The following is a 68,431-nucleotide window of genomic DNA, read 5'->3' as shown; positions in this document are numbered from 1 at the left end:
TAAGCCCATATTTGTTGTTTGTATTAAAAATTTTGTAACTTGTATGTTGTGAGTTATTGTGTATGCTGTGATTGTTAGTTGAATGTCATAACTGATAATGATTTTATTTGGGATGGGTTATTAGAGTGTGTAATGTGTGACGAGGCGTGAGGTTGGGGTTTGTGTGGTGTGGTTTTTGGGAGTGGGTTGATTCCTATATAGACGACACGTATAAATGTGGGGTGTGTGTGTGTGATCTACATAGATGGGGGTGAGTTTGGTGATGTGTTTTAATGTGTGTGTGTTGGCAACACACATAAGTTAGAAGGCCGTATTTGGTGTATGGGTTTATAGTGTTGCAACTGGTATGTTGTGAGTTGTTGTGTATTCTGTGATTGTTAGTTTAATGTTATAACTGATAATGATTTTAATTGGGATGGGTTGTTGGAGTGTGGTAATGTGTGAGGAGGTGTGAGGTTGGGGGTTTGTGTGGTGTGGGTTTTGCGAGTGAGTTGATTCCTGTGTGGTGGAGGGGACACGTATGTGTGGGGTTGTGTGTGTGATCCCCAAAGATTGTAGTGAGTTTGGTGAGGTGTTTGAATATGTATGTTGAGGACACATATAGTTGAGAGTTACGGGTTGTCAGGGTTTGGTACCTGTATGTTATTGTTGTGTAAGGCATTGCTTGTACTATGTTGTACGGGAAACGGTAATTGCAATTCCGTGAAAGAGAAGCGTACATGGTGTAAGTTATTATTGTGTTCCGGAAGCAGTGTGTGCGTGTGTGATTGTATTTTGTTGGGGATATGTGTCATTGTTATGGTAGTGGTTGTCGTTGAGTTGAGTGTGATGTGTTGGTTTGCTATTAGTGGCGGACATGGGATTTTGTGTTTTTTGCTAATATATATGTATTGTTTTTTTCCTACGAGTTTGTGTGTTGGGGTGGTACACTAATTTGTTATGTTTTCTGGTGTTGCAGACGGTAGTAAGGTAAGGAGTCTGTGGATACAGTCATGTGAACGAAAATGGGGTGACAAGGCTAATGGCTTAAAGGCAAACAATCTTGGCGTGAAAATGCAGGGGCGAATTCTATTCAAACAAGCTAAAGTCATGAAACACGAGGTGTCACGAGATGTGGTTAAGAGTGCCATTGGTGGTCAACGTCAACCCAGAAGAGGATGAACTTCCGTTCAAACATTGCAATGATAGTTAAGCTTGTCAATTTGTCAAAATTGCGAGAGTCACACTTGAAGCAGTTAAAAAAGACACCGTTCGGGGTTATGATCGAGGCAATACACATCAACAATTTGAACCATAACTAATTCAGAAAGTGTGATGAGCTTATATGTAAAATTATAATGGCATACAACTAGCGGGATAATGCGTTCAACATTGGAGGTTCCACCATGAAACTTGGTAGCAGCGACATTGGATTAATATTTGGGCTACAATGCGACAAGAGGTGTGTTGATTTGTCACCCGGGCAAAGACCAGTATCGGACTTCATTCAACGTAGGCGTCATGATATTTTGCGTATAGCATCAAAACTAGTGAAGGCATTATTCCTACAGGCTGTTAGTGGTCATACAAGACAAGATGAGGAAGACACAGCAAAGTTGTTGGCGTCGTACATTTGTAGGAAGCTTTTTTCACAAACTTTAAGGAGATGATAAGTTGGGCATTTGTGTGGTACTTGAACGACTTAAGTACCGTGCGAATGTATGACTAAACATATGCAATATTGGGAATATTAATGGTTTCAATCAAGGAATTCCACCGCACCCCGGGGAAGGTGACAGGATACGTGGTTGCGTTACTGGTATGCATTTGTTTTATTGTAAGTGTGTTTTTATTTTTTTGACATGTTTGAATGACATGTTATAGTTCGTGATGTTTGTGATGCAGTATTGGCTGTGTGAACATTCAACAATAGCGGAGCCTGAAAACGAGAACATGTTCCCTAGGTTCCTTAAGTGGGACCTTGGGACGTTGCTGACTAATGCGCAACGGGTAGATTTTGCTAGGCCTGTCAAATTTTAGGTATTTTTGATTTGTTTGTCCATTGTTGAAGTTGTGAGAAATGTGTGTCGTCCATAGTGTAACTGTGACAGTAACTGTTTGTAAATGCGTTTTGTTACTGAATTGCACAGGTGAAAGTTGACCGTTTGAGATCTCTTTAGCATGAATGGGAAATAATGGGATCGGATGTTGAAGCGGTTGATGGACATATGCCAAACATTGTCGACGTTGGTGTAGACAATGAAGGTGGTGATGATCCTTTTTTTGATGGTGGACATGTTGTGAATGTTGAGGTGCATAGCGGCAATACACATGAAGACCATAGTGTCGGTAAGGTGCGTAAAAACTTTGTCAGTGGGTGAGGCATTGGCACAGATGGAGTGCGTGACACAATTGTCGCATCTGATAATGTCAAGGAGGAAGATGCAAAACTTGAAAACATACTACAAACAATCGCAGCCCTTGAGCTATAAAACAAAACCAAAGACGATATGGTATCATTGCTCCAGGGAGAGATTGCTAAGGTGAAACGCAAAAGTGAGTTGCAAACTGTGAACATAGTTGGTGGTTTTTGTTGTGTTTTGAAAATGAAATATGAAGAGCTAGAGAAATTGAGGAAGGAGAATGTGGAATTGTAGAAAACGGTGACAGTACTGGAAGAACAATTTGCAGACTGTGATGTTCACGGTGTGAACGCAAGTATTCCGTGATGTTAGTGATGGGCAGATTGTTGGTGGAACTGGTACGGGTGGTTGTGAATTTAGTGAGACTTTTGTGTGTGACGTGAAATTGTTACAAGCAGTCGATTAGTGCGGATGTAGTGCTGGTCGTGGTAATGTGGAAGCAATTAAGGGGTCTATTGAGATGCAGGTGCATGACAAAAGTGATGTCAAACTTTATGATTCTGAAATAGAAATTGTACCGTTTGTGGGAGAATGGGCGCCGGGTTTGGGTGTGCAAAATTTGTTTGTGCGCAAAATTAAGAACAAAGTGAGGAAGGAGTTGAAGTTGCTAGAGTTTGATTACCCGTTGATGGGTGGACATAGTAAAAGGACCGGAAACAGAAAGTGGGCAGGTTGTAGGGAAACATGGATGTTTCGTTGATAATGCCATTATTGATGTGGATGCAGTGGTATTACTTGAGAAAAAAGTGGTGGGGGTTTAATATCAATAACCGGTTGGGCGTGTGGAAAATGATGACAATTGAAGAGAAGACAAGGATCAGCGAAGCTTATGATCACCACCACGACGAGTATGCAATTACTTTTGTTGTTGTGTTGTTATATATACATGGCCTGACTGAATGTTTTCAAAAACAAATTGATCATAGGGTTGTCATGTGGGCTGATAATACGAACGGTGTGGCTGTGTACTTTACAAATGTAAATGGACTGGTCAAACAAAGTAGTATCTGTGGCAATGTATGTTAGAAGTTGTGTTTATGTTTTTTGGTTACTCTTTAGTAGCTTCATATTATGTACTTAGTACATGGTGGCTGCTGCCCCAGTTGTTATGGTCAGTAAATGGTTTGTTCGACATACGTTTTTGTTGTGTTTTAGGTGATTGATATGTGTACGGAGTTGTTGAAAACCAAGCAGTTGAATTTGTTTGGGAATGATGAGAAGGCGAATAAATCGTACTTTTTTAGCAGTGTTTGCCTTGTTAGTACTAGTTGTGTGTGAGTGACGAGTGATTGTGTTCTAGCTGATTGTAACATGGCTTGGTTGTCGGTTGTGTGCAAGAGATGGTAAGAAATCTAGATGTCAATGTGTTGGAGAAGTACGTCCGGAGGAATATTTCTACAGGGAGCATGTATCGGTACATTTATTTCCCGATGTGCCACAATGTGCATTGGATACTTGTGGTGTATGACACTGAGGATGGAAGTTGGAAGCATTTTAACTCGATGTGACAGCGTTCAGACAGGGCAGACGTGCATTACACTGAAGCTCTGGCGTTGGTAAGTGTTAAGAGTCAATGTGTTGGCGTATGGTCGGGAATTGGTACAATGATTGATTTTTATGATTAGCATTTATGTTACAGAAAGAATGTGTCACAAACATTATGAAACAGTTGTTGCGTGCTTTTGGAATGGATAAGCTGGGCATTAAGGTATATTTCACCCAGTCCCTGGAGTTCGTAACTAAGTGTCCGCAACAATAAGCGAATACATAAGTGTAACAGTTTTTAAACGTATGATGAATGGCACGCATAGTTTAAATGTTATTCATGGGATTAAGTGAACGTAATGTCTGTAAACGCAGGCTTGATTGTGGGATCATTGTTTGTGCAATAATAAGTCAGTACGTGCATCTGTGCGACGTGGAACGGTCACTCCAAGGCTCTAACTACAGCGTCTTGCGTGCAAACATGGTGAAGTCTTTTATCAATGATTCGTTGCGAGGATTGAAGTAATATATATGTTTGGTTAGGATTTGTTTGTTTGTTGTGGTTATGGTGGTTTTAAATGTTGGGAGCAACATATCGTGAACATTTTTTTTTTTGTTTATGAAGGGGGTTTATCCCGATTGAATTTTTATTTTGAACAGTATATTCAATTGCTTATAATGTTAGTTTGCATGTTGGGTTTTGCATTTTTTTGCACCACAAGTACATTGGGTTTTCTTATGTAGTTGTTGTGGAGAACTTATCATGCAACTAGAATGAAATGATTTTTTGTATAAAAAATAATATTGGATTTTTTGTGGTGTCCGTGTACATTGTATGTCGTTCGTATGTTCGTATGTGGAGGGAAATTGAATAGAAGATACCAAAGTTTATTAGGGTCAACCTAGAAACTTGAAACTTGTTGTGAAGCTATGGTAAGTTGTGTGCAGTTGGGGATGAATGTTGCTAGAGCGGCCATGATAGGTTTGCTATCAGCAAATTTAATTGAGGAAGATGAGTATGTAGGTTGTATATTTGTGTGCAGGTGTGATTGTAATGTGGGGTAGTTGTGTGATTGTGAACGGAACTTGGAAATCATAGCCCGAGCATACGAATGTTGTATGTTGGAGTATTGTAGTACCTATTTTGAATGAGATGGGCAATGTGTGCATATCTTGTAGGTGGTTCGCAAATGTGTATGTGCAAGTGTATGACACCTTAACTAATAAGCAGATGAAAAAAATAAAGCGATATACGCATAACTGGGCAGGTATGTTCAATACCAATTTAAACTACGTACAGAAAAATGGAAAGCGAAAAATGTTTACAGCGTTCGGAAAAGTGTTAAAAACATAAGAAATGTTGAATCACTGTACGGGGTGGGACCGGTGTGTTTAGCACACACGCTTATTATGATGAAAACTTAAGCATTATAAATTGAATGTATGAACTCTATATGGCAGAATATAAGCCTAAATTGGTTCTTTGCATGTCTTCCTGTTGTGATTCCCTAATTGTTGGCAACGATTGCACCTAATTGTTTGAACTTGTTTCCTTCTAGAAAGCATCCGTTTGTTTTTGGGCCTTCCCGGTGGTTTTTTGACAACTGGTGGTTGTATGACAAAATCTTCAACATTGAATGGTGGTTTTTTAACAGTCAGAATGGGGTTTCTCAACCCAGACCAGTATGAATTTTTTACGTATCGTAATTTGTCTTGCAAGTTACGTTACAAATGTTGTAAACAGAACGCATGATGGGCCATTGGAAATATGGTGGGAATTGATTCCAACAGTCCTGCTTGTTAGTCCGTAACAAACGTTAGCGGTTTCTGGCCATTCACCACGTTTGTGAGGTGACCCAAAAACCAAGGCCAGTTCGTCGTGTTTTTGGAATCAATGATCACTACAGCTAAAGGAAATAGACTTGAATGTGAAATTTGTGTGTCGGTTAAAACAAGTATTTTGTAAAAAACAATGGAAATATTAATTTAAACACACACATCAGCATACCATAGTAGTTCCGCAAAGGATGACAGACGTGAAACATACCTTGGTTGCCATCCTTTGCTATGGTTGCTAGCAAGTTTCCCTTAATTTTCCCTTCAGAAACATCCCATCCAAAAAAAGCAATGGTTAGCAATGGTTGAAGCCATCAGTGCATGCTTTGAATGATATAAAATACCTTATGAAACGGTAGTTTTGTTCATCGTAATCAATGTTGAGATAACTCCCTAGATTGTTCTCCATAACTATGTTGTTATATCACTATAATTGGTCAAATGGTCAAATGATATTGAGTGTGCCTTGAACATTTCACCGCAAACTTTTTCGACACCCAACCATACAACCCGGTAGCTAACCTCTAATCCATAATCTTTTTTCAAGTCGTATACAACATCAGTAGGTCGTGTAAAGGGTTTGTCATGCACCCGTTCAGAAATAACATCAAACACTAGGTCAGAACCAACCTTCGGGTTTTTGGGTGTCCGTACAACAACACCACAACTGTGATTGCTATTCCACTTGTGAAGATAGAAAAATCCATTGTCGTGTAAAACCCATGCGTGTACAGACCACATACATCCAGTGACGCCCCAATTTCTTTTTTTGGAACATCATAAAATTTAATTAATAAATAACTTGCTAAATAAAAATTTTAACAACTAATTAGGGAAATTTAAATTCTCACATAGTCAAAGCTTAACAACAAAACAAAATTACAAGTCCGTATACAATATTACAACAACTTTATAACATTCGTAATTACAAATAAAAGATAATAATATTTTATTTTGCTAAATTCTTAATTTCAAGTTAGCTACGGTTCTATATTAGCAACGACTCCAATTTTGGCTTCAGTTCATTCCTCGTCATAATCTGGCATAAAACGCCAGGGCAACAAAATATATGCCATGAGATTTTCAACACAATAAGAAAACATAACCAACATATCATTATTTTTAAGAGAGAATAATCAGACCATGATAACTAAAATAATAATAATAAAATTAATAGCACGATAAATGTAACAACCATTATAATAATTTCGACAATTTTAATAGTTTAGGTGACACTCAAATCTCACCAAAGGGATTTTCTTATCAACCACTAAGTGTAGACACCCAATTTTTGACCATCCTCAAGACTTGGACGTCATCACTTGTGCACTCGATGATTATGATTGCATGTGCTCGTTTTAGTGCCCGAACTCCTCGGCGGAATGCCTTATCTTTGAGTCTTAAAACCCTGCCCATTTTATGCCTTATTTTGGACCAAAATTTTAGTGTTTCAAGCCCAAAACCTTAGTGCTTCAAACCTCAAGACCCTGGGACCTGCAGGCCTCATCTGGTGGGCTACCCACCACCAATTGTGGGCTGCCAGCCACCCTTGTGCCTTGCTGGCCAATGGTGTGGCCTGCCGGCCATCAGTGTCTTTTTTGTAGATATTTTGTTGACAGCTGTTCCAGTTGTTACCACAATTCGCTACATCACCCTACACATGTATGAAGGGATATATCTCAGCCAAATGCATGTTTTTCTATATATAAGGGGTCCCCTTCCCTATTTTTGAGGGTTAGAATTTTTGGGGCAAAAATTATCTCTCTCCTTCTAGATTTCTCTATCTCTCTTGGAAATTTGTACACATTAGCCTACACACACTACACTTTTGCCTACACCTCCTTAACCAAAGTTGTTTATCTTTGAGCTGAGGTTCCTTGAAGCCTTCTTGGAGCTCTTGAAGGTGGTTTTGGCTTGAATTGTTGCCTAAAGTTGATCTTTGCTTCAAAAGGTATAATACTTGCCTTTTTAACTTGTTTTGCATACTTGTCTTTCTATCTTTTTCTATTGATTTTGGGTTGTTTTTGAGCTATAAAAAACTCTATTTTTGTGGGCTGAAATTGGTGGTTTTAGGCCATTTAAGGTTAGGGGGTGAATCACCCTTCTTTATTCTTTATTTGTAAGGCCTTTCCACATTTATTTCCCATTTTCAAACCATCTTTTTTTGGGCCTTTGAACCCTGATTTTCAAAGTATTTTCAGTGGTGAAAATCATGTTTTGAAGTCCAAATTTGGAGAGGTTAGCCTCCCCTCCTTGTGTCTTGTTTGCTAGCCTAGATAGCTCTATATGTTAGCTTAATTTTCTAGCATTTTATAGCTTAATTCCAGCATGTTTTAGGCTCTATTTTAGACTGTTTTGCCTCTGTTTTTGGCTGGTTATTGCATTTGAGTCTTGTTTTGCATGCTTCTAGTGTAAGTGTCCTCACAAGCTTAGTATTTTAGGCCCTTAAACACCACTTGTTTGAGTTGATTGCATGTTTTAGTGCTTTTCTCACTTAATTTCAACACTCATTAATCTCTGAAACCTCGCTCATTTCTTGAATTTTTTATTTGGTTTAAGGGTTGTGTCAACCCTGGGATTGCTTAAGTTTGAGATTGAGGTCCATGCTTAATGGTTTAATCCTTTTTTAAGGGTTCATTATCAACGGTATGACACCTCTCTCTTGCCTTAAACTACCTATTGTTTGACACTTCCTTCTCTTTTAGAGGACTTCTCACCAATGGACTTAATTTGTTAAAGAATGGTTGGTAAGTTAAAATGAGTAACTAAAAGTTGAAACTAAAATTGTGTAAAGATAAGAATTTGGTTGTGTTTCGGTATGTTCAATCGGACGTTAATTGAACAAGGAAAATTAGGGCATTTCATACTCAAAGTGATGAAATGTGCCAAGTTTCCTAGGTCTCCATTGCCCTTGATCATGTATGATGGGGTGATGGTTTTTGATCTTGTTTGTGCATTTATTAAACTTGTACATCTTGGTTTCTTAGCCATCATGCAATGAAATTGCTTGATTGATGGTCTTTGGAACCAAGTGTATCACTCATTTGAGCTTATTTTGATGATAAAGAAGGATACACAGTACAAACAACTTGTAAGAATACCCTATTTTTGCTTTGTTTGCTCTCTATTGCAGCAAGAAATGGTGCATCATCAGTGGCCGGCGGGCCACTGTTTCTGGTTGACAGGCCATCATTGTTGGACGGTAAACCCCCTACTGGTGGCCGGCCGGCCACCAGTGAATTTTGAGCAGTGTGTTTGTGAAGCATAGCAGAGTTGATTTGGAAGAGGAAAACAATGCAAGGGTTGTGCAACAGAAGCTTTCGGGAGCAAACAATGGACGTTCTTCAGGTGGAAACCAAGCATGCATAGGCCTCCCCCCGCTTCCCGGGACTAATTAATTAGTTTAATTAGAAATTAGTCATTTATTTGTTGTACTTAATTAGTTGTAGCTAATTAGTTCGTTTTGTACTTATTTAATTAGTTTAGATTGATTAATTAAATTAGTTTGTGTTGTAATATTTAATTAGTTTAGCCTACTTAAATTCTTAATTAATTAGCTTAGAAGTTAGTTAATTTATTTATTCAAGTTTTGTAATAATTAGTTAAGTAGTTTAGATTAGCTAGTTTATTCATTCGGACTCCCCTTCGTGAGAGCGTAATGTAATAATGTGTATGTCTTCCAACCCCACGTCTTTCTCCCTTTTTTTTATCCGCTTACGATAGTTAGATTAGGGGCATCATGTTTCAATTAACATATCACATGTTTTCATACATTCATTTGTCTTACATGCACAAAGGCTTGGTTCATCATTGTAATTGCGTTGCCATTTCAACACCTCGTTGAATACGTGCTTAAACGCATGCTATGAAATTGTTGCAAATAACATGTTAAGTAGCCGAGCCTATTTTAGTTTCATATCGCATGCGTTGCATTAGACATTTGGCATAGTTAGAGATCATGCATTTTTTCTAACTATTTTGTTTTATCTTAGCTTGGAGTATTAGGTAAGTTTTTAATACTTTAGCATACTTGCATGAGTGTGAGTGATTGCCATGACTAGCATGCTTGTCATGAAGCTAAGTGCTTAATTGTTAAACTGTTTGAATACCTATGGATGAAGGCTTGTTGCTTGAATTGGAATGATTCAATGAATGTACGTTTAAGCCTACTTTGTTAAGTGGCAAAATCAAACCCTTTTCGAAAAACAAACATGAAATTGAATTGTTCCAATTCGGGAAAATTAGTTTATATCTTGTGTGTGCGCACATCACATAGTAATGCTAGCCTAATAAACCGGTACAAGAACATATAATGTCAATAAGATTCATATCATGATTAGTAGAGGCCGATCTTTGATCGGGCAAGCAAGGTTGCTTAAATGTATTCATGACCTTCCCCTCTCATACCCAAGTTCCCGAATCGAGGCAACTTTGGTGATGACGGACATATGGCCTTTGGTACGTGTCATGGGTTTCCTAAATTTCTCCAAAATAAAATATTTAGGTGGCGATTCTGTATTTGGCAAAGCTATCCATTTTTGGCAATTTGATTCAAAATCAATTTTTCAAAAGATTTGTCGGATTTGGACTCTTTGGCATTTATCAATTTCACATTGCACCTGTGAGATTAGATTCAGAACCGCGGGAATCCGAACTGTAGAACTTATTTCGAACTTTCGAAAGGGGGCGCGAAAAAGCCGAGCTACACTAAGCCATGGCCACGGTTAATTTGGTAATCCCTCTTGGTCAAATATTTAAGAACTACCAAGGATGCCCACACCTAGAGTTATATACCCAAGCTGTGGCATCCGTGGTCTACCCTAAGGGAACGGTCTGCCATGGGTATGTAACCTCCATGTGTGCCACCCGCACATGTACCCTTATTCCAAAACCGAATACTGAAAAGGGTTCAAATAAGTCCTGTGCCATCTTAGGGTTTCGCGACATAATTATATAAAAATTATTAAAAAACCAGAACTCACCCTGAATTACCGGTATTAACCCTCGATCGTTAACTTTATATATACCATTTATCATTTCAATTAGTTTTTATATTAATCACAAACAATTCAAATTTCAATCACCAATAATGTTATACCAACGCATTAAAATTTCCAACATAAAATATTACACATGCCACACATCAATAAATCAATTTACAAAATTTAAATAAACAATTATTAGTTTAAACCATGGTATGAAATAATAATGTAGATACAAAAGAAATAAACCATAATTACACACATGCATAGATTTTTAATTTACAAGATTAGATTAGCACAATATTAAATTTTAGTCCAAATAAATAATTTAAGAGATAATTTTTTATTCCTTCTCAATCTGCCAGAATTTTTCCGAATGTATATCTCGTAATTAAAATTATAAATAAATTACTTATACAATTCTAAAATTAATATAAATCTATAGAATACTCAATAAACATGTTATGGTCATTTTTCAGAAAGCATTTTTCAAAACTAAATTGTAAATAATTCTAAAAAATTCCAAGAAAGTTTATGACACAGATTTATTACACTTTCTTAAATTAATTCCATACTTATATTTATAAATAAATTCCAAAATATAAAAATTTATTATGAAACTAGACTTCTCAAAATTTATTTTTTATTTAGAAATTATCCGATTTGGTTTAATATAGAATTTTTAATGATTTTTTCAACATAGAGTAAAATCTGTCTTACAGTTCCAGATTTGGTTAAAAATTTACATAAATTCTTACAAAACTCAATAATTGTTGCAAAAATTCATGGATGAACTAGATATCATTATCAACAACTTTGTAGAGAAATGATCTCCAAATTTTGATTATAAAATTGTCTTAAAATTCGTACAACCGTTTGGTAGATTTAAGGGCCAAATAAAATCTTCAATCATCTCTTTAATGGTATAAACCACACATGCAATCCTATTTCCACAATAATACCATGATTTTAAGACTACCAATATTTTCAAATATTTGATACACAAATCACAAATTTACATACAACTATAAAATTCCATCTACAAGTTTAGTCATTTTATCATATGAATACAATCTGAAAATTTCAACAATTAAAAAAAAATAAGAGGGTTGAGAGGGTTCTTACTTAATAATAGGATGATGAAATGGTAAAAAAAATTGGCTTCCTTAATCTCCTACTCTTCTTCTTCTCCTATTCAACTTAGCTACTTCACAGATTTCTTTTTCTTCTTTTCCTCATCCGAATGCAAGCATGTATATATATGTACAATGCTTGCTGAGCCTCTCTCTCTCTCTCTCTCTCTCTCTCTCTCTCTCTCTCTCTCTCCATTCTCTGAGGTCTAATCCAATCTTCCAAATCCAAGAAGCATAATGGGGTCTTATTCCCTATATTGAAATGCAAACAAACAAGTGGCATTCTATTGCCACCACAAATCTAATTTCTGTTTCTTTTTTTTTTTTTGTGTGTATATATATTTGTGTGGGTTTCTTAAAATTGATACACTAAGATTTTTAACTAAGGTATTTAGTAAGAATAATTATCATGTTGAATCCTTATTAAAATAATTTATAAACAACAAATATTGAACATCCACAAAATTATTATTCTTAATAATGTCTTTGTTAGTGATTTAATTGGATTAATTTAAAGCTAACTTATACACTAATATATATATTTTAGATAGACTCTGGGTAAAATTAATTAATTTATTCATTTATTTTCTTATGAGAATAATTAAATGCGGGTTCTCACAATCTACCTCCCTAAAAAAAATTTCATTTTCGAAATTAATTCGTACCTTTAGTCTCAAAAAGTTGAGGGTAATTAGCACATATTATATCTTCTCGTTCCCACGTTGACTCCTCCATCCCACGATGTCTCTAAAGAACTCGAACCAATGGTATGGTTTTACCTCGTAATTTCTTCTCGCGATGATCTAAAATTTTGACAGGCTTCTCTTCAAATGTCACATCTTCATCAAGATTAATTTCCTCCCAGTTGATGATGTGAGAAGGGTGCGACTTGTATTTTCACAGCATAGAGATGTGGAAAACATTATGTACTCGAGCCAGTTGTGGTGGTAGAGCCAAACGGTACGCCACCTCTCTTACTTTGTCCAAAATTTCAAAAGGCCCAATGAAACGAGGTGACAACTTTCCCTTCTTTTCGAAACGAACAACTCCTTGACGAGGTTGTATTTTTAGAAATACATGATCTCCAACTTGAAATGCTAAAGGTCTTCTCCTTTGATCTGCATAACTTTTTTGTCTACTCTGAGCGGTCTCAAGTCTTTGTCTAATTAATTTCACCTTCTCGGTAGGTTCTTGAACTAACTCTGGCCCTAAAAAAGGTGTTTCTCCGACTTCTATCCAACATATTGGTGATCGACAAGGTTGTCCGTACAAAGCTTCATACGGTGCCATACCAATACTTGCTTGAAAACTGTTATTGTAAGAGAATCCGACTAGTGGTACGTGTCTTTCCCAACTACCCTTAAAGTCCATCACACAAGCTCGAAGCATGTCTTCTAAATTCTGAATTGTTCTTTTTGACTGACCGTCAGTTTGAGGGTGAAAAACCGTACTAAGGCCAAGTTTGGGAACTTGTAAAAAAGTTACTCAAAAAGTTAAAAAGTTACTCAAAAAGTTAAAAAGTTAACACTATTCACCAAAAGTCAACAATTACGACTGCACAACTCCCAATTCGAATTTTTTCCTACAAATCAATTTTTACAATTTTTTATTACACATTTTTTCATAAAAAGTCAAAAAGTTAACCCAAACATCCATATTTTCAACCTCAATTTTTTAGTCCAAAAAGACAAAAAGTGCACTTATTTAGGACACCCCAAACAACCCCTAAAACACAACTCTGTACCCATAGTTTTTTGCAGACTTTGCCAAAATTGTGATGTAAAACAAGGATCACGATCTAACATTATTAAGACTAGTACCCCGTGCAACCTAATGATTTCTCGAATAAATAATCGACTTAATGATTTGAGTGTGTTTACTGGTCCTATTGGTAGGAAATATGCCGTCTTAGTTAACCGATCAAAAACAACCCAAATGGCATCATGGCCTTGCGGCAACCGGGGTAATCCCGTTACAAAATCCATTGTTATGTGTTCCCATTTTCATTCAGGTATTGGTAAAGGTTGGAGTTTCCCTACCGGCTTCTGATGTTCTACCTTCATTTGCTAACACGTCAAACACTTAGATACGAATTGAGCAACGTCCTTTTTCATTCCACTCCACCAATACTGTCGCTTGAGATCTTGGTATGTCTTGTTTCCTCCCGAATGAATCGCAAAAACTGAATGGTGAAATTCTTTGAGTACTTCTTCTCTCAATTGTTCGATGTTTGGCACAAAAATTCTACCTAAATACCTTAAATTACCATCTTGATGGAGCATCCAATCCTGTGAAGATTCCCCGAACATTAATCGTGTCTTGAGGAAGTCGGTCTCTTGATCAAATCTTTGGGCTTCCAGCACTTTGGTAAGAAGTTGGGGTGTTGTAACTATTGCAAACAACCTAACCTTCCCATTCTGAGTCTTTAGTGGTAACTTAAACTCATTCATAGTACTTACCACTTCCCATTCTTTAATTGATATGTTGGCTATCATCTCCTTTATCTTTCGACTTAGTGTATCTGCTACAACATTAGCCTTCCCGGGATGATAAGACAAAGTGAATTGGTAATCTTCAAGGTACTCCATCCAGCGTCTCTGCCTCATGTTCAAATCTCTTTGTATGAACAAGTGCTTCAAGATTTTGTGGTCAGTAAATATTTCAAACTTTTCGCCATAAAGGTAATGTCACCAAGTCTTAAGCGCGTAGACCACAGCCGCCAAATCTAGATCGTGAGTACGATAATTTTTCTCATGATTCTTCACTTGTCTTGATCCATAAGCTACTACCTCGTTTTGCATTAACACACTACCTAACCCTTGTTTAGAGGCATCACAATAAACCGTGTACCCGATGTCACGTTCGGGTATGATTAGTATGAAAGCGCTTGTCAGTCTCTTCTTGAGTTCTTGAAACGACTGCTCACAAGTTTCGTTCTATTCAAACTTTACTCCTTTTTTGTGTTAGGCGTGTCATCGGCTTGGCTAATTTGGAGAAATCTTGAATGAATCTCCTATAATAACCTACTAATCCCAAGAAACTACGAATCTCAAATGTATTCTTAGGTTATTTCCATCCCATTACTGCTTGTTTCCATCCCATTACTGCTTCTACTTTGGCAGGATCCACTGATATTCTCAATTCAGACACAACATGACCTAAGAATTTTACTTCCTTTAACCAAAATTCATATTTTCTAGCTTTAGCATACAATTGGTTCTTCCTTATAATTTGCAAAACGGTTCTCAGATATTGCTCGTGATCTTTCTCCGATCGTGAGTATATTAAAATATCGTCAATGAATACTACCATAAATTGGTCCAAATAAGGTGTAAAATTTTTGTTCATTAAACTCATGAATACCCCTGGTGCATTCGTCAAACCAAATGCATTACCACGAACTCATAGTGGCCATAACGAGTTCGAAACGCAGTTTTGGGTATATCTTCTGCTTTGACACAAAGTTGGTAATATCCCGACCTAAGGTCAATTTTGGAAAAATATTTTAAACCTCTTAATTGATCGAACAAGTCATCAATTCTTGGTAATGGATATCGATTTTTAATGGTGACTCAATTTTGTTATCGATAATCAATGCACAATCTTAAGGTTCCATCCTTTTTCTTCGCGAATAATGTTGGCACTCCCCATGGAAACATACTTGGTCTGATGAACTTTTTATTCAACAATTCTTGCAATTACTCCTTCAATTCTCGAATTTCAGCTAGCGCCATACGATGTGGTGTTATAGAAATTGGTGAAGTCTCAGGTTGAAGCACGATCGTGAAATCTATGTCTCATTTTGGGGGTAATCCCGGTAATTCATCAAGGAAAATGTCAGCGTACTCACACACCACACGGGACAATCCTAGATCCTTTCGATTTTCGTCTTCCAAAATTGAACTTGCCAACCATCTAGTTAATTGATCATGCCACCGGACTTGCGACACGTTGGAGTTAGAGAACCTTGTCTATCTTCTTTAAATTGAACTTTAGTGACATTCAGAGAGGATGTTGTCACCATTTTACGGTAACAATCAATAATGGCTTGATGAACTGTCAACCAGTCCATTCCTAGGATGATGTCAAAATCAGACATCTCCATAACTCTTAGATTGCATATCAAATATGAACCGGAGATTTCTAGTTTATAGGATTTGCATACTAGTTTACTCGAGTTTGACCACCTAAGGGTGAAGCAACACTCATAGCTATATCTAGCGTTTTTTGCTCCAAACCCAAATTTGACACACATGCAGTGGATATAAAAGAATGCAAAACTCCGGAATCAAACAATACTTTAACCCAAGAATTCATAAGGATTAACATACCTTGAATTGCTGATGGGTTACCAACATTTTCTTCTTCTTTGAGAGCATACATTCTTCCTACTACCTATTGGTTTGTCCCACATGGTTTCTTTTCATTTCTAGCTCTTTGTGGTTGTGTTCTTGGCCGACCTGCATTCCTAGAGGCTTGCGGCTGCCCCTTGTCGGTCTGAGTATTTTGAGTGGGCTTAGAACCTTGTCTTGGCTGGCATTTGTTGTATTGTTATGCCCCTCGTTGATCCATAAAATATTCTCCACCTTGAGGACATTCACTTCGATGAAGCCCCCGTTGACTACATCTGAAACACTTTTCTTTTCACTAATTTACAAAGTTTCCTCCTTACTGGTTTCCTCGATTCTGCCTTTGTTACTGCTGCAACCCTCCGGCATAAGGTGCTGGTACATGATGGTTTCTGGTGTTGCGAATTGGACCTCCTCCATGTGATTAGTTATTGTTCCTTGATCGCTGATTTCGAATATGTTCGGAATCCGCTAATTCTCGTTCCACAATTAAAGCTCGATCCACCATTTGAGCATAGGTGGAAAGTTACACTGCAATCAATCTTACTCTAATGTCAGTGTCTAAACCCCATTCAAATCGTCTAACCTTATTCTCTTCATTTGTCACTATTGCTGAAGAATACTGGAAGAGAGCTTCAAAACACTTTGCATATTTAGTGACTGACATTTTTCCTTGTTTCAGTTGGAGGAACTCCTAAACCATTTCTTGTCTTAGCGAGTTAGGAAAATACTTTTCCATGAATAAGTCTTTGAATTGTCTCCAAGTTAATGTCTCTACTTGTCGAGTACTTCTGATCATTTCCTACCAATCATCTGCTTCCCCTTCTATTTGAAATGCTGCCATAGTCACTCTATCTTGCTCATTTTGGATGTCAAAAGTATCTAACAACTTCTTAATTTGTCTTAACCAAGCTTTAGCTTCATAGGGGTTTGATCCACCAAGGAATTTGTGGGGATGTAGCTTTTTAAATTTTGCTATCATTTCAGATTTGCTTTGATCTTGGTTTCAAGGTGGTATATTACCTACCCTATCAACAATTACACGTATAATTCGAGCAACATCGCCCTCAGACACTCCATCACCATTATCGTTGTTACTATTTCTTGTTCGTCCAGCCATTTTGCACGATGAGATCTTTAGTAATTTGTGATTTATTCATTTATTTATTATCATTATTGTTATTATTATATATTATTATATTTATGTGCAAGGATAGTAATAAAAAAAAGAAACTTCATTAATTAGATTAAACAAGCTACAATTAGAAAAATACAAATAAAACAAAAATAAAATAAAGTGCTACGGGCAAAAGACAGCCCCTACAAAACTAGGTTAACTCCTACACCAACAATTCTAAACTAGGCAATTTTACATAATAAGCATACAAAACAATTGGTTAGCCTAGTTTGTAATTCCCTTAAAACCTCTAAAATAGCTAAGGAAAGTCTCTCCTCACAAGGACCTCTGGCTCCTACGTGGCTTGGAAAAGCCCCATGAATCACCACAGCACCCTCACGAAGGCAACAGTTTCCTGCACACAATGCCCTAGCAGTTGCACTGGTTCCTCCTGATAGATCCTCCGGTCTTTGAAGTCCACTGACCCATCTTTCTTCATATTTCTGTTTGGGTCGGGCATGATATACTGAAGGCTCCAATTGTCGAAAAGATTGCCTATCCTATCGGTGAAACCATCTGGGAAAGGGCCTAGCTGATATAATCAGGGAGTCTCTTGGCTTAAAATTTGGACAGGTCCTATGTAGGCACCTACCCAACTCTCAGATTTCCAAGCACAACCTCATAGGGGATAAATTCTAACATATACAAATGAGCCAATTTGCAGCCCATTTCGAACATCTCAATTCTCAAACACAACCCCTATATCTCCAGTGCTCTTATCAGTATTGCCCTCTACAGATTCCTCTTCAGTGTCAGACTTAATCACAATTATCTCCAGTGGGTTGTACATTGGTGCAATCTCTTCGGGTTCGGGTTCAGACTCATAGTCTTCTATTGGTACAATTTCTTCAGGGTCAGACTCAGGCTCATAGTCTTCTACAGGCGACTCCACTTCTTCACTTGGGTCAGAATCTATGTCATAGTTTCCCACCGAATCCTCCTCATTAGAGTTAATATCTGATGACCCTGACATCTACAATTAAAAAGGTTCTAAATTAGTTAAGTCACAAAAAATTACAAGTTAACGTAAGGTTTTCTTAAACGTAAAAAAAATAATAAATTGCTATCCATGGCCCAAAGGTTCGAATCTAAGCTCTAATACCATGGTATCAGAGCCGACTCTCTGGAGTACCGAGTGTGGGCCCCTAGCATCTCTCTGTGCATGTGGGTGGGCCTGTGAGCTGGTAGGCTACTGTACGGGGACGTGCAACCTTAAGGGGGTGGATTGTAAGGTCTTGATGTCCTACATCGGGAATGAAGAGAGAATTCTTGTGCTATAAAAGTAAAAATCTGGACCCTTATATAGTATCGAGGCCTTTTCCTGGATGGTGAAATCCCTAATAGAACTCTCCAGTTAAGCATACTTAGGCTGGAGTAGTTTTGGGATGGGTGACCCACTGGGAAGAACAAATTTGTGCGAGCGTGACCCAAAACGAACAATATCGATAAGATGTGAAGGGTTAGGGCGTTACACATCCTCTAGATTCCTGCATCATGCATATCGTTGTAATCTGAACAAAATCATTCTTAACATTCTTGAATCGAAACCCGCATTCTACCACATACTTGCGAAGAATCGTTCGAAATTCAGCAGCTCCACCTTCAAAGCTTTTCCTAACATATCGAATACCATTCACCCATGGAGCAGACAGAAAAACCTTTTCAACGTGAGAACAGAATTTGGCCAACATATCTTGTTCATCATAAATATTCGATACATCAGACAACCTATTCGTGTCACATGAAACCGATCCATACCTCATGAAGTGGGATGTGAACGTTGTCTGAATGTTTGACGCCTCGTAACTGAATGATGACGTCGATGCATTGCAGCCTGAAAGACGTGCAAGAGAGACCATATTCTCTTTATCGGCATCATTCTGTAGTGTGAAATTATTGTAACCTGGCATTTTGAATAACAAACACACATTGGCGGGTTCAACCCACAAAACTTTTCACACATACGATTCACCATACTATCAAATCAAAATGGGGCTTGTAAACTAACAACAGCGTTCGTATTGCCATAACAACAAATCAACATTACATGTATTTCTATACCCTGTTATGGGAAAAACAAGTTAATGCAATCATTTCCACAATGCAATAAACAGCAAGACGACACACCAAGGTAATGCACATGTTATCAAAACACAGGACCACAACGACGCCCATCCCAAAACAAAACACACAACCCACATCCCTGCACCACACATCCCGACAGACACAAAACCCCATACCAGGAAACATAACAATAACAGTAAAACGTAGCCACATGAAACAAATCCCACCAACAACAATTGATATATCCCCCAATGATGTTAAACAACGAATAAAGAAGTGTAACATGAAAAAAAAAAAATGTACAGTTGAAATCTACTCCGACATCGGTATGCTACTAACAAACGACTCGAAAACCGTTGCAAAGAAACCAGGGCATACCTGCAAACCAATGGAGGCCCCAACGTCTGAACTGCTAAGTATGCCACACCGTCACACTGCCCTCTACTAAACCAGCACACAGTCACCTCAAAACCCTAACGGCAATGGCTGAGTCATCTGCTAAGGTAACATTCGACTTACCAAATACACTATCCAACATAACCAAAAACAAAACGTGATCCCACGAAACACGTACCAATCACAAAAGATAAAGGGTATAACCGTCCACACCATAACGACATACATGGAAAAATAGGCTGAAAATGACCAAATCTCTCCACCAGTAGGACTTATCGAATCAAAAGTTTAAAGTTTGGACTGATTGGTATAATTGATTGTGAGATGAGATTTATTTGTAAATAATCATTTTTTAAATATAGATACAAACATTTTTTTTTTATAAAATGCGTATAAAAAATTTATATTTACAAATTAATGTGACAAGTACTATATTAATAGCATAAGTTTTTAGTATATTGGAGGTGGTAGTGTGAATAGGATAGGAGGAATGTAGTCTGATAGTCTTAAGAGTTATTAAAAAATACTATAAAATAATAAATATATTTATAATTTTAATATACTTTAAATTATTTTTATAAATTTTGTTCCACTAACAATAATTCTAACGATTTTTAACATTTTTTTTTTAATTTTTTGATCTAGGTTAAACTATAAGGGTTCTAACTAATTGGTTTATGTTAAACGTTTGTATGACTCAACTTTTTTCTTTTTTTTTCTTTTTTAACTAGAAAAAAGGATACATTGTGGGTATTATAGCATTTGTAATTGCTAGTCCTAGAATAATCAGATTACGGTTAGATTTAACTCAACTCATAAAAAGTGACCCACCACCAAAATAACAATAGACCTCGTTCACACATCCACAGTAGAAGACAAAGTTTAGCAATAGGAGTATAATACAAGCTTTGAAGAGTACACCCTCAAGCGTCTAACCCTACTCTTCCATAGAAAGCAAATACATTATCCATGTTACCACCGCCCCACTGGGGAGTATGACAACTTAGTAGTAGATTTTTGGTAAATCCATTGGTTAAAAACTTGTTACATGCCAAAAAGTTAGAAATGTATCCAACATTTTAACTTTTTTGAGCATGTTTTTTTGAAAGTTTATTTTTTTGATTTAGCACTCTTTCAAACAGTCATACTAAGAGCCTCTTTAACTCTTTGTCAAAAAATTTATCTAATTTATTTTAAATTTGAGTAAAAAAAATTTAATTTAAAATGAATTACTCAAACTCTTTTATCAAATTTTCATCAAATCTTTTAAAAAATTCTCCTTTTATGCCAAATTTATATTTTCAACAAATCTAATAGAAAAAAAAAAAAAAGAAGAATAATCTCCAAGCTTTGTCTTTTAAATTTGACGAAGGATTTGATAAATTATCAATTTGATGAAAAAATATTTATCCCCTAATTTAATGAACATTTGATAAATATATTGAAGATAACTTTATTAACACTTAAAAACAATAAAAATTAAACATTGGAGATGCTCTAACTTGATCGAAATTAAATCAATTTGTGAAAAAAATCATAAAGTTTATTTGTATATGAACTACTCTTCTTCTTCTTCTTTTTTGACCTTTCTAATAAACATGAACAATAATGTTATGATCTCAAAAAATAAAAAATAAAATAAAATAAAAATATTAATCACATTTCTCTGTGGCCTAATTTATTTTTACCAAATTTGAGCTATTTAAAATCAAATTTGTTAAACACATTGTTTTGAACTTATTTATCAAAATCAAATTATTTTCTTTTGCATTCAAAATTCCATTTTAAAAACAGAATTTAAGTGAGATTATAACATCAACTTCTTCACTTTACATATCTCAAAAGGCTTGTTCATCAGGATTCAATTTGTCTCTCAACTCACCATTATACTTTTCAACAAATATTGTCAACAAAAGCTAGCACCAATCTCTCTCTCTCTCTCTCTCTCTCTCTCTCTCCTACCTCTATATCATTCCCTATCTCCACCCTGTTCAACAACACATTCTACTTCTAATTTTTTTATTTTTTTATTTTTTTATTTTTTGATCTGGTGTTCAAGAAAATGTCGAAGTGAAGTTCTCTGTTACATATTTCATATCTTCCCACCTATGAGTTTACACATTATGTTAAGGGACTCAACAGTACCAGTTGAAATGGAAGAAAACAATCGGCTCACTTCTATCTTGTTAAATTGTCAACCTGAAGGTTTTCTTGTATCAAACCACCCATAATTGCTCTCAAGCAAGGGATGATCAGCAAAACACACTCCTTGCTTTTCGCCCTCCAATCTAACAAGCACATTCTGCTGTATGTAGATGGTGCTTGCTGGCAAAACAAAAGAAGATCTAAATTAATAAGATTGCAGCTAATTTTTCGTAAACATGTCTAAAAAACTAATAACATAAAAAACAAATACAAGCTGTTCAAATGTAGTGCACTGCCATGATCTTATATTGTGCATCCTGTTCGTATCATAAGATGTAGTCAAAGTGTGGTGCAAACTAGCAATCTGAATCAATATATTCCAACATGGATTTTTTTCGCAAGTGGGGTGACATGTATTGTCAAGTATTGACAACTCTGCACACAATTGAAAAATGTTTGAGGGCTCGAAAGGCGTGGCTCAAAATTGGCTCGAAACTCAAAACGACGTCGTTTTGAGTTTCGTTTTTTTTTTTTTTTTTTTTTCTTCTTCTTCCTTTTCTTGACCCATGCCTCATTCCTCTCGTCTCTCTGGATCTGGACTCATCCCTCTCATCCCTCTCGCCTCTTGCTATCTCTTCAGTGGAGACTGAGTGCATCTGAACTCATCCCTCTCGTCTGTTGAAGCAGTACGAAGGACGACTGAGGTAAACCCCCAAATCGAGCCATGTTAGGGTTTAGTCGTAAAAATTAGCCGATTTTTTTATAGAAATTAGCCATGTTAGGGTTTAGTAGAAATTAGGGTTTATAATAATGTTTGGAGGACTGAGGACGACTAATATTTTGTAGAAATTATTCGAGGATGTTAGGTGTTTTGCATTTCATCTCTGTATTGAAATCATAATATGTTGGTTTGTATTGAAATTTTTTGTATAATAATGGTTGGCTTTCTCATCTCTATATTGAAAACATAATATGTTGGTTGCATTTTGAACCCACTTTAAATGAAATTTTTTGTTGTATGAAATTTATTGTTGGTTGGCTTTGTTGTCTGAAATTTTTTGTGCTACTCTGTTGTCTGAAATTTTTTGTGCTACTCTGTTGTCTGAAATGTTTAAATTTTTTGTGCTACTCTGTTGTCTGAAATTCAATGGCCTTCAATGGAATGAAGGCCTGGGAGGAAGAAAAAAAAGCAGTATTGTAAAACACCTAACATCCTGTTCTACTCTGTTCAGGTTGGCTTTGTATAATACAGGTTGGCTTTGTGCTACTCTGTTCTCTGTTATCCTCAGCTGTTCAGATTGATAATAATGGCTCTGTTAGTAAAAAAAAGCAGTCATGTTTTGTTGAACAAGTAGGAATTTGTTAGCATTAGTTACAATATCTCCAATAAGAGAATCTGTTAGACCATACCTGAGAATCTGTCAAACTGAAGCAGAATCTGCTAGAATCTATTACAATGTTGAATGCTATGCTCAGGTAAACATTTTAGTTTAAACATTTTAGTTTAAACTGGTCAACATTTTAGTTTAGCTAGTTTAAAATGTTTAAAATGGATTCTGCTTCTAAAAGTTTAAAATGTTCACAGATTCTGCTTCTAACAGATTCAGTTTAAACATTCTAACAGATTCAGATTCAGTTTAAACACATTCTGTTACACAACAGAGTCTGAGACCTTTGACCAGTTTTATGCTATGCTCAGTGACATAGTTTATTCATCTTTCAGCCTCGGTGAGACCATACTTGAAGCAGAATTGTATGTGAAGTCCTTAGATCTGTTTCTCAATGTTAAAGACCAATAGTGACTGCAATAGAAGAGAGTAATAGAATAAGGGACATACATTGTAAGAATTGTAAGTGTGAACATTGATATTATACACCAAAAGTGAATGCAATAGAAGAGAGGAACAAACATTGTAAGTGTGAACATTGATATTATGCATTCACTTTGTTATCAACATTGGACATTCATAAGGATTCAACATTTATAAGAATCAACATTCATTAGAATTTAAAGTGGCTTTGTTATCAAGATTGAGGTAGTTGAATGAATTCGTATTTTTTATGCAGATTAAAAAATGGCTTCATCTTCTACTAATGGAATGAAAATAAGATTGAAGCCAAAATTCTGTTATTGTGGAAGAACAGCATCCGTGCACATTGTACGAACGAATGAAAATGGAAATGAGGGACGTGTGTTTTTTGTTTGCCCAGACAAATATGTAAGTATCTGTAATATAAATTAATGTTTTACTTGTTACAAATTTCATTTGTCTGATTTCATTAACCGATTCTTTTGCATTGTAGACTGTGAACGAACACTGCAATTACTTCGCCTTCGCAAATGATGATGATGACAACGATGTTGCCTCCACAGATATAAGAACTGAAGAAATTAATGAGCTAAGGAGAAGGGTTGGTGAGCATGATAGAAGGCTCGAAAGGATGGAGAAGATTTTGAAGGCAATGACTTATGTCATTGTATTTTGTGTATTTTTTTACTTTATCATGTAAATGAATGTAATGGAAATATGTTGGGAAGTGTTTGAATGGATGTAATGGACATATGTGAATGACCTATTCTATTATGTAATGGACATATTTTGTAATGGACGTATTCTATTATGTAATAGACATATTTTGTAATGGACGTATTCTATTATGTAATTTCAATGGATCTGTTTTATTATGGATTGAACAACCATAACAGATTGAATGGATGAATTTACTGTTTGAACAACCATAACCTGGACCATTTTATGATGAATCTGTTTCAATGGATGTGGCGCATAACAGATTGAGCATGACAGATTGAGCATTTAGGCAGATGCACAGATTGAGTATTCAGGCAGATTGAATGGATCTGTTAAAAATATGAACCACAACAGATTGACCATTCAGGCAGATTTACAGAATGTATTCGTTTGCATGGAGTATTCAATCATACAAAATGTGGAGCATTGTTGTATTCAGATTCAAGCCTTGAAGCATTCAAAACCTGTTATGCTCACAGATACATTGAAAACCTGTTTTGCTCATAGACATACAGATTCAAGCCTTGATTCAAACCTGTTATGCTCAAAACATACATTCAAAACCTGTTATGCTCACAGACATACAGATTCAAAACATACATTGAAAACCTGTTATGCTCACAGACATGCATTCAAAACCTGTTATGCTCACAGACATACACATTCAAAACATACAGATTCAAAACCTGTTATACAGATTCAAAACCTTCAAGCATTCAAAACCTTTAAGCATTCAAAACATACATTCAAAACCTGTTCTGCAGATTTATAGATTCAACATACAGACAGATTCAGCAGATTCATAGATTCAACATACACACAGATTCAGCAGATTCATAATTCAATATACAGATTCTGTAGGTTCAGCATTCAGATTCTGCAGATTCAACATTCAGATTCTGTGATGCTTCATTCAGCAGATTCTGTTCTGCAGATTCAGCAGATTCAACATACAAATTCAACATAGATTCAAAACCTGGAATATTACCATAAAATATAACCTGTGGCTATCAGATATATACATTTCAGCATGACAGATATACATTCAAAATCTGGCCCATTCAACATCCATTTGCCATCATTGAACATAAAATATGACCATTACAGTAAAAGGACACATCTCCAAATAGATGATTTACAACAACATATTTGTAGTTGTCAGTGAGCATTTTTTACAACAGTCACCCATCTTCAGGTAATGCATCAGGAATCAGATTCAGCATTCTGCATCTTCTTCATCACGGAGCAAAGACAGCAGCTCCTCTTCCTGAAAAAAATGACATCTTTATTTAAATACTTTAACATCTCCATTACATCCCAACCTTCACCAATCAAAACATCTAATATATAGAACTTGGCCAAGGCAATGCATATAGCTCCCAATTAAAAGCAGTGATAAAAAATTACCATGAAGGCGATTGTCGAACTTTGAGTATGAGATGTGCCTCCAATATTGTCCACCGTTTGCATTTGATTAAACTGTGTCTATTCAATAAAGAAGTACACTTTACAAATATTGTCCATTCAACATATATAGTAATTAAAATAGTAAGAACCAATATTTTAGTTTAAACATTGACCACATACCGGTACATACATACTCTGTTGTGTGCCATCCATGCAAGGAAAATAGTAAGGTGCAGTTTGCGTCGCCTTATGATCATCGTAACACAATTTCATTATACATAGAAGACATTAAAATAAAAAATAACCAACAACATAAAAATTCAAATACATACCGGCTCATCATAAGTATTGTCTTGCATATCATCGGTACCAGGAAAATTTAACTTCCGAGGCTGACATTGATGAACCGGGTCAACTTTTGGAGGCTTTTTACTCTTTCCCTTCAACCGATTCACTATTGCATCCACTTTGCTAACCTTCCGTTTCGTACATGGACGTCCTCTTCGGCGAGCAACCATTGGACTAAGCATGTTGCGAGACATGCTTGCTTTTGTAGTACTACGAGCAGACGGACTTCTCAACGAACTATGACAATGTGGTACATTACTAGTAGAAGGTGGTGCATGACTCGCACTACCCGATTGGTCTTTTCTCACTCTATCCTTGATTTCTATCAACCCAAGATCAAGCATTTCATGTTTACCATCATCGTTGGCAGCTATTTCTATGATTTTGTCCAACATCTTGTGGTATTTGTCATGCAACTTTGCATTAAGAACAGCCCCGGCTTTAGTGTATGTCGTTGGAATGCATGTGTACCCTCTTTCGATATCTTTTCTCCATCTTGATACAATGTATTGATCTGACACCTGATATATACACCTCTCAAGTAGCACAGTAATTGCATGGGCACACATAATGCCCCTAAACTCAAACCACCGACACATACAATGCAATTCACATTCAGTTGCATTAAAGTACACAACAAATTCCACAGTCTTCATTTTCTCACCCACAAGAACAGCCTCCTTGACATGATAAGTACAAATAGCTCCCTCTTCTTTGACAAGATTCGCACGACAATACAATAGCCGTTTTAATTCTACTTGCACTTCTTTAAATTTTGCATTCGTGTAGGCTGTACGAAATTGCTTTTCAAACTCATATACCGTTAAGCAATCATACAATTTGTTTCGAGATTTGAAGTCTGCTTTCATCTCTTTCTCAACCTTACTTCTCAAGGCATTATCATATTGTTCAACAAATTGCTTTAAAGTTGTCTTTGAGTTCACATATCCATCAAAAAATGCGTTCATGCTCTCACTTCGTTGTGTAGTCGACATGCCAGCCCAAAAAACATCCTTCACATACGCAGGAATTCACCTGTGTCGCTCACTGTATAATACCCCCAACCAGTCATTATCATCTAAGTTGAACTTACCAATCATCGCTTCCCATTCTTCATCAAATTCATGTTTTGTAAAACAATCATAAACTGCATTTTGCAAAGCAAGCTTGATGGATTCATATTGGGCATATCCTCTTAATTTTTCAAGAATTTTCTTCATGATATGCCATAAGCACCAACGATGTCGAGCTTCTGGAAAGACAACTTCAATGGCATTTTGCATAGCTCTGCACTGGTCTGTTATTATAGCTTTTGGAGGAACGTCAGACATATAACTTAACCATTCTCTGAAGAGCCAGACAAATGTTTCAGTGTTCTCATTAGATACTAGCCCACAACCAAGCAAAATTGACTGCCCATGGTGATTAACTCCTACAAACGGAGCAAATGGCATATCATATTTGTTTGTGAGGTAAGTTGTGTCAAATGAAACCACATCCCCAAATGCTTTATAAGTTGCCCTACTCCTTGCATCAGCCCAAAACAAGTTTCGCATGCGACCATCTTCATCGAGGTCAATTGCATAATAGAAGTTCGAATTTTGTTGTTGCATTCTATGAAAATAAAGTGCAACTGATTCAGCATCTCCGACCCCAAGCCTCAATCTTCTCATACTCTGAATATGATTCCTGGCATCTTGTTCATCAAATGTTAATGCCTCATACCCCCCTGCTTCAACAACTATAGAATGAAAATTCCTAGCCACTCCTATTCCTGCTTCATCGTTAATTTCTAGTCTTCTCTTCACAGGGGTAAGAATTCTTTTATTCATTACAAAATGTCGTGAGTCACTAGGAATCAAGTCATGCGTATGTTCAAGGACAACCGTGGTCAACTTAAATCTTCCATCCTTTTGTAGAGTTGCTCTAACCTTTGCTTTACAGTCAATGAATGATGACAAAGATGGTTCGAGAGGATGTACTTCTGATCGTTTTGTTCTCTTGCGTGCCCGAGTACATTCAACTCCAAAGTATTTTACTTCCCCATCTTGTCCAATATTCCGTGTTCTATAAGCTACAGCAAATCCGACGCGCTTCGCATATTTTGCATAAAATGAATATACTTCTTGCTTTGAGCTAAAACACATGCCCTTCATAGGTTCTTCAACTTCACCAATGTCATTTAATGACGGATTGTTTTCCGCCTCTTCAACTTCCTCACTCCCATTTAATGAAGGATTAGTTGAATCAATGCCCATTGAAGTGTGTAGTTCGTGTAGCTTCAAACCAAATAGAAACTAAACTGTAAGTGCATGTATGTGCATTTCAATTTTTCAAACTGAGATGAAATTCAACACTGATATTAATTCAACAACACTGACATTAATTCAACAACACTGATATTAATTCAACAACACTGACATTAATTCAACAACACTGATATTAATTCAACACACTGAGATTAGAAGGTGGTACATGGCTCGAGGAGGTTGATTCATTTTAACAAACAGAATCAAAAGCAAACTGAAAATCTATGGTTGAGTTAAGTTGATTACAAGGAAATTTATGTTGCGGTGGGGAGTTCAGAAACAAACTGAAAATATATGTTTCAGTTAAGTTGATTACACAGTAAGGGAAGTCCTGATTTTTCATGTGAACTCAACCAACACAAAAAATAGGCTAAGTTCTCTATGTGGACTTTCATCAAACAATTGGCATGCATCACTACCATGGAAATGTTTAACAGAGGGTTTGCTTCCAGAACAACCAAAATTTTTTTTTTAACATACACATATCAAGAACCAGATGTTCAATCAATAACAAACAAAGATCAATAACCAGATGGTACATAGCTGCAGTGGAGCCTAAGTGCAGAATTTTTTTAACATACACAGATCATTATTAAATGGAGATTCAGTGGAGAACATACAGATTAAGTGATTGTAGATAGGTAAGTAATTGTCTCCAGATTCAGTGTGTTGAATCTGCTAAATATACACAGATTCAACATACAGATTACTTACCTACAGATTCAACATACAGATTACTTACCTACAGATAGGTAAGTAATTGTCTCCAGATTCAGTTGAGACAAACGTTTTTTGTATTAACATACATCTCAAATTCCTTACCTACAGATACAAAATGGAGATTCCGAACACCGCTGGACGGTGGTCAGCGATGCCAGTCAGTGAACACCAGGTCGGTCGTCGTCGTCTCTCTCGGCCTCGTCGTCGTGGTTGCAACCTTCTCTCGCCGTCGTGATCGTCTCCCTCTCTCTCCCTTTTCTCCTCTCTGGTTTCTGCTCTTTTGTTTCATTTTTCTTCATCACTTTGTGCAGAACACGTGAGCTCCACGTGAATCAAAATTTCATGCGGGAAAAAATTCGAGCCATTCGAGCCGTTAGTCTTTCGAGCCCTGTACCGCGATTGCACACAATTTGTATTGAAATTTGGGTTTGATTCTAAAATTTGGGTTTGATTAGGAAATTTGGGAGGTTTTGTGCCGTTTCAATTTTGTTTTTTCAACTGAATTTGAAACTAAAAATCTGTTGATATTTGCTGATGTGGCATGTTTGGCAGCTGCTATTCTACCTGCCAAATTTGATAACAGAAATGGCATCTGCTATCTTTGGCAAGTAGAATAGCAGGCCATTGGAGACCCTCTTTTTGTCACTTTTGCCAAATTATAGCTTTGGCAAGTAGTTTGACAGGTCCATCGGAGATGCTTTTAGGTTAAAATTCACAAAAAGACAAAATAAGCTAAAATAATCAATAAGACAAAATGTCACATCAAACCCATAATCATTTCACTTTTTCTCTTACAAACATGACATCTAATTATAAAAAAATCTAACAATCTTTCTAAACACAAAAATTTTAATCTACTAAAATAGCCAAAAACTAAAATAGCTTATTAGAATAGTCAACTTTCCAAATAAGGCCAATATGTTTGCAGCTAATTTTTCGTAAACATGTCTAAAAAACTAATAAAATAAAAAACAAATACAAGCTGTTCAAATGTAGTGCACTGCCATTATCTTATAGTGCATCCTGTTCGTATCATAAGATGTAGTCAAAGTGTGGTACAAACTAGCAATCTGTATCAATATATTCCAACATGGACTTTTTCCACAAGTGGGGTGACATGTATTGTGAAGTATTGACAACTATGCACACAAATTGTATTAAAAAAAAAAAAGAAAAAAGAAAAAAAAGAAGACTTAAAATAAGTAGTCCGCGTGTCACAACTTACAGCAATTAACCAAGTCAAAAGCATGAAAGACAGTGAAGCCTCATAAACTGATCGACTAAGCCCAAAAATTCACTTCTCTTGGCAATGAAAGATTTCAGGATCGGTACGGAGAAGTTGCCCCAACTTCAGTCGACATCAAACATCCATAGGTTAGTAGTGTCTCGAACACAACCCACAACCTCTAACTGAATCGAAATACTATCCAAGATTGAATATACGTCCTTTGACTCATTATGTGATTTATCAAAGGAAATAAACTCTTGAATTAAACCATTTAACTCAATCCAGCTCCATCCGGGTATCTTTTCCACGCCCTGCTGTTTCATGAGTTTCCTTACACGGGCTACTGCTTCCCAATTTTGACACATAGAATATAAATTCGCCAAAAGTGCGTATCTACCACTATGATGAGGTTGTAGCTCAATAAGATGTTCGCCAATCTGAGCACCCAATCCATAACCCTTGTGAATCATGCAAGCACTGAATAAAGCACCCCATACACCAGGAGTAGGCTCCATTGGCATGTCATAAGTCAACTTCATCGCTTCCTCCAAATGCCCAGCCCTACCTAGAAGGTCAACCATACAACCATAATGATCTACTTTAGGCTTTAAATTATATACACAATTCATTGACCCAAATAACTCGCGCCCCTCGTCCACAAGACCTCCATGAGAACAAGCACTAAGAACAGCAAGAAAGGTAACCTCATTGGGTCTAATTCCATAATTTGACATCTGATAGAACAGACTCAAGGCATTCACAGCATCCCCGTGCATTGCAAACCCATTTATCATGGCAGTCCACGGGTATACATCTTTGATGGGTATCTTTTTGAAAACCAAGAAAGAATCGCTAATACACCCACACTTTGCGTACATATCTATCAGAGCCGTACCAAGCGTTGAATTCACTTTTAATCCATTTCTATTTATGTATCTATGAACCCACTTTCCCTGATCCAATGCCCCCAGTTGAGCACAAGCGGTGAGAATGCTTGTTAAAGTAAGTTCATTGGGCTCGACTTTTTCACAAAGCATTTCTTGAAAAACAAGCAATGCATCTCTAAATCTATTACACTGCACGTAGCCGGCAATTAACACACTCCAACAAACAAGATTCCGATGAGACATTTCGTCGAACACTTGACGAGCATCATTGTAGAAGCCACATTTCGAATACATATCTATAAGAGCACTACCTACATGAACATCCCAACGGACTCTCCCGGATTCAACATAGAATCCCTGAACCCACCTCCCAAACCAAACAATTCTCATCATTCCAGCCATTCGGAGAACGCTCACAACAGTCACCTCATCAACCCTAACACCCATTGATTTCATCTCCAAGAAACACTCCATTGCTTCCACTGAACAACTATTTTTAACGTACCCATCAATCATCGCAGTCCAAGCAATCAAATCTTTCACCAGCATTCCATCAAACATCTTGCGTGCAACTCCAACATACCCACAATTTGCAAAAGCAGAAACCAGCGAGTTACCCACAAACCCATCAAAACCCAATCCGAATTTCACAATCTGACCATAAATCTGAAACGGGTTCTCGTTTTTTCCGATTTGAAACCTCGACAAGGCCTTGAGGAGTAAAGGGAAAGTGTGCTTGTTAGGAGGAACACCTTCTTTGCGCATTATAGCAAAGCAAGAAATTGACATTCGAGGTACTGAGCTGATGGAGAAGGCTTTGATCACGGAGTTGCAGAGGGAGGTGGTGGGCGAGTCCGTGCGGCGGAAGAGGGTGAAAATGTAGGAAAGATCGGCGGCGGAGGAGAGGGAGATGGAGGGGAGAGAATGGAGGAGGTTGTGGAGTAAAAAGGGGTTGCTGTGAGAGAGGCCATTGGTGATGACGATGGAGTGAGTTTGCTTGAGAAAATCGAGATTCAAAGAGGTTCGCCATTTTTGGGTTGAGAGTGATGAGATCAATGGGTCGAGAAAATTGGTTTTGAATTGGTTAATGCTTGCGCCGGTTGTTGCATTCATTTACCTCAGCTTAGGGTCCGAAGCATTTTTCGAATTGTAATACCCAGGTTCGGTTTGGCATGTTTGTAAGAAGTGAATAAGTTAAAAAATTATTATTTTATTTAAATCACGTTACCTTATTTAAATCACATCATCTCTTTAATATATTATTTTAAACTCAATCAAGACCTAACACATATTTTATAAAAAAATTAAAAAGTATACTTATTTAGATCATTTCAAGCAGTAGCCCCTTTTTCTTATTTTTTCCAACTTTTGACAACCAAAAAAAAAAAAAAACAACAATTTGTTTGGTTTGAATTTTCTGAATTTATTTTTTTAAAAATTAAAGTTTTTTATTTTTTATTTTTTATTGTTTTTATTGAATTTTTTAATATTTTAACCAATTTTTTTTGATTTTTGAATATACCTAATATAAATACACTTAAAAAGTATAATATTTGTGATTTTTTTTTAATAAATTCAATAAATACCAAAAATCAATATAATAATTCAATACGTTTTTTTATATTCTTGAGTATTTATTAATTTTTTAAAATATTTTTTTTTATAAATATTTTACTAACATGCATCTAATAAAGTAAAATAATTACTTAAAATTTTAAAAATATTCACTAAAAATAAAAAAAAAAATACATGAAAAATAAAAAAATTAATTTTCAGAAAATTGAATCTAAAAAATTGAAACCAAATACAGTGAATACTGTTAGCTTGGTTTGATTTTTCAAAATTTATTTTTATATGAGTTTTTATTTATTTTTAGTGATTTTTTTTTTATCTATTGTTGTCACAACCCATCCCGATGACCAAGGCTGGATTGCGATCCTAAAATCCCACAGAGTAATTCCAAATAATTAATTTGAATAACGCAGCGACATAAAATAAAAGGGATAGATTAATATCTGAAGCGTACATCGAAATTTTTATTTATGATTTAACATTAGTTGGATGATGACTACAAGAAAAAAAAAAAAAAAAAAACATGATATCCATATCAAATTTGAAATTCTGATTCACAGGGTAAAAACCATTCTTTTTTAAATTTCTTCACTTGAAAGGGGTTTTAACAGCTATAAGCACATGACAGAGTGAGAAATATTATACTGAAAGCATGAGGGTATAAAATCATCATGGATAATTATTTAGGCTAAATGATGAATAATTTGGTTTGAATAAATTATTTTTCATAGCAGACATATAACACAAAATTATATAAAATAATTATAATCACGGTACAGAACAGATCAGAGGATCAATGGATCCATGACAGACAGAGGGTCACAAAGTGACTAATCAAAGGGCCAAAGGTTATTTAAGTCCCCCAAGACATGAGACTGTCAGAGGGTCACTAAAGTGACAATTCAGAGGGCTAATAATTATTTAAGTCCCCTAAGGCATAAGACCTTCGTGATGATACTTATTCAAAATAAATGTTTATAAAATCATTGTCAAATATTTCCTAAAATTCAAACAAACATATCTATGAATTTCAATTTAAGCAAATAAAGTTCAAAAAATAATCCACGTAATTGAAACATTAATATAACCATAAAACATAAGTGAGACTTATTTATAAGTCATTTTTCAGACACTTATGGTAGCTAAGTCCTCTGTAATTTCTTATAGAGTCTCAAGTCCTATTTAGATAGAAATGTATTCCACATGATCCTACATAAACGTAACGTGACGTGACACTTACATAAACGTAACGTAACGTAACACCTACATAAACGTAACGTAACGTATCACGTTACGTTTCACAAACTTAGTGAGTTTTATTTTTAAAAATTGAATGCGAAAATGTTGCTGGTTTATGTTGGTGTTACGTTACGTTTCATATAAATATGATCTGACGTGGGTAAACCCATAAAGGCCATAGCCCACTATGAACAACTCAGGCCCATCACTTGGAGCCCAATACATAACCCAGTTGGTGAAGTCTAGAACAGCTGGAATCCAACGTAGTATAAAGAGCCAATGACATTCAGACATACGGCAGGTAAAAGACAAGCCACATCAGCAGACAAAGATCTGCAAAGGTATTGCCACTGCACATCACCATTAATGCAGCCCATCACAGCATTTACTATGGCAACACCTCTCCGTCGGAACAACACCCCCTTACCCTGAACAAGGTAAGCTACAGCATAAACTTTCGGCCAAGATAGCAGGTCGGAAGGGACAGCGAAATGATGACCAAAGGATATAAGCAAACGTTGAAGACAAGAAGAAGGTTAAGTGTTCCTATCTCCAATTCATCTCTCTACATTTCACTTCTCTCTCTCTCTAACTTGCTCGTCGAAGGGTTCGCTGGGGGACTCCCCGTTCGTCGAAGGGTTCGCTGGGGGACTCCTCGTTCCCCATTGAACTCCTGTGCAGGTTTTCTGGTGGGCTTGAACACTTAGTTACCGGTTGAAGAAGCGTGGATCAATCCTACCCATTCTATCCAGGACCCGTTGTGTAGTAACTGTATCATCGGTTGGCGCCGTCTGTGGGAACACTTTGCTCCTCACGCCAGATGTGTTCACTGTCGCCAGAGACCTTGTTCCAATACCCCTTTCTCACTACCCATTGAAGTGTATGGTCACGACTAGATCCATGGTTTCTCACCAAAATGCTGCCGACCACCAAGCCGACCCCCCTAATCCAAACAACCTACCACAATATTTCATCGAGCTTACCAACAGCTTTAACCGCATGGCCGAGCAAAACCAAGCTCTGATCAATGCCCTACTCTAAAGAACCCTTCTTATGCCCCCTCCACCACATCCCGATATTCCCCCCAACTATGAGCAAGCCTCGAGCCATACTATTCCGCAGCCTAATCCGCCCAACAGAGAAGACTTGCAACCCCCTTCTCTAGGTATAAACCTACCACCCCGAGGCCCACAACCATCGATCCTACCGCCAATCCTTGAAGAAGAGGCTAGCAGCGTCCAGCCCCCGCTGCCCTCCGGAGGTGACCACATCCCTCTCTGGGACGCGGAACTCCGAGCCGTGAAGCTCCAACTCCAAGGGGTCATGCAGAACATCCAGCATAAACCCTCTACTATAGCAAACTCACCGTTTGTCGCCTCCATCCGTGACAAACCTCTACCCTCCAAGTTCAAGATACCCACCATCGACTTTTTTGACAGTACGACGGACCCAGTCGACCATCTGGAGACCTACAGAACCCTCATGATCAACCATGCATTCCCTGACGAGATCATGTGTTGAGCTTTCCCCGTGACACTGAAGGGGTCAGCTCGGCTATGGTTTAGCCAGTTACCAGCAGACTCCGTCTCAACTTTCCAACATCTCAGTGACTCCTTCCTCAGCCATTTTATTGGAGCCCAACACCAGCGACGCCCGGCAACCCAACTCCTCAACATTCGGCAGACTGAGGGGGAGTCGCTATACAGTTTTGTTACCCGTTTCAACACCGAGGCCCTGCAAGTAGCGAAAAATGATGACAAGGTCATCCTCACTGCTTTCATGGCCGGTCTGCGGTCGTCCAATTTCCTGTTCTCCCTCTCTAAAAACCCCCTGACCTCCATGGTGGGACTACTCTCTAAAGCCCAAAAATACATGAATGCTGAGGATTCCCTAACCACCCGGCAAGATCCCATAACCAAAAACTCGGCCCCTAGAGAAAAGAGAAAAGAGAAAAGACTCAGAACCCAGAAACACCTAGTATAATAGCCAAACACCACATTATACCGACCGACCCCCCTGAGCTGACCGGTCGGCACCAGTTCAACCGCCCGGTCGGTTTGAGCGCTACACACCCTTTAACTCCCCCATGGAACAAGTCCTCAATCAGATCCAGCGGGACTACCCCCTTAAATGGCCCCAACCGTCACGAACCCCTTCCAATCGGAAAGACCAGTCCAAATATTGCCGCTTCCACCAGTACCATGGCCATAACACCGATGAGTGCGTTAACCTCAAAGCTCAGGTCAAGACCCTCATACGCCAGGGGCGTCTCAGCCGGTTCACGGACACCCGCCCTCAGTAGAGGCAAAGAATTGAGCCCCTCAGAAACAACCGCCGACGCACCCCCTGGCAGCCAGCCCAACCTAACCAAGGCCATGATCGCCCTCCACAGTAACCTCGGCCGCTAGGCAACCCCCCTCCACCTGTTGGAGAGATCAGAGTCATTTCAGGCGGCCTTGCTTGCGGGGGACCGTCCCGCTCGGCTCAGAAGGCAGAACTCAAGAAGATCAGGTAGGGCTCAGACAAAGCAGTTGCCACGGTCGATCGACCCTCCAAACAGCCCAAGCAATGGACCGAGCCTATCACCTTTACGGACGCCGACTGTACAGGCATCCGCTACCCTCATGATGACCATCTCGTCATTTCTGCCCTCATCTCCAACTACAAGGTCAGATGAGTTCTCATCGACAACGACAGTTCTTCAGATATCATCTTTCTCAACTGCTTTCGCCAGCTCAAAATTGGGGAGGAAAGTCTGTCTCCTCTGCAAACCCTTTGGTTGGTTTCATTGGCGACCGGGTCACCTCCATCGGCTCCATTGATCATTCTATCATAATCGGCGAGTACCCACGGTAGATTACAAAGTTGCTCACCTTCCTTGTTGTCGACTGCCCATCCGCTTACAACATCATCATTGGCCGCACTGCCTTAAATGCCTTTCAAGCTATCACATCAGCTTATCACCTTGCCGTTAAGTTTCTCACCGATCTAGGGGGCAGAACTGTAAGGGGAGAGCAGACTGTGGCCAGGGAATGCTATGTTACCTCACTAAAAGAAGTCAAGCTGAAGGAAGCAATGATCATAGAAGGACTTGACGTCCGAGATGAGGACGAGCTGGTCAGAGGAGAACCTGTGGAGGGACTCGTGGAGGTTCCCATCGACCCCACCAACCCAACGAAAACTGCCAAAATCGGCAGCCAACTATCCCCCCAAGCAAAGGCCGACCTTACTGCCCTCCTGACCAAGCACAATGATGTCTTTGCCTGGACCCATTTAGACATGCCGGGTATTGACCCCTCCTTCATAACCCATCGCCTCAGCATTGAACCCTATTTCTGACCTTACCGCTAGAAGCAGTGCATCTTTCATCCTGAGCACAATACTCTTATTGCCGCAGAGGTTGACAAGCTCCTTGAGGCCCAATTCATCAAGAACGTAGACTACCCTAAATGGCTGTCAAACGTGGTCCTGGTCCGCAAAAACAACGGCAAATGACGACTTTGTATCGACTACTCAGACTTCAACCGAGCTTGCCCCAAAGACAGTTATCCTCTTCCCCGCATAGACCTGCTGGTCAACGCCACGGCCGGTCACCAAATGCTCAGCTTCATGGATGTTTTCTCCGAGTATTACCAAATTCTGATGCATTCATCTGATCGGGAACACACCTCATTCATTATCGACCAAGGCACCTACCATTACCAAGTGATGCCATTTGGCCTGAAAAATACCGGGGCCACCTACCAACAGTTGGTCAACGCCGTTTTCCATCATCAGATCGGTCGGAACATGGAAGTATATGTCGATGATATGCTAGTCAAGAGCAAACTCCCCGCTGACCATCTGATCGACCTGCGAGAGACCTTCGCCACCCTACGAAAGTACCAAATGAAGCTCAACTCGGAGAAGTGCACCTTTGGCGTAGGATCTGGGAAGTTCTTGGGTTTCATGGTTAGTCAGCGAGGCATTGAAGCTAACCCTGAAAAGATCAAGGCCTTGGTCGAAATGCAGTCACCCAAAACGGTTAAGGAAGTTCAGAGACTCACTGGCCGAGTTGCCGCCCTCAACCGCTTCATTTCCCACGCAATGGATAAGTGCTTCCCCTTCTTCAAAGATTTTCGGCAAACTTTTGAATGGACGACCGAGTCCAAAGAGGCCTTTCAGCAGTTGAAGCAATGCATGGCCAACCCCCCTTCCTTTCTTAGGCAATCACTGGCAAAACCCTCTTCCTCTACTTAGCCGTTTCAAGTACCGCAGTCAGTGCAGCTCCTATCAGGGAAGACGACTCTGTTCAACGGCCGGTCTACAACATCAGTCGGGACCTCAGGGGCACTGAGCAGAATTACCCACTGTTAAAAAAATTGTCCTTGGCCTTGGTCACCGCATCCAGACGACTCTGTCCTTACTTCCAAGCCCATTCAATAGTGGTCCTCACCGACCAACCTTTGAAGAAGGTAATGCAGCAACCAGAGCTCTCTGGCAGACTCATGCAATGGTTGGTGGAACTCAGCTAGTTTGACATCTCCTACCGACCACGAACAACAATTAAAGGGCAGGCTGTCGCCGACTTCATCCTGGAGTTTACTAATCCTGCCCCAACCACGGCCATTCCACCCCCACCAATCCCTACCGAGCCAGAGGACCCTCATTCTTGGACTTTTCAATGTCGACGGATCATCTTACAGAGAAGGCAGTGGGGCTGGCCTCATCCTCACTGCCCCTGATGGTGGTTATTTCAAATGTGCTCTTCGTTTCTTATTTGATGCCAGTAACAATGAGGCCGAATATGAGGCATTGATAGCAGGGCTCCGCCTAGCCAGGGACATTGGTGTTAGCCACATCCGAGTGTTCAGCGACTCCCAGCTCATTGTCGGACAAATTACGGGGGAATTCGACGCAAAGGAGGACACAATGCGGGCTTACAGGGATATTGCCCTTCCCCTTGTTCGCCTCTTCAATACCTTCCACATCTAGCACATTCCTCGGGCGAAAAACTCAAAGGCAGACGAGATAGCTCAGTTGGCTTCTGCAAACCAGTCCAACCTTAGTCATGGTATCCGTCTCGAGTACTTAGCCCACCCTGCCATTTCTCCCGATCAACAAGAAGTGCAGTTCCTCCAGAATGAGCCCATCCCTTAGGCATCGGACATCTTATTATTTTTTACAACGAGGGAACTTCCAGATGACCAACAGCAAGCCACCAAAGTTAAGGTCCGGTTTTCCAATTACATCCTCGTCAGTGGTGTCTTGTACAAACGCGATTTTTCACGCCCGTATCTTCGATGCCTCAGTCCAGCTCAAGCAACCTATGTGATGTAAGAAATCCTTGAGAGTATCTGCGGTAATCATTCAGGCGGTTGGTCCCTAGCCCACAAAATCCTTCGCACTGGATATTTCTGGCCTACCCTCAACCAAGATGTGACCAACTTCGTGCTCAAGTGCAATAAATGTCAACGCTTCGCCAACATCTCCCATGCTCCTCCCACCGAGTTGATCACACTTTGCAGTCCTTATCCGTTCGCCAAATGGGGGATCGATTAAGTTGGTCCATTTCCCATCGGCCGAGGCCAGACCAAGTTCGCGATTGTCGCCATTGATTACTTCACAAATGGGTAGAAGCAGAACCCCTTGCCACCATTACCGAACGGAACACAATCAAATTCATCTGGCAATCGATCGTATGCAGGTTTGGCATCCCTCAAGCCATCGTCTCTGACAACGGCAAACAATTCGACAACGCCAAGTACAGGAAGTTCTGTGCAGACCTCCAGATCTAACCCTGTTTTTCCTCCCCAGGTCATCCCCAAGCCAATGGCCAAGTCGTGGTCACCAACCGTTCCCTTCTGAAGATCATCAAAACTAAGCTAGAAGCTGCTAAAGGACTTTGGGCTGAGGAATTACCGAATGTACTCCGGGCTTATCGAACTACAGCTCGGAATCCCACTAGGGAAACCCCTTTCCGCTTAACATACGGCGCTGAGGCGGTTATTCCAGTGGAAGTCGGCATGCCTACCCCAAGGGTTTCACATCCAGATCCAGAACTAACCAAAGAGCTCCGTCGGGCAGACCTTAACCTAATCGAAGAGCTCAGAGAGACCACCGCTGTCAGATTGGCCTCATACAAACAGAAAATGAGAACACACTACAACCGCAAAGTCCGACCAAGGGAGTTCGCTGTAGGGGATCTTGTCTTGAGAGAAGTAACTCTTGCCATCAAAAATCCGACTGAGGGTAAACTGGCAGCCAAATGGGAGGGACCTTACGTTGTAAAAGCCCGACCACGTCCGGGCACTTACCGACTTCAGGACATGGAAGGTTGAGACCTCTCCCACCCATGGAACGCTGAACACTTGAAGCGCTACTTTCAATAAACTCCTATCTTCTTTATTGGTCAGTTATTGTATTTTCTTTTTGACAAATCTACACACATGAACATACTTGTTCTCCCAGGCATAACGTACATTTTGATCAACTGGATCGCACTTTCCACGACAACAATTTTATATCTCAGCTATCTGTGTGTTATCTCAATGACATGTTTGTTGTAGCACTTATTAAAAAGGAACGGCCAGACCGAGCGCCAACAGCCTCAGCCAGACTGAGCACCAAAAGTCTCGGCCAGACCGAGCGCCAAAAGCCTTGGCCAGACCGAGCGCCAATAACCTTAGCCAGACTGAGCACAAAAAGCCTCAGCCAGACTGAGCACAAAAAGCCTTAGCCAGGCTGAGCACAAAAAGCCTCAACCAGACTGAGAATGAAGAGCTCGGCCAGACCGAGTCACAAAAAGCCTCACCCAGACCAAGTCACAAAAAGCCTTAGCCAGACTGAGAATGAAGAGCTCGGCCAGACCGAGTCACAAAAAACCTCACCCAGACCGAGTCGCAAAAAGCCTCAGCCAGACTGAGCATGAAGAGCGCGGCCAGACTGTGCTGCATTGAATTTTTCTTACAAGTTAAAATTCACTCCGCATTGAGTTCTCTCACATTCACTCTGCATTGAGTTCTCTCACATTCACTCTGCATGGAATTTTTTCTTACAAGTTAAAATTTACTCTGCATTGAATTCTCTCACTCTGCATTGAATTTTTTCTTACAAGTTAAAATTCACTCTGCATTGAGTTCTCTCACATTCACTCTGCATGAAATTTTTTCTTACAAATTAAAATTCACTCTGCATTGAATTTTCTCACTCACTCTGCGTTGAATTTTCCTTATAAATTAAAATTCACTTTACATTGAGTTTTCCTTACATTTTACATTTTCACAATAATTTATACATTCCAGATGCACAAGCAAAAATAATGAACTTAAAACACAACTTAAATTTCATTTATTCACTAACCGGTACATAAGTTCATTACAGCATTTCAAAAAAAAAAAAAAACAACAACAACAACAACAACAACTCTATGTGCAAGGTCTTCTCATTCTTCTTCAATTATTCATCCTCACTGGAAACGAGGTCTTCTTCTTCAATCCCCTCATCCAGGGGGGTCTGGGCCACATCGTCTTTGTCAATTTTTACACTACTAAGGTCCAAGCCTGGGAACAGCTCTTCAGCTTTACGCTTGAACATTTTCCAGCCACTGTCCCAGAACTCAGCCATTTCGTGCTTATAGAAGTCTGACCGCTGGAAGCTCTCAATAACTTCTGCCTCAGTCCTGCCCTCAGCAGTCGTTCTCGATGGGCCCGCCCCCCCCCAAAATCCTCTCTCGCCAAGCTGCTGGCGACAGCGGCATCAACTGCCATCTGAAATTCAGCAGACCCCTTGAACTGATCCACTGCTGCAACACACAAATCGGGGTATGCCGCCCTTTCAGAGGCTGCCTTGGCCCTTTCCTCCTCAAACTCCTTCTGCAGGGTCGCCCTTTTAGAGGCTGCCTTAGCCCTCTCTTCCTCTAACTCCCTCTGCAGGGTCGCCCTTTCAGCAACCACCTTGGCTCTCTCTTCCTGCAACTCCTTCTGCAGGCCCTCTCTCACCTTCACTGCCTTAACACGCTCATCTTCTAGCTACTTTTGCAGCCCAGAAATCTCCAGGTCTGCGTCTTCTTTTTCCTTGATCTGTTGGGCACGCAGATTTTCATTGCTGGTCATAGCCTCTTCAAATCGTTCGATGGCGACTGCACAGTCCTTTTGAGCATCTCCCAGCTTCTTCTGCTTGCTTGCCAGTTGGAACTCGAGCGACACAACCTGGCGACGTTCGTTCTCCAGCTCCAACTTGACCGCTCGCAACTCAGCATGGGCACTCTCCCCAGCCTGCACGCTCCTTCTTCAAACTTGCAAGTTGAGCCTGGGCCTTGTCTGCCTTCATCTTTGCAGCCGCCGCCTCTCTCAGCAAAGCTCCTACTAAGGTGGTTACCTCCATTTGAGCAGAGCATAACCCCCTCAGCAACTCAGCCTCATTGAATCTGGCTACTGAGCGCATAGCTGCCTCATCCACGATCCCCACAAGGCGATCTGCACCAGCCCTGGCTGGGCCTTCTTCTCCCTCCAGCCACCCAGCCACTGCGTGAGCATGGTAGATCCCGGTCGTCAGCCCGACACCCCCTCCTTGGGGCGCAGGACCCCCTGGAGCTGTTCTCCTCCCTTTGGCTCAGGGCCAGTTGCCCCACCTTCTACATGTACTTCGGGGGCGACCCTCGCCACCTCTGAGGCGATCTCCACCATTATTGGGACGACCTCCACTCTCTCCGAGGCGATCTCCACCACTTCTGGGACGACCATCCCTCCTGGGGTCTCCTCCATTCCCCCATTCTCTGCCTCCTTGGCCACGCTGGTCTCTTTTGCCATCACTTCCCTCCTCCTCTTCAAGGCAGGCTCCCCCTCATCCCTCCCCACCTTTCTTTTCTTCTCCCCCACACTGCCCATCTCCTTGGCCCTCTGTTTTAAAGGATCAATCGGGGGCGGTCGTGGCTCAGACTCACACAAGTCTTTTGCTTCTAGCGATTTTGGGCGCGGTCGGATCCTCTCCCGCGCGATCGGCTTATGCGGTCGGTCATCCTGCGCCTCCTTGAACTTACTAGCTTTGGCAAGGATGGCCATATCCTCAGCCTCTTGCGCTTTCCTCCTCACCTCTAGTTCAGCCCGTCCCAGATCTCCAACGCTTGGCCGAGGGCCCAATCCCGCCGCAAACAAGGCTAAAGGTTGAACGAGCTCGTCCCACCTGACCCCCTCCTTCCCCCGCCATGCCTTCACCTTCTTTATTCTCTCCTCTGCCGCCGCTCCCAATCTTGGCTCTACTAATTTGGTGGGCACTCTTCACACCATGCGCACCCCAGCCCCCTCATTCGCAGACACATAGAACCACCGCGACCTCCAACCTTTAATTGATGACGGCAGCCCCGCCACCAGACCCCTCTCTGCCGCCGCCTACAACGTCACCCAAGTCTCTTGTTGTCCTGAGGCCTTATAACATACGAAGAATTCGTCTACTGTCATGGCCGTCCCTTCGTTCGCCTTCGGCCACGCGCTCGCACAGGCCAGTACAATCTTCCACACGTTGGGCATTAGTTGGCCTGGTGCCGCTTCCAAACGGTTCAGGACATCTACCACCACTTGCGGCAGTGGCAGCCTCAGTCCTCCCTTCAATGCTTCCTCGTAAAGGGCAAAGTCCTCCAGCCTTGTGTCGGATGGCCTCTCTGTTGACGTCGGCAACAATAACTCTATTTCAGTCGGCACCTGGTATTTTTCGTGAATAGCCTCTAACTCCGCTGTGGTAACAGTCGATTTGTCAGCCTTCGTGTGCCAGTGATCTGGTTCTGCCTGGCTGATTGGCTTCGGAGCTGCTATCATGGTGGAAGTATGAGATTGTACCACCGGTTCCCCCACTCTCTCCATTTGCCTCTCCGTCCTATACTGCTCTGCTAACTCCACTGCGTCGTCATCACCAAGCGGATCCACCCTAACATTCACAGCTTCTTCTTGGGCCATTTCTATGGTATGTCTTCGAATTGCTTCGGATGCAGGTGCAAGGAAATTGAAAAAATGTCGCAGAGGTGTATCGTCAGCAACAAAGGAGTTAACACTTGGGATGTTTTGATTTTTCGCAAAGAAGTAAGTAAATCGAATAATGCCAAAAGCCCAAGGCTTGCCCGTATTCCAGGGGTCGCAATTAATTTGCGCCAGTTTGAAAACTTTTCAAAACATCCGCCAAAACTGTCTTTTCCACACCCATAATGACCTATTGTTTCATTTCTGATCCAATGCCTAATCTCCCCCCCACAAGATGTTGCCACGTGTGCGACCACGATCCCCTGTCTCCTCCCCTTACCCTGTCTTTTTCACTTCAAATCACCACGTGACACGCCGCCTCTTGAGCCCCGCGCCCCTCCACCTTACCCTTTGCGGTCGGCCCTCTTCATGGTCGGCCCTCCTACTCGGCCAACCTTCACGGTCGGTCCTTCTCGTGGTCGGCCCTTCCACTCTACCACGATTCGCGGTCGGTCCACCTCATGGTCCACCTCACGGTCGGTCCACCTCATGGTCCTCCCTTCTACTCGGTCCACCTCACGGTCGGCCCACCTCGCGGTCGGTCCACCCACTTGGTCGCCCCTGCCGGTCGACCTGCCAATCACTAACACCCTCATTCTCTTCATTAGTATTCTCTTCGTTGGACTAAAGCTGCACTCAGGAATGGGGGACTACTGACGTTGGTAAGCCCATAAAGGCCATAGCCCACTATGAACAACCCAAGCCCATCACTTGGAGCCCAATACATAACCCAGCTAGTGAAGTCCAGAACAGTTGGAATCCAACGTAGCATAAAGAGCCAATGACATTCAGACATACGGCAGGTAAAGGACATACCACATCAGCAGACAAATATCTACAAAGTTATTGCCACTGCACATCACCATTAATGCAGCCCATCACAGCATTTACTACGACAACACCTCTCCGTCGGAACAGCACCCCCTTACCCTGAACAAGGTAAGCTACAGCATAGACTTTCGGCCAAGATGGCAGGTCGGAAGGGACAGCGAAATGATGACCAAAGGATATAAGCAAACGTTGAAGACAAGAAGAAGGTTAAGTTTTCCTATCTCCAATTCATCTCTCTACATTTCACTTCTCTTTCTCTCTCTAACTTGCTCGTCGGAGGGTTCGCTGGGGGACTCCCCGTTCCCCATTGAACTCCTGTGCAGGTTTTCTGGTGGGCTTGAACACTCAGTTACCGGTTGAAGAAGCGTGGATCAGTCCTACCCATTCCATCCGGGACTCGTTGTATAGTAACTGTATCATCATGATCTATGGTAACATTCAATTTCTTATATGTATCACATTACGTTTATGTAGATATAGGAAATTGAATGTTGCCATAGATCATAGGTGTCACGTTACGTTTATGTAGGTGTCACGTTACGTTACGTTTATGTAGATATGATTTATGGTAACATGCAATTTCCTATAGGAAGTTGCATGTTACCATAGATCATAGGTGTCACGTTACGTTTATGTAGGTGTCGCGTTATATATAGGTGTTACGTTACGTTTATGTAGGTGTCACGTTACGTTACGTTTATATAGATATGATCTATGGTAACATTCAATTTCCTATACATGGTTTTACTATTATTTATGATATTAACAACTAATATTGAGGGTAAATGTGTCAACAAACTTCCCACAAGACTTATGAGAACATAAGTTTTTTAGTAGAACCATATGTAGCATAAATCTCCCTAATAGGACTTATAAATAATTTTTCCAAAATATAAATTATATGAAATAATTCGTGGTAACTTAAAACATTCGTAAAATATATTATGGTAACTTAAGGTATAATATTATTCACCTTATTATCAACTCTTAGCCTTTACTTCCCTATTACTGCTCACTAGTATACTGCACTTGTTTGAATCTTTGTATTTCTTTTCTTTCTTTTTTTTTGTTTTCCAAAGCTTGACAACTCTCTCTATTTATAGGGGGAAATTCGCACAGTCATGGTGAATTTGCCACCACGTGTCACCCAACAACACTTGCCACTTGTTTCATCCTTATTATTACTTATCCAAGGACTTATCTAAATAGGCACATTCACCACCTTATATGTGTCCGGGTGGTGACAGACCATATATATCCATTTTTATTTATTATTATTATTATTATTATTATTATTATTATTATTATTATTAACATTTCATTTTATTAACCATTTCAAATATATATATGTGATATTTATTTTAGGGTGTCACAATTGTAATTAATTCTTTATACTTTTTAGATGCATCTTAATTAGGTGCATCTAAAAAGTAAAATAAATTGGTTAAAATATTTAAAAATATATTAGAAATAGAAGAAAATTCGAATAAAAATCTGTATGAATTTTTGTTTGTTTTTAGTGATTTTTTGCCCATATTTTAGTTAAACTCTTTTACTTTTTAGATGCTTCTAATCTTGATATATCTATAAAATAAAATATGGGAAAAAAAATCAATAAAAACAAACGAAAACCGTTTAAAAATAATTTTTTGAGAATTGTAATCCAACAAAATTTTAAGTTTCTCCTGATTGTATGATTTTAAAACAATTTAAAAATTAATTTGTAAATTAGTTATTTTAGTTAATTTTTTTTTAACTTTTTACAAAAAGACATGCATAAAAATAAAAAGAAACATTAACTTGTTTTTTAATAATTTTTTGACTTTTAAATATTTTAACTAGGTCCCAAACTTAAGTCAATTTTATATGTTAAAAAAATCAATATATACAAAAATAAGTCAAATTTTATTTAAAAATTGGCTCTCGGTTTTTTTATTTATTTTTTTAATTTTTAAGAATGTTTAGGGATTGTTTGGGGTGTCTTAAATAAGTGGACTTTTTGGACTAAAAAGTTGAGGAAAAAAATATGATTTTTTGGGTTAACTTTTTGACTTTTTATAAAAAAATGTGTATTAAAAAATTATATAAATTAGTATGTAGGGGAAGATTAGGATTGGGAGTTGTACAGCCGTACTTGTTGGGTAGTTGAATTGATGTTAAAAAATGATTGGCTACTTTTCGGGCATTGCACTGGATGGTTTTGTTCAGCCCGTGGGGGCCATCATGGGTCCTATTTTGATAATCTGAACCGTTCAATGTGTAAAACTCGTCAAGTACCATATGCCTATTAAAAATCACGTTGAACGGATATCGATAGTTATCTGATCAGATTTTTTTTTTTCCAATCATTAATTATAACACCATCATTTTTTTATACAAAACTGATTTGATCATGTAGTTATCGATATCCGATCAATATAAATTTTTACAGACATATACTACTCGACGAGTTCTACACATTGAACGGTTCAGATTATCAAACGGGACCCGTGATGGAACCCCATGGACCGAATAGCAGTGTGTGAAAATTGCACCCGAACTATGCAATTTTTCTTAACAAACGCATCTAAGGGGCTGAACTTTACAGATTCTGAGTTATACTCAATTGTGGAAAATTAAATTATTACTATTATTTTTTATGAATAGTAATAACTTTTTAATTTTTTGAGTAACTTTTTAATTTTTTGGAGACATGCCAAACTTGGCCTTAGTCAAGATTGGTCTAGAAGTAAGGGTGACCATGGTGTGATAGCCTGCCCAGCTTAACCCGATATTTTTAAAACTGGAAAATAAGTTCATAAAGTTGGGTTGACTTAAAATTTTTTAGTATCCATTCAATATTTGGATTGAGTTTAGCCTCAGCTTGACTCGCCCATTATAAAAGAATAGTGATACATAATTTTAATGAGAGCTCTAATGGGGGTGGAAGAGTGAGAAAGTAGAAAAAGATAGAGAGAGAAGTGTGGGCTCCCATTTTATATGAACACTCTCTACATCATTAGAGCTCTATTAGAGCTCTCAAACATTTTGTTTATAAAATATGAATTATAACTGTATATTAGTTTAGTTATAAAATAAGGTAGAAAATTTATTTTTTTTTTTTAAAAAACAATATATTTATCTTTTTAGGGCTTAAATTAAAAAAAAAGTTATTAAAAGATTAGTTTAACATTAGATTTTGTTAAGTAAAAGAATTTGGCATACTTGGAATTTTAAAATGTCTTTTTAAGACTAGGCTTGAAATGACTTAGATTAGACTCAATTTCGGCCAAACCAATTTTAAATAACATATATCCTCTTACTATATAATGTGGGTGTTTGAGAAGTGACTATTTTAGAGGTTTTTTGATTTTTTTACTATTTTAGTAAACTATTTTAGTTTTTGTGTTTGGGAGGATATGATGGATTTTTATTTGAGTTGTTGTATTGAAAAATGTATTTGAAATGATGTTTGAGGTTGAAATGACAAATTTGCCCCTAACTTTACTTTTTTCAAAATTGGCCTATAGGGGCAAAAGTGTCATTTCGACCTGTGGGACTAGGCTGGCCCTACCCATTGCCGGCTGCATTGATTTTTGTTTTTTTGTTTTTTTATAAATATAAATTATTAGTTTAGCAAGTTATTTGATTTTTTTTTGTATTTGAAACTATTTTAACCTGAACTTTGAGTTGCCAAACACCCCCAATGTAAGTCCAACTTGAGGTTTATCCTCAATATTAAAAGTAAATAATTTTGACGTAACTTTTAAAAAAAAAAAATTACTTAAAGATGAAAATGAATCCAACTAAAAAAAATCTATCAAAAAAATCTCCAAAAAAGCCAACTCGATGATTAATTAAGCAAATAATATAAAAAAATAAATTAAAATACACATTTTTTTATATTATCATATATATATATATATATATATTAGTTTATGTCCGTGCTTAAAGGTATGGTATAAATAGTATTGAGACCAAAATGTAATTGAATAAAAATATAATTTATACTAAAACATACCAAAAACTCAGACTTTAAAAAATATTATTATTAAAACACATTCAACAATTTTGGTGGTACCCCACGCTCTCATAACTCAATTAAAATAGCAACCTCTAGCCATAATGAATATTAAAGAGTAAACATATAAATATTCTAATGTTCAACAATAATGCAAATTGAATAATTGATTGTGGTTTTTAAAACATATGCATTATTTGATTCCAAAAAAGGGTTTTTATTGATAAATCATATTTAAGAGTGTTCTAGTCCAAGAAATCTATGAAGGAAATTTATAACCCACTTACTCTCATGTATTTATACCTTTATTCCATAAGGTCTATTTTCTTACTTTACACTATTTTCTTAGACTCTTATACCCTTATACCCTTATATTTAATGTTGATATGCATTAACTACACACCACTATTTAATGTTGATATACATTGCACACACACAAAATTAAACATGGTTCTTTATTGATTGTTATTATGTTTTGGTATTTCCCATGCATCCAAATGTTGACTGTATGTGATGACGTGAATATTCACATCAGATGACATGAATGTTCACACTAAAACATATGAATGTGAATACAAATGTTAATATCTATATTCCAGATTTCATGTGAACATTCACATTCATGTGTTTTAGTGTGAACGTTCACTTCATGTTTATATTCAAATGAAAGTTGAGACTTATGGTTGTGTAATTTGATGCAATGCTGATGTGAACATTAACATCACCTTTATCACAACGTCATCTGATGTGAACATTCATATTTACGTCATCTGATGTGAACATTCACATTCACGTTATCTAATGTGAATATTCACATCATCATGTACAATCAACATTTGGATGTATGGGAACTATTAAAGCATAATGACAATCAATGATGCATGGAAACTACCAAAACATAATGACAATCAATAAAGAATCATGTTTAATTTTTTGTGAGTAATATATATCAACAGTAAATAGTGGTGTGTAGTTAATGCATTTTTTTGGAGTGAAGATATAATGACAATCAACATTAAATATCAACATTAATGGGGTATGAGAGATTTAGAGTGTTTTGGTCTTCTTACCTCAAATAGGACCTAATAGTCAAAAGGGTAATTCTAGTTACACAACAAAAACATCTCATTACACCAAATTTCTAATTACACAACATATCAAAATTCAAAATTTTGATTTTATCTCCTTACCATCCTCATAATACCAACTATAACCTTTTATTTACACCCCTAACTTTCAAACCCTAATTCTACCCAACCCCAACCACCTCTTCCGGCAGCCACTGCCATCTCCGGTAGCCGACCCACAGCTCCTCCCCCACCAGCGACTCCCTCTACCACCACCGCCACCATCTAGATCCCCTCACAACTGCCATCTCCGACCACTGCGAGCCCATTCCCCCACTGTGACCACCTTCTTAGCCCACCTTTGCTGCTACATCTCCCATTTTACATTCTTCATCCTCCGTCGCGCCTTCCCTTTCAGCCTCTTTCTTCGTCGCGATCCTTCTCTATAGTGGCGACTTGTCTCTGCCACAACCCATCTATACTGCCATGAACCACCCTGCGGACCCACCCATGCCTTTCATCATCGTGAGCGATTAAGCGAAAGAGGAAAGTTTCAGATCTAGATAGCAGCGGAAGAGGAAGAGAAGAAGAAGAATCGAAATTCACAGAGAGAAAGGGTTGACCTGGATGGCGGTTCTGGGAAGGAGAAGGGTTTTCAGAGGTAAGGGAAGGGTTTCTGAGGGGTTGGGGGAGGTAGGAGAGGGGTGGAAGAGGGTTGCCGGTGTTGGGAAAGGGCTGTCGGAGTTGGAAGATAGTCGACCAGTGGTGGAAGAGGGTTGCCGAAGGTGAGATAGCAGTGGTGGGGAATGGTGAGTGGTGTGAGAAAGTTGTTTGTTGAATTTTTAGGGTTAGAGGGTTAATCGGTAATTTTATAAAAGGATAAAATAGTAATAAAAAAAATATAAAAAATGAGGGTGTAATGAGTTGAAAGTGTTGCGTAAGTAGAATCACCCTAGTAAAAAAGAATATGAGTTGTATGGAATAAAACTCTTAGAAATGGAATTTATCAAAAAAAATTCCCTTTGAAAAATTTGGCACATTCTATTTTAGTTTTTTAATATGCCTATTCAAAATAAAATAGGTAAAAATATAAAAATACATTTTTAAAATGTTGTATAGATTAGTCATAAATATTTCGTTTTTATTTTGGTTTAAACCTTAAACACATACTCTCCAGAATAAGAAATTATAGAATACTTCCGGAGTAACAACAGAAGAAAGCTTGAGTAGAAAATCAGAGCCAATTAGCAAACCATCAGGACCTTGCATATCAACTTTGTAAGATAAAAAGAAAGAAAATTGCATACCAAATTGATTTGCCTTAATCCTCCAACTCTCCAAGCATCGTAAGCCTGCAAAAGCCAATTGAAATCTATTGTTATTAGAAGGAAAAAAACAAAGAAAGAGAAGGGGAAAAGAAAATGCACATACAGACAAAAGGTTGTTCAAGGACTAAACATTTCCACTTGTCATGCTTCATGAATCCATTTCTGTAAAATGTCATTATCAGTTCAAAAGAAAGGATCCATTTCAAAACAAACACACACATAAAAGACTACTCAATGCAAACACCAAAAACATCCCAGCATAATAAGTTACAAAACAAAACAACAAAAAAAAAAACAAAACATAGAATATAAATCCAATAATGTATATGACAGAATTTTACAAATTAAGGCTTACCAAATAATGTAAATGTACACACACAAAAAAGAGTTTAAAAATTCAGATATCATAGCAGCCAATTCAAAACACACACAAATATAATAAATAAATAATAATAATTACCCAATGCAAACACTAAAATTTAAAACCTAGAAAATTAAAAATGATGAAATCTCATCTTTCAATTTGTTGTATTTTTTCATCTACAAATATTAAAGTGTCATTTTTCTTCAATCATAATCTCCTTAAGCGTTTCCAGTAGCCTATTGCTATAAGAAACTCTATGGTTCAGGCCATCTCCAAACCCATCAAAAACAAGAAACCAAAAGAAAAACAACTTAATCTTGAAAGTGCAAGCAAATTTGCAAGAATTAACTACAAAGGATATGCTAGATTAGAGTTTCATAGATATCATCTCATAAATCAATCTGGAAAATTATGTCACTGAATAAAGCCCTAAATTAACAAAAGCACCGACACTTGGCTAAAAATAAAATCACGATAAAAAACTATATAAATAATCTTTTTTTAAAAGGAAGGCTGATTTTGTAGGATCCAAATACCCATCTCAAAAAAAAAAAAAAAAAAAAGACAAAAAATGAAGGAAGCATGCAAAGAAAGAACCCAAACACCCAAAAAAAATTGTTACAATAAAAGAACAAGAATGAAAGAAAATATTGAATAATACACTTTTTCAGGTAAATATTATTGAATAATACCCGATCTTCTAAAGACAACAACCGTGTGGTAGTAAGGAGCACGGAAGGGTTGCAAGAAGGGAGGAGTAACATCGGAACGAAGAGGGTGGGTGTTGTTGCGTTCACTCATATGTGGATAGAGGTAGACACTATTGTTAACATTGGTTGGCATGAATGTAGAGTAGCTACCAAGTGTTGACAATAGCGGGAGAGAAGCTAGGGAGACAAGCCGTCATAGGAAGGCGACAAGTCATACCTTCACATGGGAGAGGTATGGGTTGTTGTCTTCAACTGTCTCTATATATTGAGTTAGCTTGCAAAGGGCAAAAATAGAACACAAGTGAGTGAGTAGCGTAATATACCATTGAGTGTATATCTTTGTGAAAGTGAGAAGAAAGCAGTGATTGTAAGACAATAGAGAGTGTGTGAGTTGAGTGAGAGAGTCTCATTCTCTGTTGTAATCTCTATTTGTTTTAGTGGAAATCTCTAGTTCTCTCCATGAATGTAGGCATTGAGGTCGAATCATGTAAATTTTATGTGTCATTATTGTGTGTTTTATTTATGATAGTTCATGTGTGGGTTGGCCTTAAAACCCAACAGGTGTCAGGGAAGAGGAGGTGGTGAAACAGAGAGAGAGAGAGAGAGAGAGAGAGAGAGAGAGAGAGAGAGAGAGAGAGATAGAGATGGAACATTTGGAATAGATCATGGGAAGAGAGGCATTGAATGACCCATTTTGGGGGGAAATGCAAAACAAAAAAATCGTCTTGACCCTTGGATAGTTAGAAAATGTAATCTGAACCATTGATGGTGCCATGTAGGACAAAAATATACACTTTTGCCATATTATATAGATTTACATATTTTAATATATTATTATTATTTTGTACATATATCAACATTAACCACCACTATTAGACCATAATTAACATTTTCCATTTGCAAAAAATCAAAAGTTAAAATAGTAGGTTTTTAATTGGAATTAAAAAATACATGAGGTCATATTATTCTTATTAGAATTAATGTATAGGGAAAGAGAGAGAGAAACAATTATGTATGTATTGATATATTGAATGTTGTTAGTTACCTCCTTTCTATAGAGGAGTTACAAGCTTACAAGCCAAAAGAGAAAACAGAATTATTAAAGCATACTAATTATTATACTAACCTAATTATTAAAGCAGCACTTTACACGTTATATTCTAACAGCCCCCCTCAAACTCAAGGAGGATAGGAACCAATCAACTTGAGTTTGGAGATAATAACAAAACAGAAAAAGAAAAGAAAATAAAATAGGATAGGAGACACTGTATGGTCGTGTCAGATCGTTGTTGAAGACACGACATGGTCGTGTCACACTGTTGGAGAAGACACTGTATGGTCGTGTCGGACAGTTGTAGCAGATAAGGTCTGGACAGTTTACGAGGTCATGCCGGACCGATGTAGAAGCTAATCGGAATCAATGTCGAGACAGTTTACGGGGTCATGTCGGACCGTTGTAAAAGTTGACCGGAATCATTGTCGGGACAGTTTATGGGGTCATGCCGGACCGATGTAGAAGCTGACTGGAATTAATGTCGGGACAGTTTACGGGGTCATGCCGGACCGATGTAGATGACACTGTAGGATTGTGTATATAGGCTACCCAAAAGATATACATGTATATATATATCGAGCCCTCAAAAGTTGCGCCCTCAAAAGGCGCGCCCACTGCATCAAAAGTTGTGCCCGACAGAAATCGTCGAGCGGCGAGCCATCAAAAGTTGCGCCGGACACGCGGCAATGCACGTGATCGACAGAGCGTCGTGTCATCCGCGTCGTCATTGTCTATATAAACCGAGACGGAGGCTGTGCAAACCAAACTAGTCTGAAACCTCTGAACATCTTCGTTCTGAAACACTCTGCAACCAACCCTTTCTGACATTACTAGTTTGAAATCGCTGCTGCTCTGAAACACTCAGCAACCCAAAACATGGCCTCTTCTTCTCGTGGTCTGCTCACTCTCTTTCCAGACCTCAAAGAGTCCACAAGAGAGATAACCAATGCGGTTGCCCTTGAACCTCAACCAAGCGCCCCTGGTTTTGCTCCGTTGACCTTTCCTATGCGGTCTGTGGAGCAAATAATGGCAGCGCAATCAGATATTGAGGCGAATCAGTATACATTGAAGTCATGTGTGGAGACCATGACTGCAGTCACAAACTTGTCGCACCGGCTTCAGAGTAGGACAAATAAGGTGCAGCAGTTAAACGCCCAACTGGCTCTGCTCCAGCGCATGTATAAGGATGCGCGAGCAGAAATATGTGTACTAAAGGCGGAAAACAAGGAGCTGAAGCGGAAGGCCACCATTATGTTCCGATTCGGAGGTCCGCCATATGCTGCGGGGGAGGAGCAAGGGGGAGTGAACGGGTTGGCGGCGTGGGAAACACGGAGGCAACATCGTCCAGGGCCGTCCAGGACGAAGGTAAGAAGAAGAGACCGGCGGCAGAGTAGAGAAGGGATAAGGAAAAAAAAATCCCGCCTGTGGGTGGGTATTTGTGGGTTGGTGGGGTTGTGTGGGTTTTTTTTTTTCTTTTCGTGTGTAAAATTGTGATTGGGTTTGATCCCGACAAGAAGAAATGACAGTTTTTTTTTTTTTTTTTGTAACTTTCTGGTGAGAACGCGATGAAAGTAGATTCCTGAGATGAATAAAACAAGGTTTGGTGTGCAAATCTATATGGTATGAATGGAATTTGAAAAAGATTAAAAATAATGTGAAAAAAAATAAAGAAAGAAATAATAAGAATATATTTGAAAGCAAAACGAAAGAGTGGGGAAATAAGGAAAGTGGTTCACGTGGTTTCGGAGCCCACGGTTTTGTTAAATCCAGGAATGGTGTTTGGAATATTTGTTTTTTTTTTTTGTTAATAATAATAATAATAATAATAATAATAATAATAATAATAATGTATTAATGGGGAAAGCATGTGCGCTGGTGGGAGCAACTGCATATAAAAGATATGAAGGTGGGGAGGAGTAGACCATAGAGAGAGTGGGTGGAATAAAATTAAGGGAAATGATGGATATGATTAAAGTGGGTCTGGTGGAGAGAAAGGGACCAGAGAGAGAGGGAGTGGGTTGATTAAAAATGTTTTCATCATTTCGACTCGCCATGACGGAGGAAGCTTCGAGTAGTGGTGCAGCATGTTGGAGCAACATAGTGAAGCAGAAAGCAGTAGCACCGAAGCAAGTCCGGCACGGCGTGAGTGCAGCGGCGGATGGAGGTGTCACACTGGCCGGGAAGGACAAAGCAGGCGGCGAGGGATCTTCAAGGCGGATCTCGTAGCGGTCCTTGCAGGAGACGACGCGAAGGCGGTCGGACCAGATCTTGTCGGACTGGAGCCACTAGTCGCACTTGTAACCGTTGTGGTGGCGGAAGACGACAAAGGCGGCTGCCATAGCGGCGGCGGTGATGAGGCTGCAGGTGGTGAACGCGAAGCAAGCTGTGCGAGCTGTGTGAGCTGGGTATTGGCTGACTGTCGCATGGGCCGACGGTGTGCAAGGTGGCGTGGGTCAAAGGAGACAAAGTGGGTGGTGGTGATTTTCAGTCCATCCATTTCATTTTTGTTTTTATCATCAGTTTACAACTTTGCATTCAACCAACCCCGAGAGAGAGAGATGATATCGGTTTGGGGGGAGGGGCAGCACAAAGAAAGGTAATCCGAGGGTCCAGAGAAGGGTTTGGATTGATGAGAGGAAAAGTGGGATCCAACGGTTGTGATCGGATCTGGTGCTGCGGTGGTGAAGTGTTGTTGAAGAATCTGCCATTGAAGAAGAAATTAGCGAAATTTGGGTTTGTCCGGCGGGCGGCCAAGGCGAAGTTGCCGCCCGCCGATGTAGCGAAATTACTAAGTTTTTAACCTAGCTCTGATACCATATTAGAATTAATGTATAGGGAAAGAGAGAGAGAAACAATTATGTATGTATTGATATATTGAATGTTGTTAGTTACCTCCTTTATATAGAGGAGTTACAAGCTTACAAGCCAAAAGAGAAAACATAATTATTAAAGCATACTAATTATTATACTAACCTAATTATTAAAGCAGCACTTTACCTGTTATATTCTAACAATTCTACTGTACACAAAGTATGTTTGTGTGTCATTACTTATTTTATTAACACCCTCACAATGAAAGATATGAATTTTCTGTCTGCAATGATTTTATTGTATTTTTTTTAATCATGAAATTATATGTTACCAAACTACATAATCCAATGACTTAAGTTTAAAAATAAAATAAAATGACATTACATATCACATATTTAAACTATACACATTGAAATGATATTATTTTGCTTCCCTAAACTGATAAATTAGAGCCACTTCAAAGCTCTTAGGCAAAATGGCTACTAAAATTAGGTAACAAAAAATACTATATTTATTTTGCCTAATCAATTTAACTAGTGTGTACTCTAACAATACTATTTAGTTTCGTTAATCAACCAAACTAACTTAATTAATTTTTTTTTTAAAAATACTATAAACATAAATAAAAATATATAATTTTTTTATAACATGATACATATGCACTTAGTGTTAATGTGGTTGCTGACGTGACATTTGTAAGTATTTAATTTTTAAAAAAAATATTATTAAATTATTTTTTAAATAATATTTTTTATACGAAAGAGAAACAAAGATAAAGAATATAGAAAGAGTGTCATACATGTGATCAATTGACTGGAGTAGACAAACAACAAAGAAGTGACGCACCTGAACAATGGAGGGAGGACTCTTTGCATAGCAATGAAAGATAGCTGCTTGTGAAGAACCAAAATAAAAATTGGCAAAATGTCTCTTATGATTCAAAGTCTATTGAAGAAAGACAAATACAATTTCATTAGCAAGAATGGCTAGTATGACCCTTTTGCCACCTCTGTTGATGGTGTACATAATGATCCCACACATCTTCAAATTGGCCGTACATGGGAATGACTTCTTGACTAAAATAATAAAAAAATCAAACCAAGTGATCGCATTATTTTTTTAAAAAAAATTTTACATGGTTTTTAGTAAAAAGTAAAAAAAAAAACTAATTAAAATAATTAATTTCCAAATTAGCTTTTGGGGAAACTATTTTTTGTCCATACACATTTTTGATTAAAAATAAATAATATATGTACATGTTATATTTTAAGGAAATCTCATTTTTTTTTGGTATCAAATAAGATTAAAATGTCAAATAAATTTTAAAATTATAACCAAATATCAATAATCTTTTTTTTAAACAAATAAAGTAAATAACTTAATTTATAAGTACAACTAATTGTTGTATAAATTGTGTAATTAAACAAGATCAATAAATTCATGATATAGAACATCGAATAAAACCATATTTGATAAATTTACATTCTAGAGCGTGAAACATGAAACATGATTAACAAAAATACATATTAAATTGAAATATTGAAAACAAAAAATCAAACCAAATTTTGTGTAATACCACAATGTCTTTAAAATAGATTAACCGTCTCACCGTGGGTGCTGGAAGAACGTCGACTTCTGTCTCCTAAGATAAGATGGTTTAGACCGGCTAACGCAGAAGCACCTTCTATTAGGTTGGCGAACTGACAATGGCAGCACTCTCTCTTACACAAGAAGAATATTATAATAGTAAGCAAACTAACTATATGATTGGAAGGCAAAAAATTTTGTACCAAACCAAGGGAGATGGGTCTCCTCTTGTACACAATGGGGGAGAGAGGAGGAGCCTCCAGCCATCAAGGCTGGCCACTAATGCAGGTCATTAGTCCTGCAAAACTGCTGAAGTAATGTACAAAACTGATGGGAATTCAAAGTGTGAGTTATACACAATATACACATATGTGCATATACATTTCTGCAACAGACTTGGGCCTGTAGCAGACCTAGCCCAAAAAGAATAGGTTGGTGGACCACCAATCCGGCCCAACCTAAACCTAACCCATTCCAGTGAGTCTCAAGCCCAAGCCCAAGCCCAAGTCTGAAGATCCAAGATCCAAGACGCACGATCCATGACCCACGACCCACGGGTCATAGACCAGGACCCGGCCTGATCCGAGCCAGCGGGCGGGCGACACGCGCATGCGCGTGTAGCAATTTTGCTATAACCAACTTAGACCATAGTCTTGGCTCAAGCCCATCCTTGAAGCATCCATGCCTCCCTTCCTCCAGAAAATTTGGATGCTCCAAAGAGCTCATGCCCTTCTCATAATCTTGAGGTTTAAATACCCATCAAAGCTTTTCTCTACAATCAATGTGGGATTGGTAATAATACATAATTCTCAATACCTCATTTATGATGCCAACTTTATGAGACAATTTTTCATTCAATTCTTAATGATTTTTTGTCATTCTTTTTGTGATGTAAAGACCTTGTTACAAAGAATCTAAACCTATTTAATCACACCTCAACCAATAGTTGGGACCTACTTTAATTTCATATTAAAGTCACCAAAAAACCATTTTTCCAACAATCCCCCACATAAATAAAAATTAACCGAATAAAGAAAACGGACAATATTTACAACAAAGACTCAGACAGAGAGATACACAGACAAACTCTACATCAGAAAAAGTAGCTGTTAGCCTTGAACCTTTCGTAGTGAAAGTCTATCGGATTTACTGGATGACCAGTGAACGTGATGTCTTTAACTGTTTTGTCGTTTATGTAAACTCAGACAATAGACCTCACACAGGAGTTAGTCCAACCATTGTTCTTGTTCTCACTAGTATGTCTGATATGGCCCTGGAACACTAGCCTGGTTCAGTGAGTGGTCTTAAAGAATTCGGCCTTCCCAATTCTTAAAGAAGCGGCCCCACTTCGCACTCACATAGGTAACCTATATAGAGATGGCAATCTGAAACCGGCCCGACAGTGACCCGACCCCCCGACCCCGAATTCAGCGGTTATTTACCGAAAAATATCCCCTATGGACCGGGGATGGTATTCAAAAATTCATCCCCGATGATATCCGGGCCGGGGACGGGGATATGTGTTTCAGAACCGGACCCGGCCCGGTCCCGCCCCCGCCCCGCATGGTCCCCGAGGTAAAATGACCCTTTGGTCCCTAGATATATATATATATATATATATGCATATGCTTGTTTTGTTAGGGTTTGACAAACACTCAATTTCAAAGCCTCTCACACTCACACAACACACGCCGCTCCTCTCTCTCTCTCTTTCGTCTATCCCTCTCTCTTTCATTTGTTACCGCCGTGCCTCCCTCCGTCACCGGCGATCCTTCCTCCGTCACCGACGATCCTCCCTCCGTCACCACCGCGCCTCCCATCTCTGTTTAGGTATCTCTCTCTCTCTCTCTCTCTCTCTCTCTAGGGATTTCGATCTAGGTTTACATATATGTATATTATATATATATATATATCTGAGTGTTTAGATCTGAGTATAGATCTGTAAAAAATACAATATAGTTCTGTTTTTTTTTTTTTTTTGTCTCTAAATTTATTTATTTTATATTGATAATCAGTTGTATTTTTTATGCAGATCTACCTCCAGACCCTGATAATCGGTGCTTGTGAATTATTGATAATCTGTTGATCATTATCTTTCACATCAGGTTTGATCTGTTGATAATCTGTCTATATTATTGATAAACTGTCTATTAAGATGATGATCTTATAATCTGTCTATTAATCTGTCTATTAAAATATACCTCATAATCTGTCTATTTAAATAAAGCCTTTTGAAAGAAACATAGACTTTAGAACTTGTTAATTTTAATAGTAATATTAATTATAGATTCCTTCCTGAGGTAAAGGAGGCTATGACTATGAGGAAGATTAAAGTAAGAAAAGCTATAGAACCAAATGGAATTGTCATTGAAGTTTGGGAGTGTTTGGGTGATGATGGAACATTTTGGTTGACCAATTTGCTTAATAAGATCTTGAATTCTAAGAAAATGGTTGATGAATGGATAAAAATACATTAGTTCCAACTAATAAGAACAAAGGTGATATTCAAAGTTGCATCAATTTTGTTGTATTAAATTTAGCAGAAGTAGAAATAGACAGGGATGAAAGTAGAGTATAACTTGATGAGCATGAAATACATGAGTGATCTTTTTTTATATTTTGGGTCAATTATTCATAAAGACAGAGAGGTTGAGGAGGACATGAAACAGTTTTTTAAGCTATACTAGTGAAAGCTTCTGAATCCCAACTTGTTTTTAAGGCAAAGATTAATATGTATGTTTTTCATGTTATCATTAATACAACTTGTCTAGTCCACTAAGAAAACTGATTGTCACATTATTTTTCTAATCTGTTAAAATATCCAGTCTCCAACATAAAGATCACAAGTAGTTTATAAACTTCCTTTTGCAATCACCAAAGTCGATTTGGAATTCCTTATTATATCATAAATCTTCTGTAATGCATCTTCTAATTGTTTCAATCATGTCATAATTTTTTTAAAAGATCATGAGTACTTAATTTATTTATATTAATTCAATCCATATTATTTTTATAAAGGTTAAAAATGTCAGATGTTAACTCTGAAGCACCAGTTAACTCTGAAGCACCCGTTAACTCTCAAGTACCATTTGAGAGTGACGCGTCACAACATTCATCGCCAGCTACGAACACACCTACGAACTCACCGTCTCCCCTCTCTAATCAACATGTTATTGATTTAGAAGAATCTAATACTACTTGTGGAGGAACTAAAAGAAAACCTAGTATTGTGTGGGAACATTTCAAAAAACAACAAGTCAATGGGGTGTGGAAGGCAATATGTAATTATTGTAATAAGCATCTTGGAGGTGATTCAAAAAATGGAACTAGGCATTTGCATGATCACCATAAGAGTTGCACTAGGAAAAAAGTGATGGACATGAGGCAAAAAGTGTTAACTAACAACTTTAGTAGAGAGATTCCAAAAATAAATTCTTATATCTTTGATCAAGATTTTGCTAGGAAAGAGTTGTCACATGCCATAATCTTGCATGAATATCCCCTCTCTATCGTAGACCATGTTGGTTTTAAACGATATTCAGCAGCACTTCAATCATTGTTTAAAGTGCCTTCTCGAAATACGATAAAGAGTGATATTTTAAAGATTTATGATTATGAGAGGGTGAAGACATTGAGTTTGGTAGAGCATAATAAAAGTAGGGTAGCAATCACAACTGATATGTGGACTGCTAGCAATCAAAAGAAAGGATTCATGGCTGTTACCACACACTTTATTGATGATTCATGGACATTGCAAAGTCGCATTTTGAGGTATATTTTTGTAAATTTGAAAATCATTTAAAAATTCAATCTTATTCAGTTCAATTTGCATGTTATTAATACTTGTTTATGAATATCATATTTTAGGTTTATTTATGTTCCATGTCCACACACAAAAGACGTTCTTTGTGATACTTTGCTTGAGTGTATGATGGATTGGAATATTGATAGAAAAATCTCGACTGTTATTGTTGATAATTGCTCCACAAATGATGTCATGATTACCATGTTGATGGATAAGTTAAGTAATTCATCGCTTTTGTTGGGTGGTACTTTGTTTCATATGCGTTGTTGTGCGCATATTTTGAATTTGATAGTGAAAGATGGATTGGATGTCATACGAGTTGGTGTGGAGAAAATTCGAGAGAGTGTAGCTTATTGGACAGCAACACCAAAAAGAGTAGAAAAATTTGAAGAAACAGTCAACCAATTGCGTATTCCACATACCAAGAAATTAGGACTTGATTGTGCAACTAGGTGGAATTCAACGTACTTGATGCTTCAGACAGCCTTATTGTATAAGAATGTCTTTTCTAGGTTGAAAATTAGAGAGCCCCAATATAAGACTGTGCCAACTGAGCAACAATGGGAGTTTGCTAGAGAGATTAGTGGGAGGTTTAAGATTTTTTTTTCTATTACTGAGTTGTTTTCTAGTACAAAGTATCCCACAGCCAATGTTTGTTTCCCAGCTTTATGTGAGATTAGGATGACACTGTCTTAATGGCTCTCTTGCGAAATTGAAGTGATCAGAACAATGGCATCAAAAATGGTGGAAAAATTTGATAAATATTGGTTAGTGATACATGGTGTTATTGGGGTTGCAGTTGTACTTGATCTTAGGTATAAGATGAGTGTATTGGAGTTTTATTTTGAAAAACTTTATGGAGACAAAGCTGAAGATGAAGTTGATAGGGTTCGTCATATTTGTTATGATTTGTTGCAAGAGTATCAGCACCGAGTTGGTATGGAGATCGATGTTGTTGGTGACTCTTCTGCTCATCCAGAAATTGTTACAGAGACCCTTTCAGAATTTGATTTGTTTGTTAGTAGAAAGAGAAGTAAAAAAATGAACAATGTAAGATCGGAGTTGGACCATTATCTAGAAGATGATGTTTTGCCAAGAACTTCAGGTTTTGATGTTTTGAATTGGTAGAAAGTTAGTGGACCAAAATATCCGACCTTACAGGCAATAGCTAGGGACATTTTAGCTATTCCTGTATCCACTGCTGCTTCTGAGTCAGCATTTAGTACTAGTGGAAGGTTGGTGAGTCCACATCGTAGTAGACTTCATCCAAACACATTAGAAGCATTAATGTGAGCACAAAGTTGGTTGTGGAGTGAAGAGATGAAAGGTATTATTTCATCTAATTTACATATTATTATTTCACTTTTTATTATTTATATTATCATGGAATAATTTCACTATTGAATTTATATTCTTTACTTTTTAGGAAATTCAACATTAGAATCGGTGGGCTATGCAACTATTTATGATGATGATGAGATCGATTCGGATCAGTCATGTGCCACTTTTGTGTTAGTTGTCATCTTTTTTGTTTTAATTAACATTTTTTACATTTTATTATTAATATTAATTTTTTTTTTCTTTTGTTATTTAACAGGAATTCAAGTTGAAGGAGATGATGGAAGTTATGTGGTTTGTATGGGTTTGAAGAAACAATGGATTTGCTTTTTTATGTTGTAATGGATATTTTTTTTTATTTTTAATTTCAATTTTTGGGTAACCTATCCTTTGCGGGTTGTGCTTGGGATTAATTATTCTCTTTGCTACTTGTTGAATTTTCTTGTGTGTGGGCTGCTGGACAGATATTTTGTTTATGGACTGCTGGATTTTTGCTACAGGATGTTCTCAATCAGTGATTAGGTAGTTTACAATCACAGGATGTACACCCAATCTTTACATTTTTAGTTTACAATCAGTGATTAACTATTTTTGCTACAGGATGTTCTCAATTAGTTATGGATGTTCTCAATCTTTACAATCACATGATGTTTTGCTACAGGATGTTTATCAATAATTATTCTCTTTCTTTTTTTTTTTTTGTTGTGGCTGATTTTTAATTAATTAAAAAAATGAAGCTATTAGGGGTTGATATTCCAACTGAAAAATTCCAAAATTTATACATCCAGTAGTGAAGGGTGATTGAGAATGTTTATTAATGTTTACAGATTTTTACAATAAAAAAAAATCGGGGATTTTCCAGGGCCGGGGATCCTCGATCCCCGATCGGGAGCGGGGATGGAGCCGGGCTATGGGTCCCCGTCGGGGATCGGGGACGGGGACGGGGACGGGGGGGTATTATTTTCGGGGATCGGGGACGGGGGGGTAGTCCTCGGTCCCGCCCCACCCCGCTGCCATTCCTAAACCTATATAAGGTATCGTATTATACCACGGTTGACTAATCATATCACTTAAGTCATTAAAAACATTAGCTTAACCTTCCACTCCCACTGGGTATCATTGTACAAAGGAATGGGCAAGAGGATTTACCTCTTCAGTGACTCACCTGTTACACGAAATTAGGTTGTCCCTTTGAACCTAGATTTTGGGATCTCCAGTCAACTAGGTTGGGTTTTCTGTTCCAGTAACATTACTAAAGGCCTTAACCCCATTCCTCTTGACGATGTTTCTACTAACTCTCGAGTTAACCCTTTGGTTAGCGAATCTGCAATGTTATTCTTAGACTTTACATCGTCTAGAAAGACAACTCCATTAAAGAGTAGTTGTCGTATGGAATTATGTCTATGACGGATATGTCTAAACTTTCTATTATATATATGACTCTGTACCCGTCCAATCGCCGATTGGCTATCACAATGAATACAGGTAACATGCACAGGTTTCGGCCATCGTGAAATATCCTCAACAAACTAACGAAGCCATTCAGCTTCTTCAGTTGCTTTATCCAAAGCTATAAACTCCGATTCCATCGTTGATCTCGATATACACGTTTGCTTAGAAGATTTTCAAGACACAGATGCCGCTCTAAGGGTAAACACATAACCTTTAATGGATTTGGAGTTCTTTATATCAGATATCCAGTTTGCGTCACTATACCCTTCTAGTACCGTTGGGTATCCTGTATAATGCAGCCCATAATCCCGGGTGTAGTGTAGATAACCTAACACCCGCATAATGCCTCTCTAATGAGTGGCATTTGGATTACTCGTGTATCTACTAAGCCTGCTAGAATAGGCTATATCCGGCCTTATACAACTCATCAGATACATCAAACTTCTAATGACCCGATAATATTCTAACTGAGAGACACTGTCACCATTATTCTTGGTCAAATATAGACTCATGTCTACCGGTGTCCTAGACACACTTGTATCTGATTTACCAAATTTCTCAAGTATCTTCTCAACATAGTGAGACTGAGAAAGTACAATACCACTAGATGTTCTGGTAATCTCAATATCTAGAATGACATCTACAAGGTCCATATCTTTCATGTCAAACTTAGAGTTTAACAATCTTTTGGTAGTTCGAACCATTTCATCATTACTACCAACAATGAGTATGTCGTCTACATATAGACACAAAATGACATAACCTCTATCAATATCTTTAACATATATACGCACTTGTCACACTCATTGATTTTAAACCCATTTGACAACATAGCGTTGTCAAACTTCTCATGCCATTGCTTTGGCGCTTGTTTCAAACCATATAATGATTTGACAAGCTTACAGACTTTCTTATTTTTTCCTAGAGCTGAAAACCCCTCAGGTTGTTCCATGTAGATTTCTTTATCTAAATCTCTATTTAAGAAAGTTGTCTTTACATCCACCTGATGTATCTCTAGACCATGTAAAGCGGCTATCACAATCACCATGCGCATGGATGTAATCCTTGTCATAGGTGAATACGTATCAAAGTAATTCAAGCCTTCCCACTGCCTGTATCCTTTGATAACTAGCTTAGATTTATGTTTATTAATTGACCCATCAGCCTTCATCTTTCTTTTAAAGATCCACTTACTCCCCAAGGCCTTACAGCTTGGGGGTAGATCAACCAACTCCCAAGTATAGTTCTGTAAGATGGAGTCAATTTCACTTTTAATAGCTTCTTTCCATAAGGGACTTTCTGATGAAGTCACAACTTCATGGAAAGTTCGAGGTTCTCCATCTAATATATAAGTCAAGAAGTCCGGGCCAAAGAACTTGGCAGTCCTAGCCCTTTTATTTCTTCTTGGTTCATCTACTTCCTCATCTTGATCATCTACTTGATCATCTTCAAGTTCCTTCTCAGAACTTTGATCGTCTGCTTGGGTTCGGCAAGGAAATATGTTTTCAAATAAAGATGCATTCATTGACTCTATTATGGTATTCTTATGGACATCTAAAATATCTGAAATATCAGACTTGTGCACAAAAAAGCTATATGCATTATTATTTTGTGCATTACCAATGAATATACAATCTACGATTTTCGGACCTATCCTAACCCGCTTAGGCGTAGGTAATGCCACTTTTGTAAGACACCCTTACATTCGCAGGAAATTATAAGAAGGCTTGTAGCCTTTCCATATTTCATATAGAGTCTTGTCTATTTTCTTCCAAAGGATTCTATTTAGAATGTAATTTACAGAGAGAATTGCTTCCCCGCACAAGTTCTGTGGCAATCTAGAACTTAGCAACATTGTATTCATCATCTCCTTTAGCGTCTTATTCTTCCGCTCAGCAATCCCATTTAAATGAGAAGAATAAGGAGCCGTGGTTTGGTAGATAATCCTGGATCGAGCACAAATCTCAATAAATAGTGATTCATACTCACCACCACGATCACCTCTTAAAGCCTTAATCTTGCGGTCTAATTGATTCTCAACTTCATTCTTATACAGAACAAACTTGTCAACAGCCTCATATTTGCTTTTGAGCAAATACATATAACAATACTTAATGCAATCATCAACAAAAGTGATGAAGTATTTATTGCCACCACATGATTGTATAAACTTTAAGTTACACACATCACTATGCACTAAGTCCAACGACTCTGAACTTCTTTCAATTGAATGAAACGAAGATCTCGTCAACTTCGCTTCAACACAAGTTTCACACTTGTGTTTTGGATTAATCTTAAAAGATGTTATGTGATCTAACTTGATTAATCTATGTTAAGATTCAAAGTTCACATGTCCTAGTCTACCATGCCACAAATTGGAAGACTTAAGCATGTAAGTAGAAGAAGATGCATCTTTATTCATCTTTGGGATAACAGTCATTACATTGAGTTTAAATATACCCTCTAACATATAACCCCTACCCACATACACTCTGTTCTTGGTCAAAATGACCTTGTCGGACTTAAAGACCATACGAAAACTATGTTTACTGAAAAGAGACCCTGAGACAAGATTCTTACGAATGTCCGGAACATACAGGACTTCATTCAAGGTCAGCTCCTTTCCTGAGGTCAACTTTAGGACCACATTTTCTTTCCTCTCAACAAGTGAGGTAACATAGTTTTCTATAAACAACTTCTCATCATTTGTAACCGGCTTCTTCTCGGAGCAGATGTGGCGTGTAGCGTTAGTATCAATCCACCATTCTCTTGGGTTTGAACCCACCATATTTACCTCAGAGACAACGACAGACAAATGCATGTCATCCTCATCATGGGAGTGCTCTTGCATATCTGCCATGTGAGCACGAGGTTTGGTCTTGTATGGCTCCTTCTGCTTGTGGCAGCCACAAGCCCGATGCCCCTCACTACCACAGTTGTAGCACTTCCTTAAGAATCGATAACCAGGTTCCTGTGGCTTATATGCAGGCTTTTTTGCAACACTACCCCTGGCTTTGAGCTTTTTTTCATAGGAGGCTTCTTCTTCACCTCAGAACATTTGCCATGCTCAATGACATTGGCCTTCACACAGGAGGTACTCCCTCATTTCTTTCTATTATCCTGCTCAATTCGGAGTCAGATAACCAGCTCTTCAATTGACATTTCCTTGCACTTGTGCTTGAAGTAGTTCTTGAAATCCTTCCAACCATTGGGAAGTTTCTCAATGATCAGAGCAACTTGGAATGACTCGTTCAACAGCATCCCCTCAGCATGAATTTCATGCAAGATCACTTGGAACTCTTGGACTTGGCTTATCACAGTTTTTGAATCTACCATTTTAAAGTCCAAGAACCGGCCAACGACAAATTTCTTTTCCCTAGCATCCTCAATCCTATATTTCTTGTCCAAAGATTTTCATAAATCCTTTGTTGAGCTCTTGGCACAAAACACACTATAGAGTGGGTCAACCAAGCTGTTAAACACATAGTTTTAGCAAAGATAGTCTGTCTGCTTCCATGTGTCAAGTGCCATGACTTTCTGCCTGTCTGGTTCATTCTTTGCTACGACTGGAGGATCCTCACTCAAAACCTTTGCAAGGTTCAACGTGGTCAAGTAGAATAACATCTTTTGCTACTATCTCTTGAAGTTCACCCCAGTAAATTTCTCTAGGCGCTCATGGTGACTGAGCAGTCGTCCCGGAACAACTGGAGTAACACCAGGGTTGACCACAGAGGTCACAGTTGGGGTTAGCAAGTCAGTTGCTCCGGGGTTCAGATCCCCACCAACATTAGCAGTAGCAGCATTATTGGTGACAATTGCCATTTCTGAAAAATACAACAGAATATCACTTTCTATATTTCCAAAAATTAAACCTAACATTAAAAA

At 38.4% G+C, this 68,431-nt stretch overlaps 3 protein-coding genes across 3 annotated transcripts; all 3 read right to left on the bottom strand.

The window, feature by feature from the left end:
* Positions 1 to 21,671: 21,671 nt before the first annotated feature.
* Positions 21,672 to 32,546, bottom strand: LOC114317453 (Pentatricopeptide repeat (PPR) superfamily protein). The gene is made up of 2 exons (XM_028264175.2): positions 30,510 to 32,546; positions 21,672 to 22,149 (listed from the first exon to the last, which is right to left on the bottom strand). The coding sequence occupies exon 1, from the start codon at positions 32,510 to 32,512 to the stop codon at positions 30,635 to 30,637; it is 1,878 nt and encodes a 625-aa protein (XP_028119976.2). The 5' UTR covers positions 32,513 to 32,546; the 3' UTR covers positions 21,672 to 22,149; positions 30,510 to 30,634.
* LOC145801858 (protein FAR1-RELATED SEQUENCE 11-like) lies at positions 25,471 to 27,258 on the bottom strand. The gene is made up of 4 exons (XM_082893592.1): positions 26,240 to 27,258; positions 26,088 to 26,153; positions 25,908 to 25,985; positions 25,471 to 25,767 (listed from the first exon to the last, which is right to left on the bottom strand). Exons 1-4 carry the CDS (start codon positions 27,248 to 27,250, stop codon positions 25,717 to 25,719), a joined length of 1,206 nt encoding a protein of 401 aa, XP_082749718.1. The 5' UTR covers positions 27,251 to 27,258; the 3' UTR covers positions 25,471 to 25,716.
* Positions 27,287 to 28,513, bottom strand: LOC145802153 (protein FAR1-RELATED SEQUENCE 5-like). Its single transcript, XM_082894819.1, has one exon. The coding sequence runs from the start codon at positions 28,511 to 28,513 to the stop codon at positions 27,287 to 27,289; it is 1,227 nt and encodes a 408-aa protein (XP_082750945.1).
* Positions 32,547 to 68,431: the final 35,885 nt, after the last annotated feature.

This window comes from Camellia sinensis, chromosome 11 (genome assembly GCF_055761805.1).
Source record: "Camellia sinensis isolate YWXY chromosome 11, ASM5576180v1, whole genome shotgun sequence".
In the NCBI taxonomy this organism is placed as follows: Eukaryota; Viridiplantae; Streptophyta; class Magnoliopsida; order Ericales; family Theaceae; genus Camellia; species Camellia sinensis.
The sequence above is the reverse complement of the archived record's forward strand: the minus strand, read 5'-3'. Positions and strand labels throughout refer to the sequence as shown.

Excerpts from the sequence above, each read along its gene's own strand:
- LOC145802153 (XM_082894819.1), bottom strand. The coding sequence starts at position 28,513 with ATGGGCATTGATTCAACTAATCCTTCATTAAATGGGAGTGAGGAAGTT.
- LOC114317453 (XM_028264175.2), bottom strand. The coding sequence starts at position 32,512 with ATGAATGCAACAACCGGCGCAAGCATTAACCAATTCAAAACCAATTTT.
- LOC145801858 (XM_082893592.1), bottom strand. The coding sequence starts at position 27,250 with ATGTCGACTACACAACGAAGTGAGAGCATGAACGCATTTTTTGATGGA. Across the intron at positions 26,154-26,239 it reads ACAATACTTATGATGAGCCG|GCGACGCAAACTGCACCTTA; the intron begins GTATGTATTTGA and ends GATGATCATAAG. Across the intron at positions 25,986-26,087 it reads AACAGAGTATGTATGTACCG|ACACAGTTTAATCAAATGCA; the intron begins GTATGTGGTCAA and ends TTTATTGAATAG.